This window comes from Notamacropus eugenii, chromosome 1, assembly GCF_028372415.1.
Source record: "Notamacropus eugenii isolate mMacEug1 chromosome 1, mMacEug1.pri_v2, whole genome shotgun sequence".
Taxonomy (NCBI): Eukaryota; Metazoa; Chordata; class Mammalia; order Diprotodontia; family Macropodidae; genus Notamacropus; species Notamacropus eugenii.
In genome coordinates, this window is record NC_092872.1 from 680,686,882 (window position 1) to 680,758,970 (window position 72,089).

Sequence of the window (72,089 nt, forward strand, 5' to 3'; positions counted from 1 at the left end):
TATGGATTTAGAGCTGAAAGGGATCTTAGAGGTCATCCATCCTAAGCTATTCCTTTCTGGTGAAGAGAGTAAGTGATTTGCTAAAGGTTATACAGGTAGTCCATGGCAAAAGCAGCTTTTCTGACTGTGTCCTTTGTGCCAATCTGTCAGTTGTTTAAGCATTTGTTAAGTACTGATGGGTACAGGCTCTGGTAACCCCCTTCAACTCTCCTTCCCACTTGAGAATTGCATCTTCAGCAATAATAGGTAAGTTGGAGGGGGTAGAGGTTGGGGAAGATAATGAATTGTTTTGGATATGTTCCAAAAGTCAGTTGAGGACACAAAAGTTGTGCTCAGGAGCCTGCCAAGACTATGGACCTTACCTGAAGTATATCTAAGTCAAATTCCAGAATTATATTCTCACTCTTTTGCTGGTTCTTCGTCCATGCCATGCCTACTACCTGTGGGTGTCCCGAAAAGCTCTTCATTGGACTGCCTTCTCTTTTCCCTCCATACTATCTTACTTAGGATCTCACCTATTTCAACCAGATTTATTGGCAGACTTCCTTAAAGTAAAGAAGGGGCAGTACACATGGGCAAGAGTAAGGTCCAAACTACATTTCCCAGAATGCTTAGAGTTCATTACCTCAGCATTTTTTAGAAATCCTCCAGGATTCATGGCTTCAGGGGCTTTTTGTTCTGTGCCATCTGGGAAATGGAATTTGGACATGAAGTGCTTTGGCCAGAAGATTTCTGGGAAGGGTAGTTCATCAGCTCTGCAGGTGTCAGGGACTTTAGTTTGGCTACGTGGCAGTTGCTGGCGCCTTTGTTCTCTGGAGGCTCCTGGTTGGTGAATCTGCCCAGGCTCCTCCTCCTCAGAAGGACGCTGACTCTGAGGGGAGGGAGAAGTAGAAAGGGCCCGACCAAGGGTTAGAGAGGGGTTGGGGGAGGGATAGAAATCAGAGGGGCTGAAGGTAGGTGTGATCATGTCATTGTCCTTGTGTGTGTGAAAAGAGGGCTGCGTGTGAAAAGAGGAAAGGACACTGCATGCATGGGTCTGTGTGTCTGTCCATGTGTCTGTGCATAGAGGGTGAAGGACCACCTGTGTGCATGTGTTTCTGGTAAGAAAAGAAACTGGAGGAAAGAGCTATGTCTTTCTGTGTGACAGAGGAGAGGAAAGAAACTCTCTCTCTCTCTGTGTTTATATTTGAGAAGAAAGAAGAGCCTAGTCTCCCTGCCTCTGTGTGTGTGTGTGTGTGTGTGTGTGTGTGAGTGTGTGAAAAGAGGAGGAGCTATTTGTGAACATGTGAGATGGAGATGGAGGATTTATTAAACACTTTCTATGTACCAGGCACTGTGCTAAGTGATTGGCATACAAAAACAGGCAGAAAAATGATTCCTGTTCTCAAAGAGCTCCCAGTCTAAAGGAGGAGATAACATGTAAATAACTGTACTTACAAGATATATGAGGTGCTTTGGAGGTTCTCAGAGGAAGCTCAGTGACTGACAGGGAGGGTAAAGAAGCCCTATGTATGTGTTTGGGGGTAGCGAGGAGAGGAGGTGTGCGTGTGTGTGTGCGTGTGTGTGTGTGTGTACGTGTGTGTGTAAGAGATTATCTCAGTGTCAGTGGTCTTTGGGTGAAGAAAGAGGACCCCCAAGGTGTCTGCATGTGAAAAGGGGAGGAGCCTTTTGTAAGTAAAGAGGATTAGAGACTGTGTGTGTTGCCGGTGAGGGGAGGGATGTGTCTGTGTGTGTGAGAGGAGAGACTAGAGATAAGGGGGTTTTAGCACTGTTTCAGAGAAGATCCTAGGTATATATGTGTGCATCTGTCCATATCCCTGTGTTTATGAATGAAAAGAGGAACCCTGTGTCTCTGTGTGAGAGAAAGGGAGAGAGGAGGCTTGTGAATGTTTGTGTATGTGTGCTGTTTATGCATGCATGTGCCTGGTCTACATAGCAGAGTCCCTATGTTTGGATCAGAGGAGAGGAGCTGTGTGTGCCAGTCACATAGCATTTATTAAGCATCTACTATGTGCCAGGCGTTGTGCTAAGGGCTCGGGATACAAAGAAAGACAAAAAGCAGTCCCTGCTCTCAAGGAGCTCTCAAATTAATGGAGGCAACATCAAACAATTATGTACACACAAACTATGTTCAGGATAAATTATAGATAATCAATAGAGGGAAGGAACTATTATCAAGGAATCATGGGGAAGGTATATATAAAGTGGGATGTAAGAGAGAGGACAGGAGACATGCAAACCACCTGTGTGTGTGAGGAGAGAGGAACTCTGTGTGTAAGTGTGTATGCAGGTGTGTGAGAGGAGAGCAGCTCTGTGTATGAGTGTGACAGGAGGGTAGAGGAACACTAAGTATGTGTGTGTGGGGGGGAGGGAACAAGAACCACTGTCTCTGTGTTTGTGTATGAAAAGAGGAAGGGAGCCTGGAGTTTATGTGTGAAAATTAGATGGGAACTATGTCTAGGTGAAATGAATAGAGCCCTTTATTCCTGTGTTGTGTGAGAGGAACCCTGTATTTGTGTGTGACCAAAAAGGGGAAAGGAGGTGTGTGTGTGTGTGTGTGTGTGTGTGTGTGTGTGTGTGTGATTGTGAGGGGGGAAGAGGGAGCGGAAAAGAGAAGGAGGGAGGGAGAGAGAGAGAGAGAGAGAGAGAGAGAGAGAGAGAGAGAGAGAGAGAGAGAGAGAGAGAGAGAGAGAGAGAGAGAGAAGAGAGAGAGAGAGAGATCCCTGAATTCATGGATATCTATATGCCTGTGTCTGTGAGGAAATGAGAAGATCTGGTATATGTGCTTGGGAAAAGAGAGGCGCCCTGGGTATGTGGGCTTTTGAAGAGAGAAGACATCCTGAGTCTCTTTGTGAGAGGATGGGAGAAGTACACTCTTGATGTGAGTGTTTTATGTTTGTGTGAGGAAAGGAGCTCTGTGTCAGTGTGTCTATGTGGGTAAAAAGGGGTGGAGCACTGTATGGGTGTTATGCATGGTGGGGAAGGAGAGGCCACCCAGTTCTGTAAGAGACTAAGATAGAGAGATAATGAAGGGGGCGGGGAGAGGGGATAGGAGAGGTATACTATGTATATGTGTAGATACATGAATCTGTGTGTGTGAGAAAAAAGGAGCTCTTTGTGTAAAAAGAGGAGCTCTGTCTACATATATATGTTTAAAAAGAAGAGAGGAGCCTTTGTGTGCAACTGCAGAGGGAAGCAGAACACTGTATATGTGGTGAGCAGGGAGGAGGGAAGGAGAGAAGCACTATTATTGTATGTGGGAGAGGAACCCTGGGTATCTCGGTTTGTGTGCAGTGTGTGTGTGTGTGTGTGTGTGTGTGTGTGTGTGTGTGTGTGTGTGTGTGTAAGAGAAGAGAGGACAGCGTGTGTGGAGAAGACCTTCATGTACATATGTCTTTATGTGTAAAACAAGGAACCCTGCGTATGTGTGTAAGAGAGGAAGGGAAACAAGCACTATGTGTATCTCTGACAGGAGAAGAGTATATGTGTAGCATGGAGGAGAAAGAGGGGCATTAGACTGGAGCTCTGTATTCCTGTGTCTTGTGTTTCTTCTTGAGAAAAAAGGTGGACACCTGCTTCTTTGCGTGTGAAAATATGAAAAGAAGAGGAGTCTTGTTGGCTGCATGTGGCTGTGGAGAGAAGCCATATGAGTATATGTGTGTGTGACTCTGTGTGTGTGTGTGTGTGTGTGTGTGTGTGTGTGTGTGTGTGTGTGTGTGTGAGAGAGAGAGAGAGAGAGAGAGAGAGAGAGGTGGAGGGGGGAGTGAGAGATTGAGAAAGAGATAACACTTAGGTCTATGTACATGAGAAAGAAGGAGGGAGGAGGAGCTCTATGTATATGTTTGTGTATGTAGAAGAGAGCAGCGCTGTATCACTGTGTCCATGGGTCTGTGTACCCATGTGTCCATGCTTCAAGCACGAGACATATAGAGTGGTTGATGTTCTGTGTTTGCGTGTGCAACGAAGGAATAGCCCTGTGTCCTTGTCTATGTGTCTATCTGCATTAGGAGGAAACCCATTTCTATTCATCTCTGTTTCTGTCTTTGGATGAGAAAGAAGAGGAGGCCCATATATCTGTGTATGCATGCTTCTCTGTGTGTGTACCAGTCAGTAAATGGCCCCAGGTGTGTGTTTGTGTACATAACTTTTTGACTGTGATACCACCTACAGCTTTACTTACCAGATTGTAAATCCTTTGAGCGCAAAATCTTGTATTCTTCATGAAGGCTTTGATCTCCCACAAGACCTAGTACACTGTAGTGAGTTAATTGTGGAGTTAATGAAACTTATTGTGTTGGATTTATTGGTTGTGTGTCTTTAGAAAGCCCTGAAGTCATTGAGACTGAGGCAATTAGCCTTCTCTTGCGACTTAATCCTTTGTTTACCTACAACAGTAGGATCAGCTAGATGGTGCAGTGGATAGAGTACCAGTACAGGAGTCAGGAGGACCTGAGTTCAAATTTTACCTCAGACACTTGACACTCACTAGCTGTGTGACCTTAGGCAAGTCATTTAACCCCAATTGCCTCATCCTGGGTCATCTCCAATCATCCTGATGAATATCTGGTCACTGGATTCAGATGGCTCTGGAGGAGAAGTGAGGCTGGTGACCTGCACAGCCCTCCCTCACTCAAAACAAAGTCAAGTACAAGTCATGTCATTATTTCTCTGATGGCATGGACATCTTTGGCAATGAAGGACGAACACACACACCTACCACAGTCCTAGGAGAGTTTTAAGGGACCTAGCCTGGGATACCAAGGGGTATATTCTCTGTAAGGTAGTAAGATATGAACCCCAGAGTGAAGAAGGTCCCATCTAAAGGGAATTTACTTTTCCTTCTATAGAGTCCTTCTCCAAAAGAAGGTGAAGGTAGAAGAGGCCACTCGTGAAGAACAGGACCTCCCTGAGAAGGACACACATTGAGGGTAAACTGCTGGAACAATTCCTGACCATCTTGCCAGGAGTTGAATGAAATCAGAGCCCCCAGGGAACGAAGAAGGAGTGACTATGGAAGATCTGGTGAACATGTTTGAGAAGAAAGGTGAGAATTACAAAATGTGAGACGGGCTAAATCTCTGCAATGAGAAGCAAAGGCAGACAGCACTTGGGGAGGGTCTGTGGGTGAGTAGGTCAGGAAGGACATGATCAGAATCCATAGCTGACCCTAATTTCTATCTTCTGCTTGGTTCCTTCTTCCTTTTTTCTTTGGCTCCTCTTTCTTTCTCTTCATCTTACCCATATCTCCTTCTTCTTTCCAGTCTTAGATGATCTAGTCCCTTGGCCACTAATATGAAATGTGTCTAGGTTACATTGGTTCCTTAATCTATCCTGCTCCAAATGTGGAGGAACCCCCCACACACCCAAAACAACAACTAAACCCCACTGGTTGTAGTTTTTCCAAAACAAACTTTCATTAAAAGAAAACAGAAGGGGAAAAATTGCATTGTGCACAAAAGTATAAAAAAATGAATTTCCTGAGTGGAGTTTTCTGCTGATGAGAATGACTGCCCCAGCTTGTGAGGATGCTGGGCCCTAGCTCCTTTCTGTCTCTAAACACTGCCTGGGAAACCTGCCCCCAAACTTCCATTTTCACACCTTTGATGATCTACCCTCACAATCCCTCCTTCATGTACCCCAGTATTTCCAGGAAAGGACTGACTTAGGAATTCGAGTCCATAAGAATATGCATTGTTAACTGGATAATTGTTGCTGTGGTAGCAGGGGCAAATTTTTCAGTAGGGATACATTAGAAAATCAGAATTATGACATGTATTCATGTGACATACAGTCTTGTCAGTTTTTTCTAACCACTATTGGGAAATATTTTTCACTAAATACTTCTGGTTCTATCAGAAATTGAATAGAGGTGGGGAGAGACAAGTCTCCTTGGCTTTAGGGTATGACAAGCTCAATAAGTATATTCATAGTCTTAGTATGGCCACCTGAAGTAATTAGCCCTGGTCTCCTCTTCTAGCTCTTTTGTGGAAAAACAAAAAGCCCTTGGAAGCTAACAATAGGATCATAGGTCTAGATAAAAGTGAGGAAACAGGTTAAAAAACACTGGAGATGAGATCTGAAGTAAGTACTCTGAATCCAGGTTATTCCTATGGGAGGCGATAACCCAATCACCCACTTTTTAATAAATCTTTCATACGATTTCTGTGATATTCGTTGTATTTGTAGTTCATGAATTAAACTTTTTACTTGACAAAAAGCTTTCTGTTTTATTGTTACATTTTATCTCCCCAGAAAACACTGACAAGATAGGAATGGTAATACTTATTTTACAAATGTAAAGATAATTCCTTTTAATCTCACAGTAGACAGTGACAGAATCAGGTTTATAATCTGACCAATTCTGTGCTCTTTCTTTTGGGCTATATTACTTCACTGACAATAAAATCAAAGTATGCTGTCTCTGAAGAATCTAGAAAACTGAGGTAGGGAGGAAAATGGCAATATTTTTCTTTATTAAGTGAGGAGGTGTCTGAAACAGAGAGGGTATAACACACATTCATTATCAGTGTTCTGACTCTAAGAATGCATAGAGATCTCCTCTGGAACTGCTTAGACAACAAAGATACAGGCCAGGAAGGGGATAGGGATCCTACTGGGACCCCTTTGACCTGTGTATGCTTGGGGAGGTGGTCAAAGCCAAATGCAGTATTTCAGTTTCTAGCCTTGTAGATTGTAGAATGGTGACCCTTATGATTCTTTTTTCTTTCCTAGCTCTGCCTGAGAAGTATGACCTTCTCCCCAAACAGAGCACCGAGATGGAGGAGATGACCTCTGGGCTCCTGGCATCTAGATCCCAGGTGAGCTGGGGTTTCTTCTCTCTCCTTAAATACCACATCATCTTTCACTGAGTGTAAAGGTTTCTTTCTCTTGTTCTGAAGATGTTTGGTCCAATAGAGTTGGACCTGAACTTAAATTGTTATTACTGAGGAGGCTGATTGATGAAGATTCCCAACTTGCCTAGTGTCTTCTTTCAGTATTTTTTAGTCTCTGCCTGACATTCCTTTGTTCAATCAACCTGTTATTCAGACCTGTACGTGTTACTCAGTATTGAGGTAAGTCCTGTGAACAGAGCAAAAGTGGAAGACACATATTGTATATCCCAAGTAGAATGTAAGCCCTTTGAAGGCAGCGATTCTATGGTTCTTGTCTTTGTATAATCAACACCTGTGTAGTACTTTACTCTTAAAAGATGCTTAATGTAAATGCATGGGTAAAAATACAGTCCTTGCCCTCAGAGAGATTCTAAGAAGGCAGGAGCACAGTTTCTAAATTTTTTGATGTATTTTGTTTTGTTGCAATAGACACCTCCCAACAGACACCTAAACATACCTTTATATTGTTAACATTAACTTTTTCATGCCTAATAAAAAACAATAATTATAATGGTTATTTCATGTATACTTGGTCTCCTCTATGTGTGTGCATTTTAGACATCTTGAGGATAAAGATTATGTATATAAAATACATTTAATGAAATGGAATTTATTAATTTTTCTGTTTTATTTTAAAAATTTCATGGATTTTATTTTGATGTTTCCCCCCACCCCCTTATAGAGTTAATTTAATAGAATTTCATGCGAAAGTTTATTGAGTGTTAAGCAAAATAAGATGGGTTCTTTAACTTTGATTGCACGTTTCTAACATTGACAGCCTCTTCCTGTAATAAAGAAAAAAAAGTTGATTATAGCCAACTGATAAAATGACTAGTGTGAAACACTAGTGACTACTAGTGAAGCATTCTGTACCTATAGGCCCTCTCTGCCTCTATACCTAAAGGAGGGAGGTATGCTTCATCACTTATTCTCTTGGACTAATTAGAGTTGTTTTATTTTATATTTCTCTGTTTTTGAAGTTTTTTTTTTCAGTTGGCTATTGGTAGTTTACATTTTTTTCTTTTGAAAATAGTATATGGACAGATTCTGTCTGTTAAGGAATGCCCTTTAATCTACATATTTCTGTCAACTTCTTATAGATTTTTGGATATCAGTTTTTACTAAACATATTTAATACAAAGTGTTTCCCCTAAAATATACTTTTTTTCCTAATTCTAACTATATTTTTAAAAATTCTTCAGATGCTTTAAAGCTTTTATATAATCACAATTATCTAGTTTGTTTTTATGAGATTTTTTATCTTGAGTCTGGTTATGAATTTTCCCTTATCCATAATTTTGAAAGATACAATATTCAATATTCTACTCTCTCTCTCTCTCTCTCTCTCTCTCTCTCTCTCTCTCTCTCTCTCTCTCTCTCTCTCTCTTTCTCTGTCTCTGTCTCTCTTTCTCTGTCTCTGTCTCTCTCTGTCTCTCTGCTCTCTGTCTGTCTCTCTGTCTCTGTCTCTGTCTCTGTCTCTGTCTCTGTCTCTGTCTCTCTCTCTCTCTCTCTCTCTCTCACACGCACACACACACACACACACACACACAATAGCATTCCATTTACACATTTTATCCATTTGAATTGATTGTGTCTGTGGCTTAAGTTATTGACCTAAATTTAATTTTTCTGTACTGATGTTTTCCTCATAGTTCCTTTCTATTAAAAAAAGTCTCTGTCTTTCTCAGTAGTGTGTGTTCTGGGTTTATTGGACACTAAACTGAAATGCACATTTGTTACTAGGTCTTGTTTAATAAGCACATTTTTGAAATAATTGACTAAGGAATTCATTCTGGGTAGGAAAGTGTGTAAAAAGAGAAAAAAAGAATTAATTGACTGGGTAAATAGGAGAGGTGACCAGCCAATATGATAACATAGGAGGAAGCAGAATAGCCCAGCTTCCTCCCACAATTACTTGGGTGATAATTTAGGAAGATCATCAGACTCAATCTTGATAGAGAAATCCAGGGAAAAATCACTGAGCCATTCTTTTTTTCAGTCCAGTGGCATAAGGAGAGAGTTCTAGACAGGAAGGCACTTCATGGAATCTTTTGGGAGAGGTCTGAATTATGATTGATGCTGGTCAAGGAGCAGGAATAGCTGCCTGGAAGATTTATTGTGGATTTGGGAGAAGACAACAGCCTGAGGGCAAAGTTGTGATAACTGCCCAAGGATGAATGCCAGGCAAAAAGCAGGAACAGAAGGAACTAGAAGCTCAGTGGCCTTTACCCTTGAGCAGAGTCTCTGACTTAATAATTGTCCTATCTGAGGTCTGTAGCTGAATAAGAAGGGCAGAGAGCTCAGACCAAAGAGGAACCTATATTTCTGCCACTTTTAACCTGCAGAACCTGCCAGCTATCTGACAGGATCTGGGGTTAGCAGCAGTCTACTGGATCTCCATTCAGGGACAAGATTACAGATGTATAACCCATATACCAACTTGAATTATTAGCTTGCAGAATTCAGATCAGAAGGGCAGTGAACAGATTTTGCCCTAGATTAAACTATTTTGGCCATACTCAAAGCTTGCAGTTCCCTAGCCTGCGCAGTCCCAGAGTTTCCTCAAGAAGATGGTACTCAATATCCAGAGAAAGCAGCAAATGGACCAAAAATAATTTAAAACAAAACCCATTTTCCATTCCCTGACCCCAAGACAAAGTTCCAGTTTGGGAAGTAAGGCTAGAAGAAAGAGTAATAATTATAATAATAAAAAGATTTCCAATATAAAGAGATGTTAGAGTGACAGAAACTCAAGACACAAACCCAAATGAAAACAATGACTCCAAAACATCTATAAATAAAGCCTCAACGAAGAACATAATGTGGACACAATTTCAACTAGAATTCTTGGTAGGTACAAAGCAAGTGTTAAAAAAAAGTTAAAAATGATTTCATGAGTGAAATCATACTACTCAAAGCCATGGCAAAAAAAGAAAGTGGATATGTTTCAAGAAACACAAAAGAAAAAAACAGAGGGCAGTTTTAAAAACAAAAAATAAACAAGATGGTAACTACCAAGAACATCAAAGCCAAAATCCAGTGTCCAGATCAAAGAAAAAGCTGCAAATAGCCAAGAAGAGAATTCAAGTATTGAGGAATCACAGTCAAGATTGCACAAAATTTAACAACTCTCAGAATAAAGGAATGGAGAACTTGAAGTACACCATTCCAAAAAGCAAAAGAGATGGGCTTATGCCAAGAAGAACTTATCTACAAAAATTAACCTTTTATGAAATAGAACTTTCAAGCATTCTTGATGAAAACTCCAGAGCTGAAGAGAAAATACAAATTCAGGAGCTAGAAGAAACCTAAAATGGTAAATATAAGTGAACAATCAAAATGAACTAAACAAAGGTGAAATTTTTACATTCAAATAGTGGGAGAAGATATGTCTTCTTAGAATCAATGTCTTCAGGGGTCATAGAGGAGGTTAAATAAGACAAGAGTTTTTTATTATGTTTTGATGCTTTTAAAAGAGGGAAAGGGGGTGGGAAATTATTTCACACAATCATAGTGTACAATGACAAGATAATGCAAATAAGGAAGAATGAGTGGTGGAACACTTTCATCTGAATTTGTCAAAGTAGATCAGAATAGAGACACATACAGAGGTGGGTATAGAAATATATTACTCAGTGAGGAAACTAGAGGGAATAGGGAGGAAGATAAGGGGGGAATAAGAGGGAAGGTAGAATCAAGGAGGGATTAATCATAAGCAAACTCTAACCACGGAGGGTAGATAACAAACAAAGGTTTGAAAGAAAAGAATGAAATGCCAAGAATCTCTGATTGGTCTCTGGGTAAAGTAAAGAATTCAGGGTATCAAATTGCTTCAAACCTAGAACTCCTTTAATACCTTCTTTTTAAAGTAGATTGGGGAAACAGTGGGGAAAAGTATAAAAGAGTAGGAAGGATGAAGAAAAGAACACAGATGACAGTCATCACTATGAATGTGATGAACTTATCCATAAAATGGAAGAGGACAGAATTGATTCACAGGCAGAATCCAAAATATATTGTTTACGATAAATACTCTTGAACCATAAAGATTCACAAAAGATTAAAATAAGATATGAAAAACAAAGGATTAAATTAAACTTAACATATATGCACCAAATGGCATAGTATCTAAATATTTTAAGTAAAAGTTAAATAAGTTAACAAAAGAAGTAACATTTCTCTTTTAAATGTAGACAAATAACAAATAAAGAAGACTAAAATTGAGGCCCTAAATGGAATTGTAGAAAAGTTCGATATGATAGACCTTTGGTGATTATTGAGTGAGAAAAGAAAGAAGAATAGGGTAAGGACAGAGAGACTAAAGGACATAAGTGAGGAAAAAAAAATACAGATTGAGTAGGAGTGAAGATGCTTAAAATATAGGAGAATATTTCAGAATTGAAGAATATAGAGGCAAGATAGTTTCAAGTTTAGTGAAGTTTAATATGTGATTAGCAGTAGTAAGTAGAGATGAATAGAGGTAGGCATACTCTGTTGTCTCAAAAGAAATAATTTGTATTTTTGCCACATTTTTAAAGTTTGTGTTTCTAGAGTAAAGTTTAGTTAATTTAAAAGTCAAAGTTAGTCAAGTTTTTGTTTCTTAATTCTTTGAAGAATAAAAAGTAATATTCCTTTAAAAATAACATTGTTTATTTTAAAATGTACTATTAACACGAAATTCAGGTTAAGTTATCTGAAGTCATCATATATAATTGTTTTAGTAATTGATCATGGACCTCAGTTGTTTTTGTTTTTTTGTTTTTTTTTTTTAATGTGAAAAATGAGAAATTGGAGTAACATCCCTTAATGTGTTGATTATGGCAGAGAATGAAAGGAATTTGAGACCAACTGCTAAAGTCATTGAGGAAAATGGGAGTTTGCCAAAAAAAGTGACTGATTTGGAGGGGAAGAGGGTAATGTAAATAGGTGTCATTCAATAAACATTTATTAAATGTCTTCTATGTGTGGCACTATGCTGAGCAGTGGGCATACTAAAAAAAAGATAAAAAGGAGTCCTTGCTCTCAAGGAGCTCACAGTGACTTTCAAACAACTTCATATAAACAAGATATACATGCACACATACATATGAATATGTATGCATAAACATGTATATACATACACATATGTATATGTGGATATATGCATATATACATACATATATGTGCACACATATATGACACATTGTAAATTAAACAGAGGGAAGGTACTAGAATTAAAAAAAAGTCTGGGAAAAGCTTCTTGTAGAAGGTGAGATTTTGTCTGGAACTTGAAGGAAGCCAGGGAAGTCAGGAGGTAGAAATGAGAAAGGAGAATACTCCAGGCATGGGGGGCAGTCAGTGAAAATGCCTAGAATGGAGAGATGAAATGTCTCATTTAGAGTAACAGCAAGGAGGAGAGGGTCATTGCATTGAAAACCAGGAGTGGGGATGTAAGTTGTAAGAAGACATGAAAGATTGGGTGGTAGGGGGAGGCAGGTTAATAAGGGCTTTGAATACTAAACAGGACTTTATATTTCATTTTAGATGTGATAGAGAAACACTAGAATTTATTGAGTGGGTGATGGGGGTAAAATGGTAAGATCTGTACTTTAGGAAGATCACTTTGACTGCAGAATAGAAGATGGATTGGAGTGAGGAGAGACTTGGTGGCATATAAACCAACCAGCAGGCTACTCTAATGGTCCAAGTGCTAGGTGATGAGGGGTTGCACCAGGGTGGTGGCACTGTCAGCAAGAGGAGATGTATGTGAGAGATGTTATGAAGGTAAAACTGATAGGATTAGGTAAAAGATTGGATATGGAGGCTAAGACTGCGGAGTCAAGGATGAAATCCAAGTTGGGAACCTGGGTAAATGGGGACATGGTGATATTCCCCAGCAGTTCTAGGGAAGTTAGGAAGAGGGTAGGGTTTTTGGGGAAAGAAAATGAGTTCATTTTTGAACATATTGAGTTTAAGATGTCTATGAGACATATAATTCAAGATATCCAATAGGTAGTTGGAGATACAAGACTAGAAGTCAGCAGAGATGTTAGGAACAGATAAGTAGATTTAAGAATCATTAGCATAGAGATAATAATTGAATCCATGGGAGCAAATGAGATCACTGAGTGGAACAATACAGAGGGAGATGAGAAGAGGATACAGACAGAGTCCTGTGGAACACTCATGGTTAACTTGGAGCAGGGGTGGGGAATCTCTGACAGTGAGGCCATAGGTGGTCCTCTGGGTCCTCAAGTATGGCCCTTTGACTGAATCCAAACTTCACAGAATAAATCATTTTATTAAATGATTCATTCAGTTCAAGAAGGTGAAAAGCATTATAGAAGAAAAGTTTTATAATGTAGTGAAATTATGTTCCCCATAGCCAAAGTAGAGAAGACTAGCAGAGATATGTGCTGGGGTGATTCTTGTAAAGAGAGGGTATAGAAGTGAATTGGATAGGCAAATTGATTGTATTCAAAGGACAGTTATTAATTGTTCTGTGTTAATTTTGAAGGAAGTTTTCAATGCAGTATTCCAGATATCTCTACTTGACTCACTACTGTTTAACATTTTTATCAGTGTCTAAAAGCATAGGAGTCATCCTTGTGTAATTTGCTAATGGTATGGATCTAGGAAGGATAGCTAACATATTGAATGACAGCATGAGGATCTATGAAAATGTCCTGACGGATTAGAAAATTGGGCTGAATCTAATAAGATTGAAACATAAATGTAAGTAAGATGAAATCTAGAATCTAATATAGTAAGATGAAATTTAATAGGGATAAATGTAAAGTCAAGATTCAAGGAATGAATATCACAAATGCAATATGGTAGAACCCTAGTTAGCAATTCACATAAAGTTCTGGTGTTTTTGTGGGGTGCTACTTCATTATGAGTCAGCAATGTGATATGGCATCCAAAAACAACCAAATTTAATGTGATCTTGATGTACTTTGAATGGCATAGCTTCCTGCAATACAGAAATGATATGATCTTTGTACTTTGCCCTGGTTAGATCACATATTCTGGCTAATACATTTTAGGAAGGATATTATTGACCTGGACAAGATCTAGAGGACAGCTGGGATGGTGAATGTCTTGTGTCTATGCCACACAAGGATCAATGGAAAGAACTGGATATCTTTAGCCTAAAAAAATGTATTTAAGGAGTTCATGATAGCTGTCTTCAGCAATCTGAAGAGGTATTAGATTTGCTGTTTTGCTCCAAAAGGCAGAACAATGGGAAAAAGTTTCAAAGTGGAACATTTAGATCTGGCTTCAGAAACAATTTCCTAACAAAAAAGTGGGATGATCTGCCTCAGAAAATCATGGGTTTGCCCTCACTTCAGGTCTTAAAGCAAAGGCTGGATGTGTACTTGTTGTTGTATTGGGCAGTTTTTTTTTTATTTATGTGTTGAAGGAGTTGGTTTTTGAAGTTCCATCTGCCACCCATGTCTGACATTTTGTAATTCTGAAGAATTTTTGAGCAACAGTTAATCTAAAAAATATTCTATTAATTCATAAAGGAGTTGCAATGGAAAACATCTAACCTTGTAGTAGAATATAATCTTGAGAGCAGGAACCTTTTCACTTTTGTATTAGTGTTGCCAGTGCCCAGAATATACTAGGTACTTAATAAACACTTAATAAATGACTGAACGATTGCTCTCTATACCACTGTAGGGAGAATCTACACCACTGAAAGTATAGATCACTATTGTTAAAGAAGGGAATAGTTGGGAAGGAAATGGTCTTGATGAATATAGTAGTTCATATGTTTAGTGCTTTCAAGCTGGCACTTTCCTCATTATAAGGGAAACAATTTCTGAGAGATGAAATGACTTGTTTAATGATCATACGGCAGAGAAGTGTCTGAGGTAAGATTCAAACCTAGGTTTCCTGACTTCAAATTCAGAGCTACATTTACCATGCCACAGCATCTCTCCACAAAAATACTTTTTGCTTCTTCATGGCGTGAAAGTCATCTTATGCTCTTTTCAGTTATTGCCAATGAAGCAAGACTGGCAGATTTTACAATGTTAGAAAGTCTGAGTATTGCTCTACTCGAGAAATTGTACAAAAAGTCATTCAGAAGCAGTGGAATAGAAAAGGGGGGCCCTCCAGCAAAGTCAGAACAAGGTAGCTCCTCAACATTACCAGAGATGGAATATGTGTAGACTGCAATGTTCCGTGTCAAGAGGCAGCAAAAACAATGGTTCCCAGAGCAGTAGGAAAGCCCCATGGTGGGAACTTTCAAAACCGAGGAAGTGGCAGCAGGAAACAGCCAGCGATGAGCTTAGGTTTGTATGATTTAAGCCTGAGGACTCTGAGGTCTCTAACATTCTCTCCTGAGATTAAAAGGCCCAAAAGATTTAGCATTCTGAACCTCAATAATGATGCAGGTGACCTTAATCCTGGGAGGTGGAGATCAGTGCAAGAACCCAAGGAGCCCAAGGCGAGAACAAGCAGGACAGACCACTTTCTCCAAAAACACAACAAGGGATTGAGCCTGGCCCTGGCACAAAGTTCTAATATAGGGAGTAAAATTAGAGATGAGAGTTAATCAAAGAATACACTGATGAATAGAAAACATTATTGAAAATCTAGAGATCCTCAAAAGGAGAGTATTTCTATAGTAACTGCATGCAGAGACTCAAAGGAAAAAAGACTGCCACTGAATGCTTAAAAGCAACAAAGAAAGAGGTAAAAAAAAAATAATTAGAAGAATAAGCAGCTTAGAAGAGAGAGTGGTAAGCCTTTTCTGAAACCTAGAATAAAAAATAAACAATGACTCTTTGAGGCAGCAAGAAATTATTATGACAAATTTTAAAATTAAAAAAATAGAAGGAAATACAGGCTATTTGATATATAAAACAACTTCTCTAAGAAAAAGAAATCAAAACAATAGGTCAAGGAAAGAAACTGACTTTTGGAACATATCCAAAACAATTCATTATCTTCCCCAACCTCTACCCCCTCCAACTTCCTGAAAGCTATTATTTGAAAAAAAAAAAGTCTCAATTCTACCTATCAAGGAATCGTTACTGAAAACAACCCGTACCTCTTGAAGGAAGAAGAGGTGGAAGGAGTTAGCAACAAATGAACCTCAATCTTACTTGAAATGGACAAAAGATTTGATCATGCTTGCATATGTACAAACAATGGAAATACATCAAACTTAATAAGGAAACAAGGAAAGAATAATCCCAAGCAAACTAAACTTCCTGATCCTGAACAGAGGATTTGAGGAAGAGGAAAATAAAAAGAACCAAAATCTATAGGGCACCCTCCATTGTCTCAGATAACTGAGAAATGGCTGAGAAAACTGTGGTATATGAATGTAATAGAGTATTATTATGCCATAAGAAAAACACTACAGTATTTCATAGAATCTAGGGCAGCATGAAGTGAGCTCAACTAGGAGAACAATTTATACAAGTACAGCAAGTTTGTAAAGAAAAATAACTTTAAAGGACATTAAGAACTCTGATCATCTCAGTGACTAGCCATGGATCTGTGACAAAGCATATTAACCACCTCTTGATAGAGAGGTGGTAGATATGGAGTACAGAGGCATGCATTTGGACATGGCCACTGTGTGGATTTATTTTGTTTGATTATGCTTATTTATTACAAGGGCTTTCCTTCTTTCTCTCACTTTTTAAATTGGAGGATGAGGAGAGGAAGTTAGCAATAGTGGTGCCAAAATGGGGATGTTTTATAACATTTCAAAAAAATATACAGAACAAAAAGAAGTATGGGAGGAATCACAGATAAGCAGGACACTTTTTTAAGGTAACACTGTAGACTATATTATATACTTTAAAAAAAGCAAGCAGTAAGACATGGAGATACATGGTTTCCCACAGAATTCTCTTTTGCACTATAATCTGAATGGAAATAGAAATTTTGAGGTGCTTAAGTTCAGAATAGATTTCTTTTTTCATAAAAACAACAACAAAAAGCCTATAGAAATGGAAAGTTCAATGTTATGAGCAATATCACCTCATAAAACTGCTAAAGCCAATGATTGGGGATAATCATGGGAAAAAAGGTAAGCAAGAAGACTCTAGTAACTACTGACCTATATTTCTTTCTACTTTCTCCTCTTTATAAAACTTTATAAAAATCATCTTTGTATAAATAGAGTATTTACTTAATGAAATTATGAGGATAGCACTCAAAAATAATACTTTATATCCCATGATAGCTTCACATTTATATCATTGACTGAAAAGTATACAGAGAATTCAAGATTCCACTTTTTATTATTGGTTGGTGATAAAATAATATTTGGTATAACAAAGTGCAACCTTAAAGATTCTTATTCAACTAGATACATCCTGTGCATTGATTAAGTCATGATTCTTGACAGATGCGCAGGATGATCATGTTTAATGGCCATCTCGTTTTCAATATCATATTAATATAGTGGGGATATGCTCATCAAAGGTGTCTAACAGTATCATTCAGGATGACTGATGCCGAGTGAAAATAAATGAATAATTCCCTGAGGATGGTGAGATCCTTCAGGAACTCCTGTTTGTGGGAACTAATCTGCTGATTTCCTTCAAATTCTGGAAAAGTGTGGAAGTTTCTCTTTTAAAAATAATATATACACATACACACGCATACTTTTTTTTTTTACATTTTCCTACATATCCCTTCTTTTTCTCTTACCCTCTTAAGGTATTGATATTTAAATTTCTTCTTTAGTATGATTCCAAATTGCTTTTTGGAAGAAGCTGGACCAATTCATAGCTCCACCAACAACGTATTAATGTATGTGTCTTTCCACAGCTATTTTTAGATGGAATATTTCTACCTTTTGTCATCTCTGCTAAGTTACTTAGACTGAAGTGAAACCTCAGAGGTATTTTGATTTGCAAATTCATTGAGGTAGATAAACTACTTGTTTGAAGAAGTCAGGAATGACAAAGAAATAAAGACATAAATTAGATGGTACCTAGGAGGGATTGCACAGTAAATCATAACTTTTTTGGGGGGGAGGGGGCTTGTTATTTTTGTTCTGTAGAGAGGGGAAGTAGCATGATTCATAAAAAATTTTCAGTTGTGAAAGTTTGGTCAAAACTTTAAAAGGTGAAGTTTAATGAGGATGTATTTACAGTACAGTATTTATGTTCTAAAACTCAACTGTACCAGTACATGGGTATGATAGGGTAGATGTTTTAGATAGCAAATTTATTTCCCTAAGGATTCCTGAGCTCTGTCATTCATCTGTCTGCTGGGTCTTTACATCTGCTTTGCACCCAAACCTTCCTATATATCTTGTCTTCTCTAATGAGAATGTGAGTTCCTTGGGAGCAGGGAGTATTTTACTTTCCAATTTGTATCCCCAGCACTTAGTACAATTTTAGCACAAAATAAGTGCCTAATGAAGACTTTTCTATTTCATTCTATTCAAGGACAACTTTTACTATATTCTAATCCCAGTATGAGGCAGTAATGTGTTGGATCTGCCAATAATACTAATATAATTATATATTATCTATACATATATACTATTATCTATACATATATACTATTGTAGATACAAATATATAATATAGATTATATATATGCTCTTTATATGTAATACAATTATGTACAAAATGCAAGTCATTTTTGTTTGGAAGCAGGTTACCATAGATTTAGAGAACAGAGGGGTACGGGGCTCTGCCTCTATTTGTCCATCTCACTTGCCCAGCCTTTGAAATTTTTTAGCATCTTGAAGGTCCTTCACCTTCTATTGATCATTAGATTGACCCTACCACTTCCAAAATAAAAAGAGGTACATAGATTCAATCCTGAGATACAACGTGTAGCAGTTCATTCTGTTAGCAGATGTCTCCATTAGCTCCCCACATACATAAGCGAAAACAGTCAGAGGCCACTTAGGTACCTTTGGAAAAATGACAATATATATATTCTTAGGATCACAGGTTAGATTCCCTGCTTTGTCATAACGAGGGATAGGACTGTTCTTTTCTCTTTTTTCTTCCTGTTTTTTTCAGTCTTTCTCACCTTGTCTACATTTTTCCTTCTCCTTACCTGCCTAGCTTTATTGAAAAACAAACAGACAAAAAAAATATCTCTGTTACTCAAAGGCCTGTATTTATTTGAACTGTTTTCTCCATTTTGTTTCATTTCTATGTAACTGGGTTATCTGTTTGTATAAAGGTATTAACTGTTGAGAAGATATTTATTTATTTAAAGTGCAGAACTTAATGTAGAATGTAGAGACATATGATATGGACTTTTGTTCTAGCAAATCCTACATAACTTACTGAAGATTATTATAAAGAAAGTATTTTTCTGGCCATTAAACATTATACAGATATACAGTTTCATCAAAAACAATTCCATTATTGTTACTGTAGCTGTTCTTTTTAATATGTTTAATCCTGAACAAAATTTTATCAGTTTCATACCAAATGACTATATGTTTTTATGGTTTAGTGTTCAATTGGCAAAAGGTACAAGGAAAATTATTTCAGCTCACTTTAAGAAAGAATGTTTGACAATTAAAACTTTTTAAATGAAGTAGCTTCCCTTTTGAAGTAGTACATAACTAGTCTCAGAAGTGTTAAAACAGTGGCTAAGATAACTACACATTTGTAATAATTTTGAGGGCATTCTTATTCTCAGGTTCTGTAATTCTTTTGGCTTCTCTTCTCTCCCTACCCTATCCTGATGTCCTTATTTAGGAAATACTCCATACTATAGGGTGTTCAGGGAGGACTAACACCTCTGATATGAGGGCTTTCTGAGCCCTTTGAGGGCTGCTCATTCATCTTTGGTGTCCAACTGTCACCCAGCTCTTACCTGTGGCTCAAGAAGTGGTTACATGCACACAGCCACTTACTGGGAGAACTGTCTTGGCAGACACGTTAAACTAGGTTAAGGGTAACCAACAGGCCTCAAGCCCATCAATGACTTACGGAATGTCTCCCCTAATCATGTGAAGACTTTCCCCTGGTGGAATAAGTGGATGAGAACAATTTGTTCCAATGGCCATGAAAGAGGTTGAAGTAGTCTAAGCACTGTGGAGTGCCTAGAGCTTGATCATCCATTGTATCCTAGGCCATAGCCAGTCATCTTAACTTTTGTCTTGCCACTGAACTTCAGTGACTCTGGAAAAGAGAGTGTGGCTGAAGACTTTGTGCAATTCTGACTCACCTAAATCCAATTGACAAGCAAGTCAAGACATCACTCTGTGATATCATTGGTCCTCTTCAGAAATGAAGGATAAACAGTTCCATTTTATGTGCTTACCATATAATTTAGGATTTCAAAATATTCTGTCTTGTACTGTTTTCTAAAATTTTTCAAGATTATATTTTCCAACTGAGCAAAACTGCATGCTTTACAAGGATATAGACCATGTCTTACACTTCTTTGATGTGTGCCCAATTTGATATGTTCCACATAGTCTAGCATTTTCTGATTGTCAGTCTTGGCGTATATTTAGCAATTCAAAAATATTTTACTACTAAAGGTCCTTCCTTTATTTTTTAAAAAAGTTTTATTTGTATCTTTTTTTTTTAAATATCACGGCCATTTCTGGAAGTCCTGCACATACCCCATCCTCCACTAAAACTTCCCTTGTAATAAAGAAAAGCAATTAAACACAACGAGTATATCTGAAAATATAAACAACACGGCTCGCTAATGATATCCCTTCCTGATGTGCAGCGAGGAGGATGAGGATGAGGAGTAGGAGCAGGAGGCATGTTTCATTATATGTTCTCCAGAATCATGGCTGTTGCTTCGTTGCAGTTACTCAGATATTGGCTTCCTTTAAGTGAGCTTTTCCTTTACATTATTGTAATCATTATATATATTGCTATTTTGCTTAGCATTAGTTCATAGAAATTTTCCTATGATTCTCTGAATTTTTCATATTTATCATCTCCATATAATAATATTTTATTCATATGCCACGTTTATTTTTTCAACCATTTCCCAGTGTATACTTGTTTCCAGTTCTTTGTTACTACAAAGCATCCTACCATGAATATTTTTATTTTATCTTGATCTAAATGTTGTTACTATTTAAAACATACAGACCAAAAAAACTCGACTACTTCATTAACCCTATTTGTTGCCTCACTTCCTGCCTCCATCCTAGCTTTGGCTCCCTACCCTACATACCCAGTCCCTGAGCTGCTAGAAGTCACTGTGTTGTTGCTACAGAGGGCAGAGAAATCTTTAACAGAGAATTTATATATTATGTTATTACCCAATATAGCCTGAGTTAGTTTAAAATACTTCCAGATATGGAATACAATAAAGGTTCTATTTGACTTGAAACATTAAGCATCATGAATTACCAGTTCATGTAATTGTGCCAATTTACTCAATTTAATGAAAAACTATTCCCCCTCCTCACTGCATACAGGTTTGAGGGAGGAGGATTGTTAGATAACCATTTTGTTTACATTTTCTTCTGTGGTGGTTTTGCTTAATTGAATTTCTTTATTAAGAGTGAAGTTTTACCTGGGGGAAGGGGGAGGGTTAGGGAAGCAAGTGGTAGGTACTGGATTTCCACAAATGACCATGATATAAAAAGTTGTTTAAGGAAAGGATTGTCTTTCTTTTTTAGTATCTGTGTCCCCTGTTCTTAGTACGGTAGCTGGCACACTGTAGATGCTTTATAAATGTTTATTGACTGACAGAATGTTGTCCTTTCTCTCCAGGGTCATATCAGGGTTCCAGGATGGTAGTTTTAGTCTGAGTAAAAATGTTTTTGAAGGCCTCATATACAAACTATAATCTTAAAAATTGTAAAAATTGTGAACTAAGAGGGGAACTCACCTATTGGGGAATTCACCTATTGGGGAACAGCTAAAAAAATTACAGCATATAAGTGTTATCAACTATTTTTTGTCATAATTAGAGAGCTCCATGGACTGATACAGAGTAAGGTAAACAGAACCAGGAGAGTAATTTGCATATGTAATGCGACATCATAGAGAAAACTTCAAAATATCTTAGAACCCTGGTTATTGCAATGATAATCATGAGTCTGAGTCCAGATGTCCAAAGATAAAACATAACACCTACCTCCTGTAAGAGAGGAAATAGGTTTAAAATGCAGAATAAACACATGTTCTTAGACATGGTCAATATAATTTTTTTTTTTTTGCTGAATTATTCACATTTGTTATGAGGCTTCCTTCCTTCCTTCCTTCCTTCCTTCCTTCCTTCCTTCCTTCCTTCCTTCCTTCCTTCCTTCCTTCCTTCCTTCCCTCCTTCCTTTAGATTGTAAGAGGGAGAAGTAATAAATGCTTGTAAAAATAAATAAAAAAAAATTTAAAAAAACCACTTGGTATTTCAGGAATCACTGACATTCAAGGATAAGTCTATGAGCTTCACCCAGGATGAATGGGGGCATTTTGATTCAGCTCAGAAAGGTCTGTATAGAGATGTGATGCTGGATAACTACAAGAACATGGCTTCATTGGGTAAGAGTTATTTTTTATATGATTCAGAAAATAACATTAAGCAAGAGTAGGTACTCTTAACCAGGTGTCCAGTAACTTGATTTTTAAAGTATTTCAATAACTTCCTTCCTTCTTCTCTCCCTCCCTCCTTCACTCCCTTCTTTCCTTCCATTTCTTTACTTCCTTCCTTCTTTCTCTTCTCTCCTGCATACTCCTCCATAACCCCCAGACATAGTTTCTAGGATAAAGGAAGCCATACTTCAATTATATTTTTATTTGGTCAGATCATGCCTGAAATATTATTCATTTGTAAACTCTGCATTTTAGGAAGAATATTGATAAAAGAACACATTTAGAGGAGGGTGATGAGGATAGTGAGAGAACAGAAAACTGTTCTATACGAGGATTACTTAAAGAACCTGGGAATGCCTATTGTGGAACACAGATGGCTTGGAGGTGGGAGATAGGGTGAAAAATCAGAGTTTTCTTTAGCAGACTGCTGTCCTTTGAGTTTTACTTTGATTCCTGGGAAAGTTCTAGTATGGATCATTAAAGAGATGACTAGTGAAAATAAAGAAAAGAATTCAGTGAGTACAAGGAAGCATATGAAGCATGGTTTCATTGAAAATAGGTCATGCCATACTCACATGATTTCCTTTTTAACAGGGTTACTAAATTGGTAGATCAGTAAAATATTGTAGATGTAGGTTACTTGGATTTTTAGCAAAGAATTTGATAAATTATGCAATTTTATTCTTCTGGAAAGGAATAAGAAATGTGCACTAGACAGTATAATTAGATAGATTCAGGTTGCATAGCTAAATTCAAAGAGAATTTATTAATTATTAACTCAGCGTTAACTTGTTTGGCGGCCTCCAGTGGAGTGTGAAGGGATATATATTTGGTCCATTTCTGTTTAATGTTTTTGTTTTGACTTGAATAAAGATATAGATGGCATAATCATTAAGTTGCACAAGATTCTGAAACTGGGATAGGTAACATAGTGCATGAAAGAGTCAAATAACTTTTTCATTATAATCAACAAGTATTTGTTAATCACTTACTATGTGCCAGGCACTATGCTTAGCTACGGAGATACAAGAAAGGCAGAACCATGCTACCTGCCCTTACTGGAGCTTATATTCTAATTGGAAAGGCAATATGCAAATAACTATAGATGTACAAGATGTATACAGAATAAATGGCAAGTCATCTTAGAGGTAAGGCACCAGGGGGTGTAGGTGGGAAAAGCTCTTACAGAAAGTAAGATTTGAACTGAATCTTGAAGGAAGCCATTATCTATACAACATAGATATGATAACAGAACCTGCTTCACAAGTTTGTTGTGAAGATGAACTGAGATAATATGTATAGTGCTTTGTAAACCTTAAATTGCTATGTAAATGTTATTATTAATAAATTTCTAATAATTAGAGCTGCTTGAAAGTGGCTGTCTAGGAAGGTGCTGGGCATCCTGCCCCCACATTGAAGATCTATGAAATCTGCATAAACTCTTCAGGTATGTTATACTGGAGATTCCTTTTGGGTATAAATTGGACTAGATAATCACTGACATCTGGCACTATAATAATCACAACAGTTGGCATGCATAAGCACTCTAAGGTTTACAAAGTACTTTACAATATATTGTCTCATTTCATCTTTACAATCACCTTTGGATTTTGGTGTTAATACTATCCACATTTTACAAAAGAAGAAACTAAGGTACAGAGAGGTTATGTGATATGCCCAGGGTCACACAGCTATTAAGTTCTGAAGTAAGATTTGAATTCAGATTTTCTTGACTCTCAGTCCACCACTCTGTCTACTCCAAAGTGTAGTTGACACTGCTATGAATTATAGAGAGTTAAAAGAATAACCTCCATTGGAGAATGTTGCAAAGGATACTAAACTATCAGAGGAAAATATGGTTCTCACAAAATGTGAGAAAATGAATGATGTTATAGAGAAAATATTATAGAATATAAAAGTGCTTGTTCAAAAGAGTACAGTGGATATGTGGATTTATAGCTCCCATGTGTAGACAAGAATAGGATGAAACTGATTTCTGCTCTGATTCTTTATCTTCCATCACCAACACTTAAAGCATTTCTTTTTTACCTATAAGGAGGACATCCAGTTTCCAAGCCAGATGTGTTTTCTCAGTTGGAGCATGGAAAAGATCCATGGGCCAAGAAGGAAATTCCAAAAAGGAACCGCCTAGGTGAGTGTGAGAACCCAGATGGAAATCACTGTAACGGTCATGAAGGGTGGAATTTTGGAAGTAGTGATTGGGTAAGTCTCCTTAAATGTCTCATACTTGTGGATAGAACTGAGGTCATTTGCCTTGAACTCCCTTAGATACCTAGACTTCACCTAAACATTTCACAGATTCTTGGAGTTGAAAATGATCTTTGAGGTTAGCTTGTCCAAATTCGTACCCAGTACATCAGTCTCCTCTATAACATCCTTGACCAAGAGCCCTCTGCTTCTGATACAGTGTATTATGTTTTTGGTCAACTGTAGCAATTATTAAATTCTTCCTTTTATTGAATCTAATCTCCCACATTTATCTAGCCAGGTTATTTTTCTTTACTACTCCTGTATTTTCTTCTGCTGGAGGATAGTTCCACTTATATAACCCACCATTAAGTGGATTTTTTTCATGTTTTGAGTTTTGTGTATTTTATGAGGCTTTCTGATGTATCTCATTTCTAAAAATATAAACTCTTGAAGGAGGCAGTCAGGTGTAGTGGGAGTCAATCAAGAGGACTGATCTGATCTATTGTTCATGGACACTCCTCTTGCTTAAGGTCAATATGTCCTTCTGCTGGAGTTAATTTTCTCCTCACTGCAGCTCCACCTCAACCTCTGGCCACAGTCAACTTTTCTCCTGGGAATCACATCTCTGGTTTGGAGAAGGTGATCTCTTGGGGTGCCTAGTAAAGACCCATTAAAAGATTTCTGTCTCTTCTTCTCACCCCATCCATGGATGTGCTTCAGCGGCATTCTATCACTTTGCCTTCTAGGTCTAGATTAGCTTTCTTGTCCCAGCTCCAGCTCCTACTGCAGTTCTCCTCCTCTATTATTTCCTCTACTCTTCCATGGCCCCCAAATCTTGTTAAGAGGCTGCAGAAATTACTGTTCCTTCTCTGCTCACAGAGTAGCTGGGAGAATGTCCATCTCCAGCTCTTGTGTCTCTTGTTTTCCCTCTTTTCCCTGGAGCTTCTTCCCACTGTTGGAGGCAGCTAGGTGGCTCATTGGACAAAGCCTGGGGCCTGGAGTCAGGAAGACCTGAGTTCAAATCTGGCTTCGGACTTCTACCAGCTGCGTCACTCTGGACAAGTCCTTTAACCTCTGTTTGCCTTAATCCACTGGAGAAAGAAATAGCAAACCACTCCAGGATCTTTGCCAAGAAAACTCCACATATGATATAATGCATAGAGTTATGAAGATTCAGACCCTGAACAACACAGACAGGAAAACAACTTCCCATTGTATTTTCATTCTCACAGCAGGTAAGCATGAGATTCAGTCCATAGAACATTTATACAGTACTCCTTCTTATCTTCCTCTGACTCTTTTCCCCTACCATCCCCACCCACCTTTTTTGATTGAACATGTGATTTCATCAGTGTAGTGAGCTTCGAGTGAGCAACTTTCTCTACCAGTGTAGATTGGCTTTTTCAAGGCAACTTGTCATTTTAGAGAGGTTACCCTAACTTAAGGTTAATCTCCTGAGAGGTTAAGGGACTTGTTCATTGACACACAGGTGGCATGTATTAGAGACAGGGCTGGAAGCTAGGACTTCCTGATTCTGAAGTCATCTTTGCCACTATGCCAGGACCCTTATTTCCTTTTAAACTTGTAGCACTTTAGAACCTTTTGTCCTATGCTCATCTCTCTTTGTTACTTTTTTTAAAGACAGCCTAGGAACAAAAGATAATTGATTTCTTAGCTCAGTTTCTGTTTTCTTGATAACTGTGTTTATTTGCCTTGCTTCTGTTTTAGTTTTGTTTGGATTATTTGCAGACTGAATATTCTCACCTCTTGTTTCTTTTGCAGGAATGACCCAAATGCTTCTTTTTTATTGAAGTTGCATGTATATCCGTTGATATTGATTGGCTGATCTTGACATGCTATTTTAATTTGGGTGTACATCATGATCCTACTTTTCTTTTTTGAAATATCCTATTCTAACCTCTCATTTCTAACCCAATATCTTTTTTTTTTAACAAGTTTTATTTCTGTGTTGAATAGTTTTGGAGGTTCTTGCTGCTATTCCATGATCTCTGGCAAATCTTTTACTGGGGGTTTGGTGTTAGCTTTCCTTTAAAGTAGGGATTTTTACCATGGATTTCATGGATGTGGTCTGTGGGTTAATCTCAGTAGGTCTGTGAACGTGGATGGAAAAAAAATCTTTACATCTTTATTTCAGCATAACTGATTTCCTTTCTAATCTCATGTATTTTACACACTTAAAATACTATTCTAAGAAGAAATTGATAGGCTTAGCCAAATTGCCAGAGGGATCCAGGATACTAAAAAGATCAAAAGTCTCTACTTGAAAGTATTCTTATTCACTGTGTTGTGGCCATCTTTTGAATGTACTCATTTTTCCTTCTGTTTTTATAAGTCTGTCTTTCTGAAAAGAGGCCATAAGAACATTTTGTCTCTGTGTCCCAATAATGTTAGGAATCTCACCTCTCAACCCTAAACCCTAACTTCAACAATCACTTTTTAAAGTGCCTTTTGCCATTTGAGGAAACAATGACACTGCAGAAGTTGTATGAATGATAAAAATCTTCATTTTGTCACTGTCCTGATCAGGAATCTATAATGCTAGAAGGCAAAAGTATATTTCCTTCTAATTCTTTAATTGCCTTCTCTTCATTTAGTTTCCATTCTGTTTACATGTCATGATTATTCCTCTATGTGTAGCAGTCTAGTATAGTAGAAAGATCCCAGGATTTAAAATCAAAAGATCTGAGTTCAAGTCTTTGCTTTACTGCTTATAAACTGTGTGACCTTGCGCAATCTCTGTTGCTTTTTCTGTAAAATAGTATAAAAATATTTGACCACCCACCTTATAGGGTTATTTTGAAGAAAGAACTTTGTAAATATATATGTATATAACACACATATGTACACACACAAAAATGCACATAAATATATGTACAAATGTGTGAATACATATACGCAAATTATTAGAGAGACAGTATGGTATAGTAGAAAGAACACAAATTATGGAATAAAAATCTGGATTCAAGAATGAGTATAATCAATATTTGTTTATATACGATATATCTTTTTATATTTGTTTTGTATATTTTATTCTTGTCTCTCCACCTGCATTCTAAAGACCCAGAGGGAAGGACCTATTTCTTATACTTCCATTTATCTCCAGTGTTGGATACATGGTAGGCACTTGGTAAATAAACCCTTGATGGATTGTTTACTGTGAGTCAGGACACCTTTCTTTAGCTTCCTTCTTTATTTTTTCCCTCTCTCCCTTCTCCTTCACTCACTTCCTATTCTTTATTTTCTTCCTCCCTTTCTTTTGCTTCCTTCACAATACTACCTGATAGGAGTTTAGACTCTAAATAGGAAGATGGAACTATGAAATATTTTAAAATGGAACATTTTAGAAGTGAAATTTTTAAATAAATAAGGTAGAACAATATTATATGGCTAAGTTCTAAAATGTATAGGCCATAAATGATTTTGAAGTTCAAATTAATAATTATTTGTTGAAGGCCTATTATGTATGGGATCCTTTATGGTTAGTATTGTGGGGAGTAGGAAAAAGAATAAGATAGTCTCAAATTCAATTACATTTTTAGCCTAGCCAGAGAGATCAAGCATGTACAAGAACAATTATAATACAAGATAGTTCGCTGTCTTGCACAATTCGTCTTTTCTGTAAGTGTGACATGATCTGGACCCTGAAAAATGCTTGGAATTTTAATAGGTGGAGAGAAAGGGTAATGACATTCCAGGTAGAGTGAATAGCATGGACAAAGGGAGCAGAATGAGTATGGCCATGAATAAGAAGAGAGACCAGACCAAAAAGAGTGAAGGTAGAACTGCTAGAGCAGGGCCAGGTTGTAGAGGGATTTGATTGCCAACCTGAGTTCTGTGAATTATATCCTCTAGGTAATAGGGAACTAGAAGAGGTCTTTCAGCAAGAGAAGAATATTACTAAACCAGGGGATAGATTGTAATAGTGGGACTATGGGAGCCATTGACAGGGGAGAGAGTTCAGTAGTCAGGAATCCAGGAAGAGCAAATTTGGTTTAAAGCTTTATCCCACCTTTTTTTTCCTTCCTGATGGCAGCTATCCTGATTTTAAGTGTCAAGATGGTAAGTGATGGACCCAACACAAGGAAATGAGTTACAAAAGAACATGTTTCTTTACTCACAGAAATACAGTTGTCAAACACTGGGCAAGTTTAGTAGTTGAATTGAGAGCCAAGTTTTTTTCCCCTTTTCCCTGTGGATATAATACTTCTGTGGTGGCAAATATGGTCAGCATGAAATATAGAATCTGCCATGTTTGAGAAGACAGGAAACTGCTTGGGTAGGGGCTTTTTATGGGGCGCTGGGGATGCCAGGAACTATGTCACTGGCACAAAGAGCCTTTGGTTAAGTATGAGAAAAAGAACTTTTGTACTCTTGCTGCCTAGATAGCAGGGGCTACTGTCCCTAGCATTTCCTAGTTTCCATGTGATTTGCAATTCTATCTACTCTGAAACCTAAGAACTTTCCCCTTGAAATCCTATCTGCTCCTCAGTCTCCTCCTTCACTTGTAATGTCTTTAGGCTTGATTATCGCCTACCACAAGCTTTCATGCCATACTTCTTAAAGGGAAGTCCCAATTGGAAACCAATTTAGTTGAAGAGTTCAGTAAGCATTTATTAAGCTCTTCCTCTGTGCAAGACACACATCTTCAGGTGCCAGTGAAGCAAAAACATAAATCAAATAGCCCTGCCCTCAAATCATACATTTTGCTAGAAGTATCCAAAATATACACAGATATATAAATACAAAATAATTGGGTGGAGAAACCAGAAGGAATTAGGAAAGACCTTTGGTCAGAGATGACACTTCAGCTGAGTTTTTAAGGCAAGTTAGGGAGTCCAAGAAGTAGCAACAAGTAGGAATGATATTCCTAGCTTGTACAAAGGTATGGAGGTGGGAGATAAAATAACATGTCGAAGGGAACATCTAATAGGACAGTTTGAATGGCAGATAGTGTATGGGAAGGAGATTCATGTGAAATCAATATGAAGTGATAGATTTGAGGCAGATAGTAAAAGGCTTTAGGTGCCAAACAGAAGAGTTTATATTTTATCCTAGAGGCAATAAGAAGCAACTGGAACTTTATGAGCAGAAGAGTGAAAGGTAAGATCTATACTTTAGGAATATTAATTTGGCAGCTCTGTGGAGGATGGATTTGAGAGGGGAGGGGCCAGAAGCAGGGAGACTAATTAGGAATTGTTGCAAAACTCCAGGTGAGAGAATGAACAGGGACAGAACTGGAGTGGTGGTCCTTTCAGCAAAGAAAAGGGGATGAAAGTATGAGATATTATGTAGATAGAACCAAGGAGTCTTAGCAACTAATTGGATGGGAAGACAAGAAGACTGAAAAGTTAAAGATCATTCCAAAGTTGCAAAAATGAGAACCTGGAAGGCTGGGTTTGCCCTTTTCAGGAAGAAGGAAATTAGGAAGATTGGACAAGTTTTGGGGAAAGGTGGTGAGTTTTTGTTTTAGAAAAAATGAATTTAAGATAATCATAAGGGACATCCAGGTGGAAACAACCAGCACACAGATGATAAAGAACTAATAACTTATGAGACTTGAGGGCTGAAAATGTATATATACACATAATATATATATCTATATGTGTATATGCATGTTGACATATATTTGGGAATGATCTACATAATTAAACCCCTAGAAGCCTATGAGATCACCAGAAGATAGTATATAGGAAGTAGAAGGCCTAATACATAGCCCTAGAGTATCACCCATTCATAATGGGACCAGGAAAAGTAAAAATCAGAAAGCCTGGCATCAGTGATCAGAGCAGATTTTAACAGGTAGACTGGATCATAGCCTGTAGATCTAGAAGGAGCATTAGATATCATCCAGTCTAATTCTCTTGTTTTTATACATGAAGAAACTGAGGCTCAGAGTTATGGAGTGATTTGCCTAAAGTTACATAGGTAATAACCATCTGATCAAGAATTTAACCAAAGTCTTTTGGTTCCATTTCCAGTGCTTGTTCCATTCTGCAGCTTTGTGAGCATGTACAAATCAGTCAGTCCATGAGAACAGGAATAGCTCTAGTGATCAGAATTGTGCCCAATCCTGGGTAAATATGATATGTCCTCTGGCTCACTTAAACTTTCTCTTCAGTGTGGCAGATAATTGTCCTACAGATACAAGCAGGGCATGATTGCATCTAGGTTCAAATAGGGATCTGTGATTGAAAGAGTTATCTGAGTATAGTGAGGATGAGTGTAGGAGAGCTGTGTAATAGGGAGGTATGGAATGGTATGTGGAAGATTACTTGATAGTGCTGGATAAATGACTGGGAGGGAGAGGAAGGGTTAGAAGTAGGTATGCTAGGCATGAGGTGATGTGGGCCCCAACTCATAGCCCAGACTGCTTCCTTTCATTACAGCTCATCTCATACTTGCCTTTAGTCAGATATCTTCTCTTTAATGTGTCATCTGGTCAGCCAGGAATAGTTGTTTAAATAATCCTTGATAAGGATGTTTAACTTCCCTTTGTTCATCTTGCACAATGTATCAGCCCTCTTCCCTATCTCCACCCTCTTTAATCTACTGACTTGTGTTCCTTTCTAACTGCTTTTCCCTTCTGTTTTCCACTATATGAGCAGATTGTAAGGTCATTTGTTAACTGCTATTCAGGACACATGTGTCTTGTGTTCCTTGTTAGGTTCACTCTTCCATTCCCACTTGATAATTTTTTCCTAGGACAGGGAACAGGGACACATGTAGATTTGATTTCTTTCAGATTTTGGAGACTAGGTTTGAAATTAAGGAGTCAACTCCAAAGCAGGGTATTTTTGAAGAAGAATTGTCCCAGAAAATTATAATGAAACATGGTACAAAGGATATCTCTTGAACTCCAAGTTTAGAGAAGATTCTGAATATGTGGCCTAGTTAGAGACACCATGGAGAATCCAGGATCAACATCCTAGGCAAATGATAATTTCACAAAAGAAAACCCTTTCTGCGAAGATAGGAATTAAGTCTAATGAATTTGGAGAAAACATCAGTCTAAGTTCAATTCTTGTTATATAACATAGCTCCTATGAAAGAGAGACCCCACAAATATGATACTCAAGGAAAACTCTTCAGATACGATTCAGATGTCATTAAATATAAGAGAATCTATGAAGAGAACAAATTCTGTTTATGTAATGAATGTAGGAAAACTTTCAGTGAAACTTTCAGTTTCAAAACTTCCATACCTTACTAAACATCAGAGAATTCATACTGGTGAGAAATCCTATGAATGTAATAAATGTTAGAAAGCTTTCTGGTGGCATATTCACCCTATTCAATATCAGAGGATTCACACATGAGAAACTTTATGAATATAACATATATGAGAAAGTCTTCTTTCATAGTACAAGTCTTACCAGATACCAGAAGATTCATGCTGGAGAAAAACCCTATGAGCAGGTGCAAAAGCTTTCTGTTGGAGTATCTATATAACTACATCAGAGAATTCATACTGGAAGGAAACCCTATCAATGTGGTAAATGTGTGAAAGTATTTAGGTGTAATGCACGCCTTACTCAACACCAGAGTTCACTCTGGAGAGAAATCCTGTGAGTGTAGTGAATGTGAGGAAGCCATTACAACCCTTGCACAACACCAAAAAGCTCTTACCAATGAAAAACCCCATAAATGTGATGAATATGGGAAAATCTTCAGTGACAGATCATCCCTTATTTGTCATCAGAAAATTCATACTGGAGAGAATATCTATGAATGCATTGAATGTGAGAAAGCCTTCAGGTGGAAAACACATCCTGTTCAACATAAGAGAATTTACACCGAAATGAAACCACACGAATGTAATGAATGTGGGAAAGTCTTTGGTGACAGGTCATCCCCTACTAAACATCAAAGATTTCATGCTGAAAAAAAACCCTATGGATATAACGAATGTGGGAAAACTTTCTGTTGGAGTACCTAACTCCACATCAGAGAATTCATATTGAAGAGAAACCCTATGAATGTGGTGAATGTGAGAAAGCATTTAGGTGTAATGCAAACCTTACTCAACACCAGAGAGTTCACACTGGAGAAAATCCTATGCATGTAATGAATGTGAGAAAACCTTTAGTAAGAGTATAGTCCTTCTGCCACATCAAAGAGTTCATACTGGAGAAAAACCCTGTGAATATAAGGAATGTAGGAAATCATATAAGTGTACTAAATGTGAGAAAGCCTTTGGTGAAATCATCCCTTACAAAATATCGCAGAGTTCATACAGTAGAGAAACTTTTTTAATGCCATGCATGTGGCAAAGTCTTTACGTCCAGTTCAGCCCTTGTTAGATGTCAGAAACTTCACAGTGGAAAATAACACCATGAAAGCAGTATGTGATAGAAGAGATTCTTTCTGAATCACCTTTTAGTTAAATACCCTAGATCTCAGAGTGTGGTCCAGGAGCCACTGAGAATCCTTGAGACCTTTCAAAGGGAGCCACAAGGTTAAGACTATTTTCATAATACTAAGATATTTTAGTTTAAATACAATAAGTATTGATCGATATAACTCACATAAACAAAAACTCTTAGGGGAGTGTCACAAGTGGAAGAAGTATTCTCTTTAGTGAAATTCCTCAGTTGTTCCTGTTTGCAGATGCCATTGTAATAATTGTAACACCAATACAGAGCCTTTTCATTGAAATCTACAGCCATTCAAGAGCATTCAAACCCCCAGTATAGAATGTATACCATCCAAATTATAACATTCAGTTGGAGAGATGGCCCACTGATTTGGTCTTTTGCTATATATACCTTGGACAGGTACTGCAGATGGATAGCAAACTAGGTCTAGATTTGAAGATCGGATTGGTTTGTCTTAGGGAAATTATACAATTTTCAATAAGTTTTTTCTTGCAATAAAAGCCTATGTTTTTCAATGCCAGTATTCTCTCAGTACTGTCATATGCCTGACTTTGAAGATAGAAAGACCAGGGTTGAAATTCCCCCTTTGGTACTTATTATATATAACCATGAACATGGAATGTAATTCTAGAAAGATCAAGATTTCTGGTGATCCTAAAGACAACAGATATATACAAGAGGAATGTCATGCACTGTAACATATTGCCGATGATGAATTGTAAGAACCACCCTCAAGAAAACATGATGAGAAAAAGTAGACCAGTTGTATAATAAGAGCAAGGGATAATGGTTGTACAAAACAAGTACTGCACACTTGCCTACAAAATGTTAAAAAAAAGACCTAGAAAAAAGTTGCAGTAGCAGTGGCATCCTCTTTATGTAGGCTGGACTGGATTAACTTTAAAGGGGCAAAGAGGCCATGATATGGGTTTGATTGGTCCAGGGAAGTAGGACATGAATCAATAGTATGGTTTCCAGGTCATGTGATGTATAAAAAGTCCTGTCTATGGAGAGGTGGTGCTTCTCAGGTTTATCAGAATCCTGACTCATGAGAGTCAGTAATTACATCTTTCTGACCTGCATTTACCAGAACATCAGAGGTTGAGGTTGAGGTGAGTAACGTCTTTATGAATCAATGATTGTATCCTTTAAAACTTTTCTTTTCAGTAAATTTCTTTTTATTGAAATATATATGGTCCATGAGTGTTTCATTTCATTCTAATTCTGAGCCTGAATTACTAAACTGGTCTGAATTAGGTCTGTCTCACAACAAAGGCAGTTCCCTGATGAAGATGTTGTGGAAGAACTTAAAATAGAAACACATAGAAAGTATGTCTGCATTTCATTTTGTACCAATGTATAGAGTGCTCATAATGATAAAATCAAGGAATCTTTGAATATTAAAATATATGTATTATATATATGTAAAGGAAAAGCATATATTCCTCATTTTTTCTTTATACTCTTCAAATGTATACTAATAGAGTTTTATTTTCTAAACATTAACTAGTTTGAAGCCAGTGGATCCATATACAATTTTGTACTAGATAGATACTACTATACCAACTCCATGAACAAGTTTTCTAACCGTATGCCATAGTGTGGAGAACATGTATTTCTCAGATGCTTTGTTCTTCATATGTGGATTTTTAGACCAATCTCTTAACAACCATAGATCTCATCGAAGTCATTGAAGAGGCCTTGTAATGGTCTTCATGGTAGTCAGCATAATATTATCTTCAAATGTATGTCTATAGGGTCTTACCATGTTTTTGTGATAGGTTAATCTTTTCCAGTTCTTCTTCTCTTAAAGAGAGAATTCATAAGATATAAGCATGAATTTCTGAGGAGTCTTCAAGTTTTTGGCTTCTATTGTTAAACTCTAACCATATGTTCTGACATCTTATTTTCTATCCTTCCCTGTGTCCATCTTCTCATATATGGCAGTTATTAAGCATTCAAAATATATGCTGACTTAGTTTGTAATATCTTTTACTGTTCTTCATAGAATTTTTCTACCTTTTTATCTTCTACAGCAGATAATACTGCCTAAGCTGCAGTTTTCTTCATTGTTGGCAATTTTATTTATGCTTTTCAGAAGCACTACAAATGAAGGTGACCACTGGGGTGCAAAGTAATGTCAACTGCACTAACTCCTTTGCTTCATGTCCAAGGAGAACCTTTAAGACACAATTCTATTTAGCTACAACTTTCTTTTGATATTAGATTTTATATATTAAGAGAATTCCAGTATTGATATGGTTCAGTTTCTCTAATAATTTGTCAAGTATTTGGTCACCAGACAAAGATTTTACATTTAGAGTACCAACAGGTAAACTAATTTTATAGGTAGTATAAAAACTATAACATCTCTGCAGAAGTGGAAGAGGACTTTGAGATGTTTTTTTTTTTTTTATTAAAATTTTTTTTTTGCTATTTTTCGTGGCATATCATTCCAGGTGACAAGATTCTCATAGGATCATAGTTTTAGAGATGGAAGGGAACGTAGAAACTATCTAGTTTAAATTCCTTTATGTTGCTACAGGAATTGAGGTAGGAACAGAGAGGTTGTGATCTCTCCAAGGTCATACAATAGTAGAGCAAGCATTCAAACTAAGTCCCCCAACTTCAAATCCAGCATTCTTTCCCTGTAGTGTATTCATCTTTAAGATTTGGAGAAAGGAACTGTTCTGCAGATTCACCACAAAGGGGGAACCATTTAATGGAGATCATAAAGAAAGGACAAACATGTGGAGCATGTGACAGTCTTGCTTAATCAAGACATTCTCTGTACCTTTTGAGATAAAAATTAGAACTGAGTAATCTAACCTCTTCTTTGTCAATCACTCCTATGGTAGAAGTGTCCACAAAGGCAGCATTGCCTTGTTATGGTGGTTATCCATTTGTTTCCATGAGGCCTGAATCATGAGCTGTGAACTTTCTGTACTAATTCCATGTAAAATCTATTTCTGGTATGCACAATAGTGCCTTGGCCAATAGGAAGGGACTCTTCCTTTCTTTGTTCTGGACAACCAGATGGGCACATACATGAATCAATAAATCTCTCTATTGCTGAGAGAAAAAGAATACATGTATAAAAAGGGCCCATGGTATATAGCAACTAACTACATACAATGTATCTAACTAGGTTTAAAGTATTTACATATGAATAGATATAATGGAAAATATTTATGGAATAGGCTATGTTTATATATAAGAAGATATGGAAACCAGCTCTTGCTATGAAATAGAATCCAGGGGAAAGAACTAATATGTCATCTATCATTCCAAACAAAGGTTCATTTTTCACATCTTGATCAGACAGAGGCACCAAGAAGTCGGTGGTCCAAGTATATGACTTAGATGTTTTCCTCCCTTTTTCTTCCCCTTCCCTCATATCTCCCTTAGCATTCATCACCACAGTCAACCTACTGGTAATGACCCTTTTCCTGGTTATGTAGGTTGGTTTTCTGACAACATGCTCAATAGGACTATAGTTAAAGCCTTTGTAGCTTCATCAACCTATCAGAAATTGCTTTTCACTGGCATAGTCGTTGAAAACAGTATCATCTCATAGCACGATGAATCATCTGAGTGGGACTTTGCAGACATAAAGAATATAGACCCCCAAGTCTTTAATCAAAAACCATCAAACAGAATACAAGAAAATGAAAAAAAAATTCATTATATCTAGTGTAGATTTATGCTGGGAACATAAAGATTTTCTATATTAAGAAAACACTATTATAAATTTTATTAACAATAACAATCATCAAATTTTTGGCATTATATGTATATTGAGACTTTCAATAAAATTATTGTTCAGTAGTTTCAGTTCTTTCCAACTCTTCGTGACCCCATTTGGGGTTTCCTTGGCAAAGATGCTGGAGTGATTTGCCATTTCCTTTTTCAGATCGTTTTAGGGTTAAGTAATTTGCCTCGGGTCACATAGCTAGTAGGTGTCTGAAGTCAGATTTGAATTCATGTTTTCCTGACACCAGCTCCAGCACTTTATCCCTGTGTTACCTATCTGTCCCACAGAGAAATGATCATTTAATAAAATACAACATCCATTTGTACCAATCCCTTTAAAATTGAACAGAATGATATTTTATAGTAAAACAACTATTTGAAATAAAGGGCTGACATAAAAAGGAAAATGTTAGAAGCATTACAACTGAAAGGTGCAAAATAAGAGTTGCCCAATTTGGTCATTTTTATTCAATATATTTTGTCAATAATGAAAAACTAAAGGAATACAAATTGGTGACTTGGTGACAAAGGGACAAAAATATTTCTGTTTGTAAAAGTCTTTTTTCTTGAAAAGAAAGCTATGGAAAATCTGGACAGCATACTAAAAAGCAGAGACATCATCTTGCTAACAAAGGTCCACATAATCAAAGCCTTGGTTTTTGAAATGTATGGTTGTGAGAGTTGAGGAATGTTGAGCACTCTAGAATCAATGGTTTTGAATTGTGGTGCTAGGGAAAAGTTTTCTGAGAGTCCCTCAGTTAGCAAGCAGATTAAATCAGTTAATACTTAAAAAAAAGTAGCAAGGAGATCAAATAATTCAAAATTTAAAAAAGTAACTCAGGCTATTTAATCGAAGGTCAAATATTGAAGCTGAAGCTTAAGCACTCTGATCACTTAATGAAAAGATGGGATTCAATGGAAAAGACCCTAATGTTGAAAAAGATCAAAGTTAAAAGGAAAAGAGGATGGTAGAGGATGAGATGGATAGATGGTGTCAAGGAAACAATGACAATGAATTTGGACAGACTTCAAGAGATGGGATTATAAAGAGTCAGAAAGGACTGAATGACTGCTCACCAATAACAGCAAAGATTAAGTGATAATCTATCTAGAAAACCTAAGATGCCTAACAAAAATGCAAATTGAGTTAATTAGTAATGAGATATAAAGAAGTCCACTTAAAACATTTGCTTTTTGCTTTTGAGTAACAAAAAATAGAAGCAATTGAGAAACACCATTTCAAAATTAACAAATTTTGGGTAACTACTTATCAAGACACATACTATATATATATTCAGGAAACTCTGAGGTCATCTTAATGAATACAGGCAATTGAATTGAATAATTGAAGAGATATCCCCTAACTATTATTTCTGTGACTTTAATATTGTAATTACAGAAAATCTAAGCAAATATTCCAGTGCTTCACTAATTATAATTTTACTTATGTAACAATGAAAATGTCATGTATGTTGCTTTATAGCATTAGATGAAACAAAAATTAAACGGAAAAAAATCCAAGAGTATTAATGTGAAATCACAGGTGTGGACTCCCCACTCCCCAAATCAATAAAATGGTGAGGAGGAATAAAACAAAAAAACAGGAGCTAATGAAGGCATATTAACTGTGGAATTGCCATTTCAGAAAGAGAACCAAGAAATTACAAGAGATTATTATTATGGAGTAAACACAGGCTTAGAAGGGAAATATTATTCGAGAGAATTTTGAAAGAAAGAGAAATTAAATACCAAGTATGATAGAAAATAATTTAGACATACTCTGTAGGGAACAGACTACAATGAATTCTAATTGATAAGAACCCAAAGAAAAATTTTAAAATGATGAATTATAAATTTCAGTTGTTGAGAGGAAAAAATATCCTGGAAAATAGAAGAAACTACTGAAGATGAAAAATGGGCTTCATATAAAAATAAACAATTTCATGACAAAATTCAATGAAAAAATAGGATAAAAAATAGTTTATCAGTGAACAAAATCATGGTAAATATATCTCATAGCACATAAAGAAGTTGTGATTTTGTCAGTGTGCAAACACCTTCCACTTAGTACAGCATTTCTTAAACTTTATGTTATCAGGACCCCCTTCACACTCTTAAAAAATTACTGAGCTCTTGTTTATATGGTTATGTCTATCATTACTGACTGTATTAGGAATTAGGAAATCAGAAAATATCGTAGTAATTATTATGAAAAATTTTAGACCTCACCAAACCACTGAAAGTTTCCTGGGGTCTTTGGATCACACTTTTAAGAATCACTAACTTAGAAGATAAACTTTAGAGAATTGCCTAAGGCTCATATATCTCACAATATGATGAAAGGAATGAGTAAAAAATGTATCTATCATATATATGAGTGAAACACTCCCTTGTGATAGGAAAGGATGTTATGAAAAGAGCCACAGGGCAGCTGATTGTCAAGCACTTTTCAGAAACAATGATTTAATTACTGTTCTTAGAGAAAAGGTTGGAAATGGGTGAACACTGAAGCAGGGTACATACTAAGATAGCCAGGGTATATGGATGCCTGGATCGTGAAGCATGATCTGGGACCAGCTAAATATATTATAGGATTAGGTGAGTTTGCACTCACCAATTTAGACAATTCATCCTCAGAGTGGAGTACCAAAACTAAGTGGATTAACAGTCTCCAGGGGGAGGGAGATGTCCTCTAGCTCATATTTGTCCAGAATATCAGAGTCTACAAATCATTTTGTAAGCATTCCCTCCTTTGATTTTCTCTGCAGCTATATTTCCTAAATAATGCAGGTACATTTCACAAATGTAAGGTTAAACAGCTCTTAAATGGTGATTCTTGTTACCAGCAAACTTAGGGGATTCACCCGAGTCCTCACTATAGTTGGCTCTTCAGGGCTTAGGGTTTAGACAAGTTGGCCTTATTGGAGCTCCAAAGGATTCAGACTTTCCTACTTTCCCTGCCAGGCAGTTAGATGGTATTCCTGGAGTGAGGAAGACCCACGTTCAAGTCCTGCCTCAGACATCCACTAGCTGTATGACCTTAGGCAAGTCATTTAACCTTTTTGTACCTCAGTTTCCTCATCTGTAAAATGAAAAGGTTGGATTCAATGGTCCCAACTAAGGGCTTTTCCTGCTCTAAATTTCTGATCCTATGATCCTTCCTTGCCTCTAGCCACAGTAACTATGAACAATATTGTATGTGAGCGTGTTTGATTTTGCCCTATAACAGGGTTTCACCTATCTCTCTCCAGGGTTGTCTATGTAGCCTAGAATCTGAGCTTGGATTACTCTGCCTTTTTTGAGAGTCTGTGCTTTAGATTTCTCCTCTTCCTAGGTTTGAGATGTTAAGGTATTGGGGTATGTGTTTAAGATAGACTGGTCCAGGCCCTCTTCTCTTTAAGCTACTTTTGGATGTGGGTAGGGACACTACAAATTCATTTTCTCAATTCTAAAGCCCTACACTTTTATCATTACCAATTGAAATAAGCAACCTTTCCTCCCTGCTTTGGAGCAGGCATGTGTTAGTAACAATTAGGAATCCAAGATAGCTGAGTTTAGGGCATTGTAAAATAGCGGTTGTCAATAGCCCTGATGAAGCCCTCAGCTTGTTACTCATGCTGGGATTGTGCAAGGCTAGCACCTAAAAGCTTGTAGAAGTAGAACTTGCTGGGTAGTAGTCTAGTCCTATTAACTACACTGCTACTTAAAGAGCTGGTTGTCTTTGAAGGAAGGAAAGTGAGAGGGGATGGTCTTGTGATAAGGGAGCAGTGCATTTTTAGTCCTTTGTGTTATGCAAGTCCCTTGGGGAGTCTCATATGCTGAGCCGGTCTACATACTGTGTGAAATCTTACACATAGAGCATCCTGATGGGTTTGTGCAATGGTGCTTTGTGTGACAGCAAACACCATCTGTACCTTTGCAACACTTGAGTCTTTTCCTTTTTTCTCATATATGGGTGATTTCCTGCATCCTCTGGAACTGATTTTTTCAAAATTATGATGGAGAATTTCTGAGAGAAAATGCTAACTCCTTTACCTCCCCACCATTGCAGGTATTGACTTTGTTGACAGCCAAGCTTTCCATATTTCCAGCCTTGGGATGTAGGCATTTGGAGGTCGGGGGTGAGGAAACAATGGTCTACCTAGGCCTCCATTTAGATTCCTGCTCTTAAAAGACATGAAATGGAACACTGTCCCACCAGAAAAATCAAAGTCTTTTCCCCAGTTTCTTCTTTCCTGTCCACACAACCACTTTGACTTTATTGTACTCTACCAAGGTCAAAACTCATGTGTATGGATTAGGGTGGGACCTAGCTGGAGCTATGTTGTCTCAAACTAAAAATCTTAGCAGATACACTCAAACCCACCCAAATGAAAACCTGGTTCTGGATTGACTCTGTAAAAAGAGCCATGAAGAAAGAATAAATTTGTTTTAGTTTCTTGTAATATACCAACTTTTAGCGTTTAGTCTTCTTTTCCATCTAAATTGAACATACTCAAAAAAAGTAACATTAAGCAATTGCTTATTGATGGAACTCAGGAGATCTCTCCTCTCTGCCTCCATCCTCCCCCCCCCCCCAGTCCTTTCCTATCTCTTTGAGGTTCCATTGTTAACCCAAAGCTTTCTTACCTACAGGTACTTCCCTGGCTACGCACCAGTTTGTCTTACCCAGAGTTTTCTGTCTGATGATATGCTGCTTCTCCCGAGTGGCCAAACCTCAACTTATTTGAAGTCTTCTGTTCATCTTCTGTCCTGATCTCTCTGGCTTGGAGAATCTCCTCTACAAGATCAGGACCATACTGCTTTTGGTAATTTTTGCTGATGCCTTTGGCTAGGTTGTTTCCATACTCCCATTCAGTATCACCATATGTAAAAGATTCATACTGGGGTTGGCTATATGGGCTCTACTTCCCTTCTTTGAACTGATAGGGGAAAATGGGAAAGAAGAGAGCACTTTGGTATACTCTATATTAGGGGTCTTCAGATCCCAAAGGATATATGATCAACTATCAGTCCATCCTTCCTGCAGAGGTCAATACTGAGACTTACTGCAGCCTTATCTTCATGCCTTATCTCTGAACAATTCTTCATTTCATGCTCGCACAGGTGTTCAAGCCTCTAACTTCCCCTTTATTATGGGGGTTAGCCCTTCAGGGTAGTTACAACCCAAATCCTACTTGTTACCCTAGCAATACCTGAGCAGATGTCATTGGTAAAGAAGTACTCCAAACACCCAATATGCCCACTTGCTGTCTCCCCAGATCAATTTGTGGCTGTGGCACTAGACTTCTAATTGGTTTCCCATCTCAAGTCTCTCCCTACTCCTGTCCATTCTTCAGACAACTGCCAAAGTGGTTTTCCTAAAGTAGATCTGACCCTATTCCCCCTGCTTCAAGAAACCTCAGTGACTACCTGTTCAGTCTGAGAGCAAATATAAACTCCAGTATTTGACATTTAAAGACTATCAAAACTTGGCCCCAACCTACCTTACTAGACATGTTATATGCTTCTGTTATTCATGCACTGCACAATCCAACCAAATTGGCCTTCTTGCTGTTCCTCATCCTTATAAAAAACATCCAAAATATCCAAATATGAATGGGATATTAAACACCCATTAAGCAGAACCATAGAAAGAAGGAGGAATGAAACTTTCTGCTGAGTTGAATTCAGAGACAATTCACTTTTGGTTATTGTTTTCCCATGGTGTATGATGATTGTCTTCATGCAGAAAACATGACTCCTGAAGAGCTATTATGTTCACTGTTATACCTATCGTTTGTTGTAATTTGTATTTGTGTATGTTTTATAATGTGTGTATAGTAGAGCATGTATGTAATTTAATTTATAAATAAATTCATATATATGTATAAGTAGGGGTGTGTGCATATTTTTCTTTTTACCAATAGAGTGTATAATCAAAAAGTTTGGAGACTACTGTCTTTTTAGAGGAATCATTATTATGCCACAGCTCCCAAACTGAAGGAAACTTTTCTTAAGCATCCCAAGGTCACATTATCTTTTTTGGCTGCCACATAACACTGTTGATACAACAAAATCAATTAAACCTCAATATTCTACCATACAATGGGACTGAACTCCACAAAATACCAGCCAACACCAAATCTAGATGTCTTAGCTGCAACATTTAATCTCTTTCTCACCTCTGCTTTCAACAACTAAACTCCCCAGACCATAAAACTGCTTTTCCTAGGGTCTTTGTTTAAAAGTCACACAAAATAATAGCAATCAATTAGTCAACAATCATCCTAATTTTTAAGCAATCATCTGTAATTTTTAGGCCATAAAAATGTCTTCCTCCTCTTCCACCTCCACTGGATGGCTTAGTTAGAGTCAGAGTTAACAAGCACTAAAACATAAGGCATCTAAGCACTATTCTCCATTCAAATAACCGGGAACAATATAAAGAGCAACAAAGCCTTCTACCACATCCAAGAACCAAGCAGAAAAACATCAGATGAGGTGAGACACTAGATTCACAGAGAGTAGATCCAATAGAACAACATGAAGAAAGGAATGTAGTATAAAAAAGCACAATGATTTGTTTCCAAGAAGCAGTGTCAGGAAATATCACTTCATGGTAGCATGTGCTGTTTGCACTTCATCTCAGCTGAAGGCACCACAATTGTGGGCTTGGACAGTAGCTCTCTTTCTAAAATGCCTCCCCATCTTTATAAAAACAACTATCACTTTAATGTTTAAAATTTTACTATCACTTTAAGGTTTAAAAAATACTTGGTAGATATACAATGGTTTGCTGGTAAACGTTTAACAACTAACTCTCCAAAAAATATACAAATGACATACATTTTTAGTTTAATCTACATTATTAACATGTCATTTTCTTAATTCTAGAGAATCAACAACACAATAAATTTAGCCCCAATTTTTGTATGTGTCAATTTCCAATGCTCATGCTTAAATTTTAACAATTTGCTCTAGTGAATTAATTTAATCTGCTCTGGCACACTCCTCCTAATGTATGCCTAAGTTGATTCTCACAACAGTGAGGTAGGTAATTAATTTTATTTTTATTTTCCCCATTTTATAGCAAATAAACAAAAGGCTTAGAAAGGTCAAATGACTTGTCCATTTGGGGTCACCTAGCTAGGGAGTAATGAAGTTGAAATTTGAAACTAATACTATTTCTTTGACCTCCCGCTGCTACCTCAAGGCCCTGGCCAAAAATGGTAGAAGTCTTCAAACAGAGCAGGGACATGTAGGTTGTGTGTGAGTTCCCATGTTTTTTTTTTTCTTAGGCTTATCTTCCAAGAACTTGTGGGCACTATCCACCAAAGTCCATGATCTCACACAGTCACAGAATTTGAGAGTTGGAAGAGACTCTAGCAATAGGTGGGTTGGCCTTCTAGTCCAACTTAACACTTCTTTGGATGATACGTTCTACTTGGTCATCCATGACTAGTTTAGGTGGATATATATTTGCTGGGCATTAATCTGGTTCAGTTGAAGAAAGAAAATACCAACTATCCAGATTATGATATATGGTTGGATGATCAATAAGACTATAAAGATAGCCCATAAGGATATAGAACTTGGACAGATACTGCACATAGCCAATAAGCTGTACCAAAAATTGAAGAGCCAGAGGTGAGTGCATTAGATTGCCTTTGAGAAGCTGTGTAATGCTTTTAACACAACCAGTTTCTCCCCCAAACAAAGATCTATTTTTTTAAACATCAGTGGTCTTTTCTATGCTATTTAATGGTGAATAATAATGACTCACAGTATCTCAAGAATTAAATTGAGGGTTAACACAGGGCAGTGGAGAAGTGCATGGTTTAGCATAGACTCCAATGCATTGTTAATCAACAACTGTATGACTGGAAAAGAAGGTGGCTAATCATGTAGTATGAGTTTAAACAAAATCAAAAGTTTTCCAGGACTATAAGGCATGACTGGGTTACATGTTCATCACTGGAGGAAGTGCCCACTTTGAAATATCCCAAATTCAATTCAGTCTTGAAAGTTTTGTTTAAGATGGACCTTTCATATGAAGACAAATGGAAAACATGATGGATATGGATCAGGAAAGCTAATCCTAGTTAATAGGACATTTGGATAACCGTGCCATTGAGAAGGGACCTATCACCCACTCTGCCAGTTTTCTGCAGGACTGCCTTTGCACAGATCTGGATCAGTCATCCAGACATGATCTTCAGTGGGTAAAGTTTCCATAAGTGCAACAGATCATATAATAGCAATTCATTTTTTTAAATACAATTTTGGGGGTTTTGTTGTTGTTGTTGTTCGTTTTTGGCCTCTGCTATCCCTAAGGTTTAATATACTATGTCATAGACAGATTCCTTCCTCCCACACCATGCCTTTTCTGGAACACAGAACAGCTGGAAACTTCCATACCCCAAGGAAGGATCCTATCCTTGGTCACATCCTTTTGCCTCCTTGCTTATGATGTCAAAGGTGTTAAAACAATTGTGCTGTACCTGAAGAAGATTCTGCCTGCTCCTTATAAAACCTAAGGCTGTCTAGTGAATAATCAGAAGAATCTATGGTTCTGCTGTCCTAGGACTGTATCCTGTTATCACAACTGGTATGCTTAAGGGTTCAATTGTATTCAGCTCTTAATTAGAATTATAACATGGCTGAAACTCTCTAGCAAACTTGCTGATGCAGCATACTTAAAATTCTACCTTCTTGATCATGAAGAGGTTTTCCTGGGAAATTAAAAAAAAATTCCCTCTTTTGCTTCTGGTTTGGGTTCCTTGACCCCATTGTCCCATCATCAGAATAATAATTGCTGCTATTGATCCTTTGTCTGAAAACCTACGCAGACCCACTACTTTCCAAGCCACTACCTAAAATGTTGCATCATGGGATAGGGGGGATACCTCATGTGGCTTCATCCTTGATTGAATCGCTATTCCCTATGCTGGGTTTTGACTGTTACAATAAAACATTCGTGTTTCTTTTTTTTTATCTTTTTAAAATTTAGTTACATGTAAAAACAATTTTAACATTCATTTTTAAAACTTTGAGTTCCAAGTTCTCTCCCTTCCCCTACATTGAGAAGGCAAGCAATTCAATAAAGATTATACATGTGTAGGCATGCAAAACATTTCTATAATAGTCTGTAAAAGTAAGCATCCCGACATACAAAGGGGACCTGCTGTCACAGGTTCTTAGACCTGCATTCATAAAAGTAAAGGCAACTGTTGACAGGCTAACAATCACTTTAATCAAGCACATGTATCATTCCTTTAACCAAGCACACATATCATTCACCTAGTTCAGGGGAGTCAGCATCCTGAACTTCCAAGAAAATACAGAGAAATCAAAGATCAACAAACATAGCTTCCTCTACATGGTCATCAACAGACGAGTCCAACTGTCTGACCATAGTTACCAGAGAGAGAAGCACTGACATCTTTGTTTTTCAAGGGGAGGGGAGGAAGGTCCTTAGCTTCCATAGTCCTCATCTGGCCAAACAAACACTTCCAGTCAGTAAGCCCCAAAGTAAAACCTTACCCTCAGAGTATTTATAGCATTTTTAGAGCCAGTGGCCATCCCAATCCTTGAGAACCAGTACCTCATTAACAAAAGGTATAGGCCTTCCTACAAATCTTTCCTAATCAAACTCCCCTTAATGGGAAGGCCCATTAATGGGTGCAGAAAATCTTAAATCACATTAATAATACAAATACATATGCTGTTTCTAGTTAACAAAACTCTTGTTTCTGTACTTTATTCCTAGTAAAGACTCTTGGTTAATAAAGGCAAGATTGAATCAGAGGCATTCGATTATACTAAAACAAAAACAGCAAAAGATTCCACTTTGCTTGGCATCACATAGTGAAAGACTATATTTTCCTCTATCCTATTCCTCCCATTTATTCAATTTTCTTTTTCCTTTCATCCTGTCCCTCCTCAAAAATATTATGATTCTGACTGTCCCCTCTACCAATATGCCCTCCCTTATATCACCACTGTCCCTTCTCTTATTCCCTTCCCCCCTACTTACCTGTAGTGTAAGATAGACTTCTATATCCAATTGAGTGTGTGCGTTATTCCCTCTTTGAGCCAATTCTGATGAGAGAAAGATTCACTCACCCCTATCACTTCCCCCCATCCCTCCACTGTTAAATCTTTTTCTTGCCTCTTTTATGTGAGATAATTTACCCCATTCTACTCCTCCCTTTGTCTTTCTTCCAGTGCATTACTCTCTCTCACCCTTTAATTTTATTTTTTAGATATCATGCCTTCATAGTCAAGTCACATCTGTGCCCCTTTTATATATACTCCTTCTAACTAACCTAATAATGAGAAAGGTCTTATGAGTTACAAATATTATCTTTCCATGTAGAAATGTAAGCAGTTTAACTTTAATAAGTTCCTTATGATTTCTCTTTTCTGTTTACCTTTTCATGTTTCTCTTGATTTTCTATTCTGATCTGGTCTTTTCTCAGGAATACTTGAAATTCCTCCACCTCATAGAGCATCCACCCTTTCTCCTCATGGATTATACTCAGTTTTGTTGGGTAAATGATTCCTGGTTGCTGTCCTAAATCCTTAATCCTAAGGAATATAACATTCTGATCCTTCAATGTAGAACTTGCTAAATCTTATGCTATCCTGACTTTGGCTTCCTAATACCTGAATTATTTTCTTCTGGCTGCCTGTAGCATCCCCTCCCTGACCTGGGAATTTCAAAATGTGGCTATAATATTCCTGGCAGTTTTCATTTGGGGATCTCATTCAGGAGGTGATTGGGGATTTCCCCTGTTTCTAGTTTATAAGCAGGTTCTAGAATATCAGGGTAGTTTTCCTTCATAATTTCCTGAAAGATAATGCACAGGATCTTTTCTTGATCGTGACTTTCAGGTAGTTCAATAATTTTTAAATTATCTCTCCTGAATCTATTTTCCAAGTCTGTCATTTTTTCAGTGAGACATTTCACTTTTTTAATTTTTTCATTCTTTTGATTTTATTTTATTGTTTCTTGGTGTCTCATGGAATAGTTAGCTTTGAGTTAACACAATTCTAATTTTTAAGGAATTATTTTCTTCAGTGAACTTTTATACTTCTTTCCCCATTTGACCAATTCTGCTTTTTTTTTTTTTTTTTTTTTTTTTTTACCATTTGTCATATTCTATTTTTTAAGGTGTTACTTTCTCCAGTATTTTTTGTGCCTCCTTTACCAAGCTGTTGACTCTTTTTTCATGTTTTCTTGAATCACTCTCATTTCATTTCTCAGTTTTTCCTCTACAGCTTTTATTTGACTTTCAAAATCCTTTTTGAGCTCTTCCATGCCTTGAGGACAATTCATATCATTCTTTCAGGCTTTGGATGTAGGAGTTTTGACTTTGTTGTCTATTTTTGAGTTTGTGTTTTGATCTACTGTGTTACCATAGTAACTTTCTATAGTCAAGATCTTTTTCTGCTGTTGCTCATTTTTCCAGTCTATTTCTTGGTTTTCAACTATGCTAAAATGGGGCTCTGTTTCTGTACTGGAGGGTACAGTGTTCCATGCTTCAGGGTTTTTCTTTGTACAACTGTTTTCAGAGGTAATTCTGGGTATCTGTAAGATTATAGTTCTTCTAAGGTGGTATGACCTAAGGACAGGTGTGTTTACTATTCTTTTGTACTGCACATTGGTCTTTGAGTAACCACAATTCATCTTTTCTTCCCTGGAACTGCGACCAAGGTTCCAGCTCCCCTGTAGCTTCAAGCTCTGGCATGCTAGTCCTCCTCCTTATCCTGGGCCTGACATCCAGGCCTGTGACTCAGATACAAGTACAGGCAATACAGCAAAGTCCTGCCCCCAGTGCTAGCAAAAGGACCCCTGCAATCTCCTTCTGACTGATTGCTCTACCTCTTACTGTCTGTGGGCTGAGAGCTCTGGAAATAAAAACTACCACCACTGATTTTGGCACCCCCAAGCCTCCTTCCTGCTGGTTGTCTGGTGCTTGGCCTATATTGAACTGTGTTCCACTTTCACACCACTCTCACTCTGGTGCAACAAACCTTTCCTGCAGAATTTCTAAGTTACTTTGGGCTGAAAATTTTTCTTACCCCATTTTTTGTGGGTTCTGCTGATTTGGAATTTGTTTGGAGACATTATTTAAAATTTTTGGAAGGGTTTTGGGGATAGCTCAGGCAAGTCTTTGCTTTTTTCTCCACCATCTCCAATTAAACACCAAGGTGGAAGTCCTGAAAATCTAAGGAAAATTTAATAAAATTGAAAGTTAAAAAATCCCACTGAACTAATAAATAAAACCAATAAAATACAGAAACCATTGGTTAATTTGATTTAAAAGCTAAGAAGAAAATCAAGTTACTAGCACCAAAAATGAAAAGGATTACTTCAACAATGAAGATGAAATGAATGTAATAATTAAGAGTAATTTTGCCCAACTGTATTCCAGTAAAACTGACAATCTAAGTAAAATGGATGAATATTTATAAGAATATAAACTGCTCAGATTGACATAGGAGAACTAGAATCCTTAATAACCTCATTTTAGAAAAATAAATGGAAAAGGTCATCAATGAGCTCCCTAAGAAAAAACTCCAGGACCAGATGAATGCATAAGTAAATTCTGCCAAACATTTAAGGCGCAATTCATCCCAACACTATATAACCCATTTGAAAAATAGGTAAAGAAGGAATCCAACCAAATTCCTATTATGACACAAATATGTTTTTGATATCTAAACCAGGGAGATCAAAAACAGAGAAGGAAAACTATAGACCAATTCCCTTAATGAATATTGATGCCAAAAATATTAAATAAAATATTAACAAGATGATTAAAGCAACATTTCACAAATACATTGTGACCAGTTGGTATTTAAAGAAAGGGAAAGGATCTATTTATACAAAAATATTTATAGGAGCTCTTTTTGTGATGGTTAAGAATCAGAAATTGAGAGGATACCCATCAATTGGGAAATGACTGAACAAGTTATGGTACATGATTGTGATGGAATACTGGTGTGCTTTAAGAATTGGTGAGTAGGATGATTTCAGAAAAATCTGGAAAGATGAACATAAACCCATGCAAAGTGAAGTAAAAACCAGAACACTATACACAGTAACAGCAATATTTTAAGGATGACCACCTGTGAAAGACAGCTACTTTGATGGAGAAAATAATCCAAGACAGTTTTAAAGCATCCATGATGAAAAAATGCTGTCCACCTTCAGAGACAGAACTGATTCTGAAAGAAGGAAACATTTCTTTTTTTTAAAAAAAATATTTTTGTTTTATTTTATTTGTGTTTTATTTTGCAACACTGCTAATAGGGAAATGTTTTGCATGATCTCACATGTATAATCATAATCAAATTGCTTCCTTCTCAAAGATCAGGGAAGGGCTAGAGGGAGCAACAGGATTTGAAACTCAAAATTTTACAAAATGATTGTAAAAAATCTTTTTTATATGTGATTGGGCAATTCCTAATGAGAATTTCAGTTCTTCAAGTTCTTCAAGAACTGAATCCCAGAGAAAGTTAATTTACTTGCTTCTCAATGTCACAGAATAACACAGCCGCAACTCAACCTTGGGTCTTCCATCTCTGAGAATAATGTTCTTTCAAATACTTTATGATATGAAACCATACTGACTCATAGTGATTGCCACTTCCTTTTTAAGTGTTCAGACTTTCTACTCCAGAATTCTGCTTGGAAGAGAAAGGACACTCACTAGTCTACATTTTTCAGAATCAATCTCTTTTTCCTGATAATCTTTTGGAAGCTATCTTTAATTCTTTGAAGACTTTCAAATCTTATTCCTCCATGACAGAGGTAAATGCTATTGATATTCTGGAATAAAACCTGTCTGGGCTGGAAAAGTAAACTTCCACTCAAGAAAGATTGGAATTATCTTATTTTCTCATATGCCTTGGGCTTTTAATTCATTTGTTAAAAACAAAACTTGCTACTTTATTACAAATCCAATGAAGTAGTAAAAAAAAAAGTCCATAGCAATTCTAAGCAGACACAAAAATGTATAGGCATCACATAATCTCTTATCTTCTGAAAACATTGAGGTTTGCCAAAATGCAGTCATGCCCAGAGGAAGGCAGAGTACAGTACATGTTTAGTCTAATTGACCTCCCTATTCCTGGAATCTATCCCTGTCTTAATACTGTCCAAATCTGGGCTAACTTTTTGGCTGCCATATTACATTGCTGACACCTATTGAGCAGTTCATAAAATCCCCCATACTGTTTTGAAAACAGTTGTATGTCAATTGCCTATGAAGGGCTAAAGAAACAAGGGATATTTACAAGCTAGAAAAGTAGTCTAATGTCAATCAAAGAATGCACATTTGCAATTATTATTTCATTTGATTTTCACAACAACCCTAAGAAGTAGGTGGTATTATTTTCCCTAATTTACAAATGAGGAGTTAAACAGAGGTTAGGTGACTCGTCCACTGTAACAAAGGTAGCTACTATGTGTTTAAAGTTGCTTTTGAACTCAGATCTTCCTGATTGCATGCTCAGGGCTCTCTCTACTCTGTCATCATTTGCCTCTTTAACTTATAGATGCATTTCATTTTTGCACAGATAAAACCATTAGGCTATTCTCCACATCTCTATGTTCCAGGAAGTAGTTGAAGGAAAATTGAATGTAAAAAATCCCTGAAGTTTCTTTGAGTCATTCTTTTCCTTATGGACTGGTTCCCATGACTAGAAAATTTGAGATACTCTGAAGGAAAGCTAAGAAACATAATAGTGAATCTCATGGTATAGCATGGAAATACCACAGCAATTTCTTGAGGATCAAAAAGGATATTTTTATGGGATTTGGGGAAAATCCACCTAAGTTAAGATAGTAGCATTTTAATCCTTACAAGCCACTTTGCTTATAGAACTATAATTACCTTTTTTTTCGCTCCAAAAGAACAGTCAAACTACTGATAAAAAAGTTCCCAAATACTTAAAGTATATGACTATTGAATTGGAAGTAACTTCTAGCTTATTCAGTAGGGCTATCTTGTACAAAAAGAGGTTTAAATATCTTCTTTCTATAAAAGTAGGTCAAAGGGAAAAAGGTGGCTTCCTTATCCATGTAGACTCCTTTATTTCTTTTTAAAAAAGGAGAGTGGAGGTTGGAAAGGGTTACTGATACTGACCCAGATCACTCACATCTCAGAGGGTTAAATATGGAATCTTAATCCTATGTAAGTCTACTGGGAAACTGTTGGCCAAATATGCTTTCAATTTTCATATGGACATCTTCAAGAAGTATTTTGCATTTTAATTTGAGAAAAGATTATGAATGATTCCTCATTTCCTCATTCCTGAAGCTGATTCAAACTCAGCCACAATGATACTATTGGAATGGTCATCTGTTTCCTTACCATGTCTTCCTAGAAGCTTCTAACTACAGGTACCTATCGTGATGCTGACAACCTCTTTTCTCTCCGTGAAATGTCTTAGGTGTATCTCATGTAGGATCTGGTGCCAGGCTGTCATTCAATCCTCCTACACAGTGTATTATCTGGAATGTGCTGATTTAATCAACATCTTTGTGCTAATATCAACCAAAATTATACAATAGTCAAGTTCATTTCTCATTATGCACTCTGTCTTCATGTTTGGACTTCTTTGGTCTCTGAAGATGTTACAAGTTTTCAGTTCGCATTTCACAAAGCCTGGCACTGATTAGAGAAGTAAACATAGTTGCTAGAGATTAAGCAATTTTTATTTTGAGTTTTGGGGACAGATTGAATTAATCAGTCCTAAGGCATTGACCTGGAAGGGAATAGCAAATGAAAATAAACTGAGAGTAAAATTAATGTAAATAAATAGGATCTGAAAAATCCACTCGTTTTTTACTTTAGAAGATTATTTCAGATGAATTGGGCAAGAAATGGAAACACTATTCTCTAATATAGAACAAAACATAGATTTTTAAAAACAAAGAAAGCAGAATCCAAACATAATTTTTGCTGTTTGTTTTTATTTTTATAAATCCTTTCAGTAGGGGTTTACCTAAAATAATTTTAAGGGAACTGTAGAAAATTAGTAATTGCCATAAATTGACACCAGGTGGCAGCATCTCTCAATTTTTGAGAAGTACTATCTGAGGATTCTGGTTCTCTGGTCACCTGGAATTAACCATGGAAGAGTTTAGTACACAGATTTCTTTCTTTTTTTTTTTAATTCCAAGTTTTCCCCTATATCTCTTTGTAAACTCATCAGAATTCTTTTGTTAAGTTAATAATTTTTTCAGTTGTGACTCCAAGTGACCCCTTTTGGGGTTTTCTTGGCAAAGGTACTGGAGTGGTTTGCCATTTCCTTTTCCATCTCATTTTCCACATGACAAAACTGAGGCAGACAGAGTTAAGTGACTTGCTCAGGGTCACACAGCTAAGTAAGTGCTAAATTTGAACTCAGGTCTTCCTGGCCAATGCCAATGCCAATGCCAAGTCTATAAACTATCTTCATCAGCCTAGACATTACATATGATTTCAATTCCATAGTTGCAGACATCTTCCACTTCTTATACCCACCTCTTATCAGCTGTCATCTTGGGTCTCATACTACCACTGTCCCATAATGCACTGCAGCCACTCTTTTAATATACTTTCAAACCATGTTTGTTCTACCCCTTCCTACCTGAAGGGCATTCTCTTGATACAACAGAGAGAAGGAAAGTAAGAGCTGAGTACTTATGCTTTCTCTCTATCATCTTTAGCATTTCACATTTCTTTTTTTGCCCCTACAGATCAAGGGACTGGGATTGAATTAGTTCTATGATGGACATCTCAAATCTAACAAACGTCATGGAACTCTCAGCACAAATAGTTAAGTCTCGCTTCATTTCCCCATAATCAGGTCTTGCAAATTCCAAATCTAGTTCCTCCCAGATGCAATAAGAAAACTGGGAGGACTCCAGGAAGCTGAAGGTAGAGTGGTCCTAAGAAGTAATCATGTAGGTGGGTGAAAAATAGGCAGAGAAGACTCACTGGTAATAAGCACTTATGATGTGATGGGCGCTGAGTTCTCTCAAAGATGCTTGGCTTTGCAGAAAAGATATGACATGAGGTCTGAGTTTCTTCAGATACTCATCTCAACTATGAACGCTTCTATCTTTCATACTTCATTGAACTCAGCACACTTTGAGGCTATACTAAGCTTCTTCTTCTATTGTTTCTACCTAAAGGTACCCAGTGGAAGTACTCCCGTTACTTCAGAAGGGATAGTCATGGTGATACTATAGTTATTCAGTTCTAGCTTCTAGCCCACCTTGAAGACTGCTGAGGAATAACTAGGACAGCAATCACATATCAAAGGGGAGCCTGAAAATCTGTCACTCAGAATAAGAGGAGTTTCCCATCTGACTGAAAATGTCTGTATCTAATAGCCATTTACCATTACTCACATTCCAGTTCAGGTCAGGAACTGCAACTTCAGGGGGCTGAGGTGGGGTGACACCTAGATGGTAAGCTCAGATGAAGTTAACAAGGAAGTGAGAAAGAAGGGAATGTTTGGAGGAGAAAGATAATGCATTTGGTTTTAAATACTTGAAGAATGCTATCATACCTTCTCTCTGCCCTTGCCTGCTGCGTCTTCTCTTTTTAAGGCAAAGCATGTTCTCATTCCTTCTGTCAATCATTATAGGGCATGGGCTTACGGCCTTTTATCATACTGATTGATCTCTGGACACTCTCCAGTTTATCAATGTCCTTCTAAAATATAGTGCCCATGGCTGAACACAACTGTTCTGTGCATTCAGATGAGGGCACAGTACATGGAGCTGTCATCTCTCTATTCCTGGAAGTCATGCCTCTCCTAATGCATCTCAAGATTGCATTAGTTTTTTGGCTGCCACATCACACTGCTGGCATATATTGAGCTTATAGCCCACTAAACTGTCAGGATCGTTTTGGGAAGACTTACCATCTATTCATACTTCTTTCATCTTATTCTTACGAAGCTGACTTTTTGGACCCAAGGGGAACAGTTTTACATCTATCCTTACTGAATTTCATCTTGTTATATTTAAAATGTTCTACCTTGTCAAGATATTTTAGAATCCTAAATGTGTCATCTAATGTGATAACAGTTTTATGTCATCCTCAAATTTGGTGAGCATAATACTTTCGCCTTCGTGATAAAAATGGTAAGTAGCATAGGACCAAGCCCAGAGCCCTGAGGTACTATCTGAGGGACTTGTAGCCACAGTGACAGCGAACCATTGACAGATACTCTTTGAGTTCCGACAACCAGCTAGTTCTGAATCCATCTGAAAATTGTATTATTATCTAACACATGACTTAACATCTTCTCCATAAGATACTTAATATTTAAAAATGCAAAAAATCTTTGTAAAATATGCGTATAGCATTTTGCTTGTCTAGTAATCATTTCCAAAAAGGAATCAAGGTTAGTCTGGCATGATTGGTTCCTGATGAAACCACGCTAGAACTGTGAAATCACCCTTTATCTTTTTAGATCTTTGCAAACCATGCCTTAATAATCTGTTCTAGAATGTTCTTACAAATCAAAGTTGAATTCCCTGGCCTATAGTTTGTAGACTTAGCTATCTATTCTTATTTTTAAAACTGGGACTTAACATTTGCTCTTCTCCAGACTTGTGATAACTGTTCTATTCTCCATAATCTTTTAAATATCACTTGATAGTGGATCAGCAACCATATTTGCTAATTTTTTTTCAGAACGGGAAGATGTAATTCATCTGTGCCAGATAACTTGAATTCATCAGGAGCTGCTAGATACTCTTACTACTTTTTCACATACCTTGGATGTCAACTCCCTGGTAGTCATTTTATTCTGGCATTTTAAGTTTAAAGGTCATCCTACTTGGCAGAGAAAAATAGAAACAAAATAGTAATTGAGTAGCTCTTTTTCCTCTCTGTGGTGATTTACCATGGTCCCATCCATCTCAAGAAAACATTCTATCCTTTCTTTGATCCTCACTTTTCTCTCAATACTTAAAAAAACTATCTACCTTATACTATTTTTATATAACCATGCCATATTTTTTTAGTAGTTTTCTGTTGCCTAGTTTAGCTTCTGACTTCTGTACTTTTCTTTTTAGTATCTAAGTTGATTGAATTCCCTCTGCATCCACATTTCTCTCTTCAGAAAAATATCATTTTTCCTTATTGAAATTATTTGGCCTTTGTGTCATTAGAATTTCATTCTTGAGTATTCTTCTGGGCTGACTTCTCCTGCAGCATTTTAGATTGTGGATTCCTACAAATCTTTCATCTCATCCAGACTGCCTGCTAATCATTTGTGTGCCTCAAGGTTCTGTCCTGGTCCTTTTCTCTTCCTCCCCTATACTGTTTATTTCACTAGCTGTCATGGATTCAATTATTATATTTCTGCAAAAGATTCTCAGAACTCTTGGTCTAGCCCTACCCTTTCTCCTGCCTTCTAATCTCATATCTCTAGTTACCTGTTGGACATTTTAAACTGGACATCCTGTGGATAGATATCTTAAATCCAACATGTCCAAAGCTGAAGTTATCATCCTTTTCCCCAGTCCCTTCTCTCTACCTAACATTAACCCTGTTAATATCGAAGATACCACTATCCTCCCAGGATGACCCAGATTATCACTGAGGTTTCTTCCTACATGCCTCACTCCTTCTCACCTCCCATATCCAATCTGTTGCCAAATCTTATGTATTTTACCTTTGTAACACCTCTTATACATGCCCTCTTCCCGCTGCTGGTACAGCTACCAATTTTGTGCAGAGCTCATGATCTCATGCCTGGCTTATGGCAGTAGTAGGCTGGTTGGTCACACTGCCTCAAATCTTTTCTCTTCCAATCCATCCTCCATTCAGGTGTCAAAGTGATATTCCTAAAGTACTTGTCTAACCATCGTAGTCTCATACTTAATAAACTCCAGTGACTCCTTTCTACTTCTAGGATAAAATACAAAATACAATGTTTTGTTTTTAAAATACTTCCTAAGCTGACCTCTTCCTATCTTTTTGGTTTTTTATACCTTATTTACCTCCATGCTCTCTGTGTTCTAATGATACTAACCTCCTTGCTGCTCTGGTACAAGACACTCTTATTTTCTAATTCAGTACATTCTCACTGTTTGTCCCATATACCTAGTATTCTCTCCTTCCTCCCTTCCATTTTTAATTTTCCTATCTTTCTTCAAGATTCAGCTTCAGTCCCACTTTCTTCAAGAAGTCTTCTCTCATCTTCCTTAATTTTAGTGCTTCCCCTCTGACATTATCTTCAATTTATTTTGTGTTTTGTTTAAGCTTGTTTCTATGGTGTCTCTTGTTTCTTCTTGTTCTTCCTTCCTCCCCCTTCTTTTCTTCCTCCTCCTCTTCCTTCTTCTCCTTCACCTTTCTTTGTATCTCTAGCACTTAGAGTAGTGCCTGGTACATAGAAAATACTGAAATGCTTGTTGATTTGACTTTGAAATCTTTCCCACGATCTAGGGCTCACATCAGACTATGCTCAGTTTTCATCTACTTCTCTGCCACAAATTCTAGCATGTCACTTACACATCATTTCCACCCTAGTTAATCACCATGGCAACCAATTCATCCTTATTAGTGAGAACCATATACAGAAAAAAAAAATTCTCCTTGGTGGTGGATTCCTCTGCATATTAAAGGATGAAATGATCACTGTGGCCAGTCAAGGAGTCATTAACTGTTTTGCTTTTGGTGGAGAACTCTATCAGAAATCTGGATAATTAAAGTCCCCCTTACCACTTTACCTCTGTGCTAGGCTTTTGATCTGTTTTTTCAGTTGAAGAAAAAACTTCTAGTCCTTCTGAGAATAATATAATTTCCAGGCCACGGAAACTATCAGGTGAAAGATTTTCCTGTAAGACTCAGAATAAAAGGAGAGTAGTAGTAGTGGAGAGGTCTGTTTTCTTACTAGAACATATATCCAAGACTTAGTAGAGGATCTCCCCAACCCTTTCAAATCTGATGGCAACTAGCCTATTTTGCTGATTCATTTGGACACAAACTTAAAAAGTATTGCCAACAATTATGAAATCTTAGGTAATAACTGAAGATCATGAAGGTGCAGATTATGTTTTTATAACTCCTGCCCATTGAAGGCAAGAGATTCAGAAGGGAAAAATTATTTTGGGAGTGAAATAAGAAGTTGGTGTCTGAATACTGGATTTGGATTTCAGTATCATGACTCTGCACATGAGATTGACAGATTCCTTGCCAGAGTTGTAGTTCACTTAACAAAGGTTGTATATATGTATGAGTGCGATGAAATCCATGTTGACTATGGTTCTTACTGTACTTTATTCAAAAGAAATAGTATAGTTTGGGGTGTGGAGCATTATGTATCAGGAAGGTGTACAGGTATACTTATATGAGGAAATTCAGGAACCAGAGGGTCAAAGGTTGATGGAGACTATTTGGGTAAAGGTCAAAAGAGTGAGAGGAACAGAAGTGATTTTTTTCCCCTTGAAACATGCTACAGACTACCTGAAGACAAAGAGGAAATGAGTTTGGAAAATATCACAAGTATGCCAGAGATATAATATGCAATGTGAAGCATGCTAATGTGATGTGATAACATGTTACCAAGGCAACTGTGATGGCTATTAGTTTACACTCTCTGACAGTGGTCCATTGAAAATTCACCAGAGAGCTAAGATAGTTTTGCAAAACAAGCAGGAACAGAGAAATAGATGTACATGTGTTTATTGAATACAGGGTAGATGATATAGTCAGATCTGCATTGGTCACTACAATTATTTTGCTCTGGGGGTTAAGAGATGAAAGGGCTCTCCTTTAGCTTATTTCTCTTTATTGTACTCATGTCTGTCAGTTATTAGTAAAGTTGTACAAGTCCAAGTGGGAAATATGTGGGATAACAGTCATTATATTTTCTAAGAGACAGAACTCTCCCTATTAAATCTAAGCATATAACTGTCAAAAGTAACGGGTAGAATTGACTTAACCCCATAAATGTGAATTGTGGTGCACTATTATCATTACATAAATGAATAGCTACCAATTTCATTCCCACTAAACTTAGTTCCCTTGCCAGACTATCTTCTTCCCAAATCCTGCCTGTAGATATAGTAAGAAATAAAATTGTCTCCTCTTACACTAACATCAAGATAAACAAATCTTATAACTCAAGCAGCCTTAATATTGTGATTCTTTCCCCTTTTTGCTCTCATCACAGTTTCCCAGGTCAAAGGGATTGTAGTGCATATATAATACCAAGCATATATGAACCTCTCTTTTAGACATACCCCCCAAAGTGATTATCCAGCCTTTACTTGAAGTTATCTGTGAGGGGAAGTCCACTACCAGCTGAGGTAGCCATTATATTGTGGAATAGCTCTTTTTTAAATTACATTTTTTCTTATGAATTTAAACATCAATACATATGAATATTTCAATTTACAAAGAAAAAACTAAAAGGAGATTATATACAAAACTAAACTCCTATCCTATGTGGTTTTTTCAATGTATATGAAATTCAGCACGATAGTCATAAAACCACTCTGCTTATCAGCGTCCCCTTCTTTCTGTTCTCTTCTGTGTATTCTGTAATCTTTCATTGAGGCTTTTTTATTTTTAATTAAAAAAAATCACTATGACTACTAATTCCTGCCTACAATTTCCTCCACAAAATAGAAAATCTCTCCTTTCTTATAAGAATTATTTATAGTGAGGCAAAATAAATCAAATATTGGCCATGTCCAAAAATGTGTATCTTATTCTGCACCTCTTGTCCATCGCTTTTCCACAAAGAGGAGGGAAGCATCCTATTCTATCAGTATTCTGATGAGGTTGTAATTGGTTATTGTATTTATCAGAATAAAAAAATTGATATTGATTGGTTAAATGACTCTGGGGTGCTAATCACTGGATATTCTATGTGTGTTTATATGTAGGGGTAGTTCTGTGTTTATGTATCATTGTGACCTGTATCTGATTGAAAACAAGGAATCTTGATTCAACAATATTTAAGTAGTTCATCCGAAAAAAAATCCTTCATATTATATATTTGCAGGGTGATTCTTTCTGGCTATGTCTCTAATTTTATATGAGACTGAATTGCAACTGAAGGCTTTCTCATGTTTACAGATTTCAAGGAGTTTCTCTCTATTGTGAAATAATTGGTGTTTGGTAGGGAATGACTGACAGCTGAAATTTCCTGTATTCATTACATTGATAAGATTTCTCAGCAGTGTGAATTTTCTGATGTTGAGTAAATGTGTATGCCAGCTGAAAATTACACTGATGATATTATTCTTTAGTATGAAGGCTTTTATGTCAATTAAGACATGCACTCAAACTAAACATTTTCCCATTTTAATTATTTCAATGAATTCTCTGATGATTAGTAAAGGATGAAAAGTGACTAAAGGCTTTCTCACATTGATTACTTTAATAATTTTTTTTTATTTTTATATATTTAGTTACATCTGAATTAAGTTTGAAGTTTTGTTCAAAAGTATGATATTTATGGCATCTTTATTCTGTGAGAAATCTGTTATAAAGCAATTACTGAGTTAAGACTAAAGCTTATTCCAAATTTTATACTTTCTTGATTGTTTTTCAGTCAGAGTTTTCCTATAGGTAAGTGTCATGTACTTGAAATGTTTTTTCCTGGATTCTCTTCTTTCTGTAATGCTCCTAAGTTCACACCTTTGAGTTTAAGAGATTATCTTTTGTGCATCTTTACATTATTATCTAAGATTATTCTTTTTCAAGAATGTTCTGTTTTGGAGTCAAATCTTTGGCTTTAGACCTAATATCTTATTCTGAAAGAAATAAGAAATGCAAAAATTTCCTGTTTCCTCTGTTGACAGAAGAGAAACTTATAGTGGGAAGGTATAACTTTCACAGCTCTCAAAAACATTTTTGCAATCTGAGAAGAAAATGGACAAAAGGAGAGGAAGGATATTTGAGTTAAAATAGAAGAAAAGAACAAGGGCAGCTAAGAGACACAATGGATAGAGTACTGGTCCTGGAGTCAGAAAGACTTATCTTCCTGAATTTAAATCTGGCCTCAGACACTTACTTAGCTGTGTGACCCTGGGCAAGTCACCTTTCCCATTTGCCTCATTTTCCTCATCTGCAAAAATTAGCCAAAGAAGGAAATGACCAATCACTTCAGTATCTTTGTCAAGAAAACTCCAAATAAGGTCATGAAGAGTTAGACATGATTGAAAAACAACTGAAACAGCATACAAAAAAACCTTATCTACAGTGGAAAGTGAGCCTGTGAGGGTAGATTGAAAGGTAAGAAAGGTAAATAGAAGAGATTCAGCAGAGGGATGTGGTTTAAGGTAAGTACCAGAAGAAAAGTCAAGACTAAGGGTGGCAGTCCTGAGTCAAATTTCAAGCCTTTATTCTATCTTAATTACCCTTCATTGCTTAACTATTTGCTTATTCTCCAAGACTTTCAAATCTGGCTTCCATTCCCATTCTTCTATTGAAATCCTCCATCAATTTGGCTTCTATTATCATTGCTCTATTGGAACCAGTCTTTCTAAAGTCAATAATGACCTTTTAGTTGTTCAATCCAATGACCTTTTCTTCACCCTTCTTGATGTTTCTGCAGCATTTAACACTGTTGACCATCTAGTTCTTCTTCTACTGAACACATCATCATATTCCATGAAACTGTATACCTGTGTAGTTGTTTTTCTACCTGACAAATTCTTCTTGACTCTCCTCTTGTTTTTCCTGCTTTTACTGACTAAATAATCCAAAGTTCTCTATCCTATAGTTTTTTTTTTTGCATTTTTTTTGCAATTCTATCTATTTTCAAGGCTTCTACTATCATTTTTCCTCTTTCATTTATTTTTAGTTTTCAACATTCACTTCCACAAGATATTGAGTCCAATTTTTCCCCATCTCTCCCCTCTGCTGACCCCAAGATAGCATGCATTCTGATTACCCCTTCCCCCAATCTGCCTTCCCTTCTATCACACCTCTCCCTTCCTTTATCCCCATCTTCTCTCATTTCTTGTAGGGCAGGATAGATTTCTATACCCCATTATCTATATTTCTTATTTCCCAGTTGCATGCAAAAACAATTCTCAACATTCATTCCTAATACTTTGAGTTCTAACTTCCCATCCTTCCTTCCTCCCCACTCATCCCACTGTGAAGGCAGGCAATTCATACAGGCTATATATGTATAGTCTTGCAAAAGACTTCCATAATAGTCATGTTGTGGAAGACTAGTTATATTTCCCTCCATCCTATCCTGCCCCCCATTTATATTATTCCATCTTATGATCTTGTCTCTCCTCAAAAGAGTTTACTTCTAATTACTCCCTCCTCCCATTTGCCCTCCCTTCTATCATCCCCCCCCACACCCTACTTATTCCTTTCTCCCCTGCTTTCCTGTAATGTAAGATAGATTTTCATACCAAAATGAGTGTACATGTTATTCCTTCCTTAAGCCAAATGTGATGAGAGTAAGTTTCACTTTTCCCCTCTTGTCTCACCTCTTTTCCCCTCCATTGAAAAAGCTTTTTTGTTTCTTTTTTATGAGAAATAATTTGCCCCATTCCATTTCTCCCTTTCTCCTTACAATATGTTCCTCTCTCACCCCTTAATTTTATTTTTTTAGATATCCCTTCCTATTCAACTCACCTTGTGCCTTCTGTCTATATACCCCTCTAACTACCCAAGCATTGAGAAAAAGTTTCAAGAGTTACAAATATTATCTTTCCATGTAGGAATGTAAACAGTTCAACTTTAGTATGTCCCTTATGATTTTTCTTTCCCGTTTACCTTTTCATTCTTCCCTTGATTCTTGTGTTTGAAAGTCAAATTTTCTATTCAGCTCTTGTCTTTTCATCAAGAATGCTTCAAAGTCATCTATTTCATTGAATGACCATTTTTCCCTTGAAGTATATACTCAATTTTTCTAGGTAGGTGATTCTTGGTTTTAATCCTAGTTCCTTTGACTTTTGGAATATCCTGTTCCAAGCCCTCCAGTCCCTTAATGTAGAAGCTGGTAGATCTTGTGTTGTTCTGATTGTATTTCCACAATACTCAAATTGTTTCTGTCTGGCGGCTTGTAATATTTTCCCCTTGACATGGGAACTCTGGAATTTGGCTACAATATTCCTAGGAGTTTTTCTTTTTGGATTTATTTCAGGAGGTGAACAGTGGATTCTTTCAATATCTATTTTGCCCTCTGATTCTAGAATATCAGGGCTATTTTCCTTGACAATTTCTTGAAAGATGATGTCTGGGCTATTTTTTTTTATCATGACTCTCAGGGAGTCCAAAAATATTTAAATTGTCTCTCCTGGATCTATTTTCCAGGTCAGTTGTTTTTCCTGTGAGATGTTTCACATTGTCTACTGTTTTTTCATTCCTTTGGTTTTGTTTTATAATTTCTTGATTTATCACAAAGTCATTAGCTTCCATCTGTTCCTTTCTAATCTTTAAGGGATTATTTTCTTAAGTGAGCTTCTGGACTTCCCTTTTCCACGTAGCCAGTTCTAGTTTTTAAGGCATTCTTTTCCTCATTGGCTTTTTGGATTTCTTTTGCATTTGGGTTAGTCTATTTGTTAAGGTGTTATTTTCTCCTAAATTTTTTGAGTGCCCTAGAGCAAACAGTTAACTCATTTTTCATGGTTTTCTTGTATCACTCATTTCTTTCCACATTTTTTCTGTACTTCTTTTACTCGATTTTCAAATTCCTTTTCCATCTCTTCCATGACCTGAGACTTTGCTTTCTTCTCTTTGTATATTTTTATCTTCTTTGTCACCAAAGTAAGAGTCTATAATCTGATTCTTTTTCTTTTTCTATTTTTTTTGTTCTCATTTCCCCAGTCATTTACTTGACTTTCAAGTTCTTTGTCAAGGTAGTTCTCTGCTTCCAATGGGGGAGGGGGATATATTGTCAGCCACTAGATCCCTCATAATCTGTGAGCCTAGAGTTCCAAAAACAGCCAATGCTGCTGCCCCTTCTGCTTCTATAGCTGGTGCAGGCTCCTCCAACCCCTCTGCCCCCTCCACCACCCTGGGGCTGGGGCCAGACCAAGCTACTCTCTCACACAGGTCCTACATGTTTTTTCCACTGACCTTCCTATTTGTCCTCTGTGTTTTTGGGTTGTGAAATCTGTAAATGGCCACAAGTGTCAGGGATTCAGTCCCCCCAAGGCCTTCTCTCATCTCATTTTTTGCTGGCATGGCCCATGCTGAACTGCGCTCTGCTCCCAGTGTGGTGTAATGCTTGCTTCCTATTGATCTTCCAGGCTGCCTTGGACTGGAGATTTGCTTCACTCCATTATTTTGTGGGTTAGGCACATCCAGAATTTGTTTAGACTCATTTTTTACAGATATTTGACTGAGTTTAAGGGGAGAGCTATAGCAAGTCCCTGCCTTTACTCTGCCATCTTGCTTCTGCCCCCATCTTCTACTATCATTTGTAATCAAATGACTCAAATATTTATATATGTAATCTTTATCTTATAGTACTTTACTTGGATTATTCCTTTGTCCTTTCCATGTTCTGCATTATACAATACTTCATTTATATGCAATACCACTCCTATTTGATTGTAAATTCCATGAGATTAAGTTTTTGTTTTTCATAGTTCAGACCCTAGTACATAGCACATAACTGATACTTAAATATATTTGTTGAATTAAGTGAATTCTCTTAGCAAAGTTTATTTAAGAAGATTCTTAAGTAATATCTCTAGTAACACTCTCTTCCAAATGTCACATACTATACCCAAGATTCTATAAGCATCAATTTGTATAAGCACAAAATCCTTAAAACTCCAGTTTTCTGGTAACCAAACAATTATTAGAGGTCACCTGTAGCTATCAGTACTCATATAATTGTAACTACTTCTGGCACACATCTGGATAACCACCCATACCTAATAGAAGATGCCAGAGGTCTTAGCTATGTAGAGGGGCAGCTGTGAGACTAGAAGTAGGTATTAAATAAATCTACTGATACAACACATGATAACTGTGTTAAAATAGTTGAAGAGCTATGGAAGTAAGTAGATTGCTTTCTTCCAGAGGGCAGGGCAAGTACCAGGACATGAAAACTGCAGAGGCATATATCCTCTCTGTATAGGAAACAACTTCTAACAAATAGCTATTTCTAATCTGGTGTGAATGGGACAAATTACAGTGGGGTTCACATCCCTATAAGGGCAGCTTGGTGGTAGTGGATAGAAAGCTGGGTCTGGAGTTAGAAAGACTCCTCTCCCTGAATTCAAATCAGACCTAAGGATACTTATTAGTTGTATGACCCTGGGCAAGTCACTTAACCCTGTTACAGAATTTCCTCATTTGTAAAATGAGAAGGAAATGGTATTCCAGTATCTCTGAAAAAAAAACAAAAAAACAAAAACCCTGGAAGAATCAGATATGCCTGGAAAGTGACTGAACAACAACTCACATCCCTGTTGGCTATTAGACTTGTATTAACAGCAGCCATGTCATAATGTTTTTTTCATACTAAATTTGTGATTCTATTAATGTTACTAACTAATGTTACTAAGCATTCATATCTCCCTTTTAATTTAACTAGTTTTTAAATGCTGTTTTCCAAATAAGATAGACTTTCATGAAGCAAAATATATAGTTTTTTATCAGATTGATATGACATAAACATTAATTTCAAATAATTTCAATCAGTATATAAGTGAACAAAGGTCATATAACCCATTATACTCAAAGCAGCTAAAAATGCTCAAATGATTTGAAGTAAAATAATTAAATGATAAATTTCTCTGTAAAAATACTTATATCACATTTTGGAGTCCCACCATACAGAGTAGTAGATCTGTAGAGAAAAAATGACCTTATGCATAATTCAACCTGAAAGTATGTAATAGCAAATTATATTGAACATTTATTATTTTTTCATATCACTTTAATTTCCTAATAAATTACTTCCCTGCCCTTACCCAGCCCCTATATAACAAAGAATATAACAACATCATAACAACCAAGGCTAATGTATACACTGTGTTCTATGTCCATGGTCTCTCACCTCTGGGGAAAGGAAGAAAGTGCATTCTTTTATCTCTTTTTTTTTTTTTTTTTGGAGATGTGAGGGACAAGCATGGTCATTAAAATTCACAGCATTCAATTTAAATCTTTTTTTCCCCACCTATATTTCTGTAGTCATTCTGTATGTTGTGTTGCTGGTTTCTCTTACTTTGCCTTAGTTCATATATATCTCCTATGTTTTTCTTTATTCTTCATATTTTTCGTATCTTACAGTGCCCTACTATATGGTTATTAAATTTCATTGTAAAGTTCTGGTTTTTAGCCTTGTGATAGTTTTTCTAATCTTTATTTTGAATCCCCATAATATCATCACATGAATTAGCTTTCCCTCACAGTTTCATGGTATCTTCAGATTTGATGGCGTATGGTTCATGAGTCCCTCATCTGGGTTCTTCAAGGTTATAACTCAAAGATACAAGCTCTGGTAGGTTCTCCTAGAATAGAGTGGCTTTGAGTATGGGTATGAGATTATGTGTCATCTGTTGTCTGACAAGATTCACTTAAGTTTGGAGAGACTTACCACCAGAAGACTGGCTATCAGATAATCCATTCTTTTTTTATTTTTTGCCATGACAGATCATAAAGATTATCTGCTGAAGTTTGGTTATGATGAGTATCAATGAGAACAGTAACTATAGCAATAAAATCATAAATCCTTTGAAATACTGAAGTATGTGAGTCTTACCGGTCTCTGTCAGATTATAAACCTTTTAAGGTCAGGGATGCTGTGCCATCTTTATATCTCTCCAATGCTAGGTACAGTGTACTGCATTTGATTATCTCTCTCTGGCCCTTGTACTAGATTTGAGACAATTAGAGCTAAGACATGTGTCTTTCCCTTGGGTTCTGTCCACATGATCCTACCTTATAATTTTTTTGAAGTTTTATTGAGATAGTAAGAGATTATGAAAAGATAAGATCATTCTTCACACAACAAATTTTCTTTTCCTCTTAAAGTAACATGTCTGGAGATATACATTTCAATTTGACTCTTTCCCAGGGACTACTTTATAAATATGAAAAATGTTGAAGTTTTAAATAAAGGGGATGAGCTTTTCTACCACTAGTGGATATGACACACTCTTTGAATAGGTCCTAAAGGAAGACTAAATAGTCTTTTTATTGTTATAATTTATGTTCAGGAAATGTCGCACTCAATAAAAATTCATGCAATTTTAGAGCTGAAACATTCTTACAGATAATTTGGTCTAATGCTTCATTTTAAAGAGGAGAAAATGAGGTCCAGAGAGTATGGAGATATGTTTAAGGTCACAGAAGTTAGTAGTAGCAAAGTTGAAATAAGAACCCAGATCTCCTATATTTTTTGCAACTATGCTATTTTTCCTCTATGATACTGGTGAAGATAGAGTATGTCACTTTCTACCAGGAGTTGAGAATTTTCTATTAAAGGAATACAAGTAAAATTCATTGTAATGAACTCTAATGAATTTTCAAATGCTATGGCTGAATTTTCCTAATTGTTAGAGATTATAATCTCAGTTTGTAGGATCTAGAGACGAAATTATTGCTGCCTAGGAATGGAGGGAAGTGTTTTTAGCCTCATATTTTTTCTTCTCCAAAATTGTATTGCTTTGCCCTTTGTTCATATACATACTCAAGAGCCTAGAGTTACAAATCGAGAGATTTCTAATAAGAGAGACCTATTATAGGCTATTTAGGGTAATATGCTTTTTTATTCTAGTAAAGGCAAGTTCCTTAGGTGGAGATGAAGATACCATAGGTTTCTGTTTCAGATGCCCACAATCTTAGTGAAAAAACACATCTTGGAAAAACCCTGTCATCAACACTAGACGCCATAAATGTCTTTGAAATTCATGCTTTTAGGCAGAGAAAATGGCAAATAGAATAAGCTTATATAGATTTTTAATTTCCTTCCATCAAATTGTAAAGACATTAACATCTGATTCAGTATTGCCCTATGAAGACCAAGTGACCTTTCCATCTGACTTGAAGCTAAAACTTTCTATATTACAGTGTGAACTGCAACTCTCTTTTCTCTCTGTAGTGCTTATCATGTACTAAGTACTTGACAAATGCCTTTTTATTAATTCCTTCCTTCATTAATTCATTGTCTTGTCAATAAAAACTCAAAATTCTGTTAATATGCAAGTTATTCCTCTCTCAGAGAATAAAAATTACAAAAATAAACTTTTCTTGATTTATGAAGGAAAATGTCTTTCTGGGAACAGTGCTGTGTTTATTCTCGTAACTCTTGCTTCATCTGCCTAACCCTAAAAAAGATGACAAAATATAATAATTTAGATTCTAATAAAATATGATTCTCTGAGGAAGAATGGTGTCAACACTGGAGTTAAGCTGACTCAAAACAATTTACAGTCTTATAATATCTGCCTACTCATGTGTTTCTAACAGAAAGTATCCAATTAAAATCAAGGTAAGATACATAAGAATGGATCAGATCTATTTTGAAAGCACAAGGCCTGTGGCTAACAGTATGACAGTCACACACACACACACACATACACTTATTATAATTTCATAACAGCAACACAAATGTACAAGTTGATCTATGAAAAACCTAAATTATGTTCCTGCTATGTTTCATTATGGACGATAAGGTCATAAAAGCTTTAATTATAAATTTAACCTCACTGTTGGGATACTCCCCTTTGGTGTTTTATTATTTTACCTGGCAGTTTCCAGGAATATACCAACAAACTTCAACTTCAGATTTCTAAGACAGCTGTGATCATAGTATATCACATTTCTGGACAATTGGCCATCCCTCTGAGAAGTTATGAATTAATTCATGAATCCCTAGAGAAAGGATAATACTTTTTTTTCAAGTCCATTCGGCATATATCAAGATTGATTCATGTTATGAGATTTGTCAAGGTCACTATTTTGCCAGTCTCCCAGTGTGGAAACCATGAAGTCATATTTGACTCTTCCCTCTCTTTCATTCCCTGTTGCTTATGCAATTCCACCCAATCAGTCATTGATCTCCACTTTGATTCAACAAACAAGTAGTAAGCATCTCCTTCTATAATATAGACATTTTTTCCCCTCAAATACTGGCAAGTATTTCATGGTACTTTCTCATTCTTCTACTCAAAAAAATCTATTATCTCTAAATTGATCCCAGTATAAATTCCAAACTCCTCAAACTAGCACTGAAGCCCTCTACCATCTAACCCCATTGTGCTATCTAGGGTTAGTTTACATCTAGTATGAATTCCCTACTTTAGTCATTCATTGCCTCCCAGACATGACATATTACTTCTGTTTCAAAGTCTGCCCAAGATATCCTTGCTGTCTATAATGAATTACCTCCACTCTCCCCTCCAACTCTCTAAATCAGAGGGCCTGGTAAGATCCTGCCTTCTCCAAGAAGCTTTTCTATAAATGCTCTGGCATAAACATCTTCATTTTCTAAACACTTTGACTATATCTATATCATTAGTTTTATCCCTTATTCACGTATTTCCTTGGAGTGTTGTTTATCTCTTTTATGTGCAATTAAAAATAATAATTGTGTGTATTATTTTATCATTGGTCCAGATTTGTGATTTCCTTGCTATAGGGTACTCCCAGTGTGGAAACTCTGAACTGATTGAAATTGGTGACTCTTCTATAACTTACAGTCCTAAAAAGTCACCAAGGGCACTGAGACGTTAATTGGCTTAACCATGATCACACAGCCAGTATATTTCAGATGTAGAACTTGAAACCAGGTCTTCCTGCCTTCAAGGTCGACTATTTAGTTGCTACACTATGCTCCTTCTTTTATTATTATTTTCCAAAGACACTGAAACTGCAGACTCTGCAATGGTAAGAGCTGTCATATTTTTTCTTTAGTTTTAGGAACAGATCCTAGCACAAAACTGAATATGTAGTAGGCCTGAATAGCCTGCTGAATGAATAAGCAGATGTTGGATAGAGAGGAAAGGGATGCTGAAATAGGGAACTGCAAGTTGTTAGCACTTCCTATACGTCTGTCATCAACCATAATAGACCCAGTCCCCCAAGAAAAACAACTGAGGTTGAGGTCCCTACATAGGACTTTCCTAGGCTTTTGGTTCTTCATATCCTCTTCTGCTTTCCACCCTACCTCTCATCAGTGGTCAACTCTTCTTAATTCTATCTTCATAACCTGTCTAGATTTTCTCCCCTTACTCACATAACTACCATCCTACTTCAGGCCTGCGTTATTTCTTATCTGGATCATTACAATAGCCTCTTAATTGGCTTCCCTGCTTCTATTCTTTCTACCCTCCAATCCATTCCCCTTATAGCTATGTTGGTATTTCTAAAGCACAGATCTGACCATGTCATTCTTCTACTCAAAAAGCACCAATGGCTCTCCATTACCTCTGTAATAAACTACAAACTTTCTCTTGAGCATGTAAAACCTTCACAATATGATTTTATCCTATAACTCCCCACTAATTTCATATTATTCTCTTTCATATATTCCACAATCAAGCTAAATTGGCCCAATTACTGTTCTTTATAAACAAAATTCTATCTCCCCTTTGTGTTCTCTTGTACCATTCTGTATCAGGTCTTATGTCTGGAAAGCTCTCCATCCTTAGCTTAACCCTTTAGAATGCCTAGCTCTTTACAAGGTTCAGCTCAAGTGCTACCTTTTATATGGGAGGTATGCTGATCATCCTCAGTTTTCTCATTATTAATGCCTTTCCATCCTTCCCTTGAAAATGCTTTGTAGTAACTTTGAATATATTTTGTATTTATTTATCTATATGCATGTTATTTCCTCCAATATAATGTAAGCCCCTTCAGGGTCAGGATTATATCATTTATGTCTTTGTGTTCCCTAATACAGTGCCTGGTACATGGTAACTATTAATTGCTTTTTGAATGTATGAATGAAGAAGCTCCAAGATGCTTCTATCCATAGACCAGGGTTGAAATTTCTAAAGAGATAAAGGAAACCACAAGTCACCTTGAATCTTACTCTCTGGAGTCTAGGAACCCTGCCATCCTTTCTCTTTATACTCCGTGTAATGATGATCAGTGTCTTGAGAAAACATAGGGAAGAGAAAAGAGGACAATTAGCCTTGTGTTGTAGTTTTCCATGTTAGAAATTCTCACATCAGTTGAGTATATATAATCTTTGTGCTCCAGTCTTTGTGAAGGAGGCCAAGAAAACCTAATCACCCCTTGCCCAATACCTAATCAAAGAGAAGGCTAATTGGCATACGTTGACTTAAAACCCTGAATAACAGAAATCTTTAAGAGTGACAGGCTGGTGAAGGAATGGGTTAGTAGGGTCATGCATCTCAGTTTTGAAGGGATTTCTTTATATGAAGCAATTTCTTTGCATAAAGCAGAATTAAAAAAGGAATACCAGACTTGAAGCTTCCCAAGAGTTCCCATGCTGAGGTTCTGAATGTTATGACTCACTAACATCCATACCCTTAAACCAAAGAGATTTTTATCTCGCCTAATTTTCATCCAAAAGCACCAATAACTCTTTATACCCCCCGTATGAGTCATGAAATGGTAGCATCAGTCTATGTACTTATGCCTTAGCTTTGATAGAGGAATATGCAGTTATTGATATACAATGAGTTGAGTTTGGTTCCTTTGGTCAAACAAAGGGCAACCTATAAGTCACTTAGCAACTTATTCATTTCCCATGAGCCATGTAAGGGGAGCAACATAATACAATGAAAAGAGCACTGCTTCTGGAAGCTGGGTTCAACTCCTGTTTCTGCTAAATGGCACAATGGGTAGAGCTGCAGGCTTAGATTTAGCAAGCACTAATTGGAATCCTGCCTTGTATACTTACTAGCTGTGTGACCTTGAGGAAGTCACTTCACCTGACAGTCAATTTACTTATGCATAAAATTGGGATAATAGCTCTATCACGGGCTACTGTGGAGACCCAGGGAAATAATATATGCAAAAGTACTTTGAAAACCTTAAAGCACTAAACAAATGTTAACTAGTATTATTATATTTGTATGACATTAAATGAGTTGCTCAGCCTCCTTTAACCTCACTTTGGTCATCTGTAAAATAAGGCCATTGCACTAGATGACCTCTGAATTCCCTTCTAGCTCTAGATCTATTATCCTAATCTCCTAATCTAACATTCCCTTAGAACATTGTGGAGAACCGCAGGAGTTAGAAGAAAGCTGAGAATGGAGGGTTTGAGGTAGAATTTCACAAAGAAGTTATATTTAGTTGAGGAAAAAGAAGAAGATCTAAGCACCTGTAAGAGTTTCAAGACGCAAGACCACCTGGTCTTCTCTGGGCTACACTATAATTTATACAGTTTAGATTAGAAAATTTTACTCTGCATAC

General features: G+C 36.8%; 1 protein-coding gene and 1 long non-coding RNA gene across 5 annotated transcripts; both read left to right on the forward strand.

Moving 5' to 3' along the window:
* The first annotated feature begins 737 nt into the window (after positions 1 to 737).
* LOC140521175 (zinc finger protein 69 homolog) lies at positions 738 to 42,629 on the forward strand. Of its 4 annotated transcripts, none has more exons than XM_072635911.1 (6): positions 738 to 761; positions 4,848 to 5,044; positions 6,733 to 6,818; positions 22,219 to 22,345; positions 24,453 to 24,548; positions 41,392 to 42,629. In XM_072635911.1, the coding sequence occupies exons 2-6, from the start codon at positions 4,972 to 4,974 to the stop codon at positions 41,484 to 41,486; spliced, it is 477 nt and encodes a 158-aa protein (XP_072492012.1). In that variant the 5' UTR covers positions 738 to 761; positions 4,848 to 4,971; the 3' UTR covers positions 41,487 to 42,629. The 4 variants fall into 4 exon arrangements, with proteins under 4 accessions (XP_072492012.1, XP_072492008.1, XP_072492009.1 ...); XM_072635907.1 differs by lacking the exon at positions 738 to 761 and adding an exon at positions 848 to 953; XM_072635908.1 differs by lacking the exon at positions 738 to 761 and adding an exon at positions 2,729 to 2,881.
* LOC140521177 (uncharacterized) lies at positions 24,555 to 34,194 on the forward strand. The gene is made up of 2 exons (XR_011972822.1): positions 24,555 to 25,842; positions 26,390 to 34,194. It is a non-coding gene; the product is annotated as an uncharacterized lncRNA (long non-coding RNA).
* Positions 42,630 to 72,089: the final 29,460 nt, after the last annotated feature.

Coding starts and splice junctions, on each gene's coding strand:
- LOC140521175 (XM_072635911.1), top strand. CDS start 4,972: ATGAAATCAGAGCCCCCAGGGAACGAAGAAGGAGTGACTATGGAAGAT. Junction 6,819..22,218: donor TCCTGGCATCTAGATCCCAG/GTGAGCTGGGGT, acceptor TTGGTATTTCAG/GAATCACTGACATTCAAGGA. Junction 24,549..41,391: donor TCCAAAAAGGAACCGCCTAG/GTGAGTGTGAGA, acceptor TCTTACCTACAG/GTACTTCCCTGGCTACGCAC.